Below are 72,089 nucleotides of genomic sequence, written 5' to 3' on the forward strand. Positions count from 1 at the left end.
TAGAGATCATCTAGTCCAATCCCCTGCTCCAGCAGGGACACCCAGAGCACGGGGCACAGGGCGGCATCCAGGCGGGTTGGGAAGATCTCGAGAGAAGGAGACTCCACAGCCTCCCTGGGCAGCCTGTGCCAGGGCTCTGGCACCCTCACAGTGAAGAATTTCCTCCTTACATGGAGATGGAACTGCCTGTGTTTCAACTTACACCCATTGCCTCTTGTCCTGTAGCTGACCACCACTGAGAAGAGTTTGGCCCCATCCTCCCTACATTCTCCCCTCAGGTACTTCTACATTTTAATCAGATCTCTTCTCAGCCTTCTCTTCTCCAGGTTAAACAGGCCCATCTCACTTAGTCTTTCCGCATACAAGAGATGCTCCAGTCCCTTAATCTAATACAGCATCCGTGCGGATGGTATTAGGGCATCTCCATCACTAGAAATATAGGATACTGAAAAATTGGCATGAGAAGTAAGATAGCAACCTGATGTAAGTTCACGTTAAACTCATGCTTTGAGAAGGGTTTGGATGAGTCACCTCCACATGTCCCTTCTAGCCTAACTTATCCTATGATTTTTGTGTCTGTGATCTAGACTTAAAGGACTTTTCTTTGTTGGATTCTTTTGGAGGATAAATAGTCTGTGAAGAGCATAAATAAACATTACTTGGGAAAATACGTAAATTAATGTATGTTATGCTGCACTATCGAGAGCACTGGGATCGCCTCACATTCTACTGACTAAAATTAAATTCCAGGAAAAGCCAAGAGTGCCCAACATCATTGCTAAATAAGCAAAAGAAACAGAAAAAAAGAAATTTGAGAATTTGCCTAGTCTAATTCTTCTGTAGACAGAAAAGCTGGATTTTTTACTCTATTACATAAAGCTTTGTACCTGAACTAAGCTTTTTTTTTATTTTTTATTTTATTTTTTATTTTATTTATATTATATAGGAGGATCACTTTTCCTTATCCTCTCTCTCAAAGAATGAAATTCTTTTAGAGCTTTTCATTCTTAGAGTCTCCAGTCCTATCACAGGGATTCAGAGCCCACCACCATGAACAGAGAAACCCATTGGACTAATTAAATGATCAGTGCTTACTTTCACCTGTTAAGGAGCTTTGCCTCTATCCAGGGGTTCAGCACAAATTCCACACATCTCGAGTGAATATTAGTGGCCCCAATATTAACTGCAGAAATACTAAAACAGACCAGTGGAGTAAAACTCACATAGTTATCCAGGAATCAATATGAAGTGGCCATATTAATGAACTTCACCCTACCATTGAATGAGAGTATTATTTTTCTCTGCACTAATCTTGGCAGTAATCCTATTAATGTGTCCTTTAGTTTTGATTACTATTGCTACCAGTTACCAAAATATAAAAGTGATATTTTTATACTCTAAAGCTAGACATTCTAATCATTTCAGCAATTGTTTTGTAATTTAAGTATCAATTCAAAACACATCACTCTCAAATTTTACTGCCCACATGCACTGGCTTAGATTGGCTGAATTCCAGAGCCCAAGCATACTCTGCCTGTATTTAACCTGGCTTCTGGTTTCATTTATTTTACTCATTAAGGAAAAGTTTCTGAGTCAGCATTCTCTTTCTTCTGTATTTTACTCCAAGGATTTGAACCCAAGTCAGATATAAATGTTAGCACTTCAGGATCTGCACTGCTATGGGCTATAAAACTCGCACACAAACTGAGCAATCAGACGACTAAATGAAGCAGGAATGTACTCTGGAAAAGCAAAACACTGGAACAAATGAGGGGGCAATAGGATGTTCAGATTGGGGCCTCTCTGTCAGGGATGATGTGATCCCTCCAGGAAAAGTTCTTCCCAGCTGTTTTGGGCACTATAGGGGTGCTAAACTCTTACCCAGCCTTTATCAACTTCTTGATGCTGCAGCTCTCTGAGAAAGGAAATGCTGTTTGAGCAAGTACTTAAGCAGTTCAGCTTACAGACACAAGGATTTGTGATCTCAGTCCTTCATATTACAGTAAACAATCTCATGTGAATTCTTTCTCTGTTCTGCCTTATAGGTGATTAAAATCTGATTGCAAATGGACCACGGTTATTATTGCTTTGTTTTTTTGCTTAATTACTGATAGCATCGTATGGCACCATCACTGTCAGATAACATTATGTCTTTGAGCTGCTGTGATCTGCTTCCATACCCCAGGGAAGTTGCCAATGTCCTGTCTGATCAGCCCCAAATTATGCTCATCAATACATCAAGTCCTGAGTTATACTTAAATGTAAGTTTAATCTTATTTTGTATTGTTAGGACAACATAATACAATCTGACCTATGAATTTCTTTTCTGGAACCAGTCACTAGAACTGTCCAGTAATGGTGCGGCAGGAAATTGAGGCTACTCTAGGCACCTAGATAAAAAGCTCCATCCAATTATTTTTCCCTACGGCAGAGAAGGATGGGAGAAACAGACCATAGGGAGAGCAACTCAAAGATGGGGAAATAATTACTTTGAAGTTAATCCAATCATGCCAGGGAAACATTCCTGTTGTTGATTGTTCTGCCCAGATGTCATTCTTGATTTGTAAATACCTGGCACCAGGGACCACAAGAGTATCTCATATTGACTCATGCATTGCTTCATGAGTTATTCATAAATAAGTGGTGCTATCTAATTCTGGTAACAAAAATCCCTCGTGTAAAATTAATAGAAGTAAAACCCAGAAGGATCTTTCTGTATTAAGAACTTGTCTCTCGGAAATTAGTCAGCTGAGTCAGCTGGCAAAGCTTAACAAGGTATGTCCCTGATTACTCAAGGTGCTGATCACCTATGTGTATGAACTAATAACCTCTCATTCTTTATTTGGGAGTACAGAAGAGACAATTCTCTGAGCAGTGCCAATCACAAGAATTTTTTTTTGCATTGACTGCATATAATCAGCTAATGTGACGTTACAATATTTGCTTCTTTTTGCATTTATGTGAATTACAGGAATCAGCAGAGTCCCCAGAATCCCAACAAGCTTTGCCTTATCTTAATAACAAAATATTCAGTTCACTTCTGAGCAAAGCTGGGGGAAATCAGATTTTTTGTGATACTGAAGCAGGTGCACTTCTAGATAAAGGGAGATGAATTTCAAAAGATAAGAAGTCACATGGGCCTCACCTTACTATCACCTCCTACTTATTAGAATGAACTCAGACCAAAACTAAGTACCTGCTCCAATGACAGGCTGCTTATAAGGGAGCCTAATGGGAGCAGCGTCTCTAACTGAGGTTATCACTGATGTTTGAATGGTGAATGCTTAAGAAGTGCTTATAAAGAGGAGATTGCCAACACCAAGGGTGGGAAAGGTCCATTTGAGAATGCTGTGGACAGGGACCAGACACTCCTCCGAGGTATCGCTCTTGGATGTTCTCAGAGAATTTATAAGATAGAGAAAGGAAACAAATTTAGATCCTTCTCACTGTAAAAAATTGCCCTGGTCACTGGGAGAGGAGGGATCCTCTCATCAGTACTTTTGTGAACTGGACTCATGTCCCATCCATTGTACACTGCTTTTATTAAAATGCCCAGGAGGTCAAATGTACAAATATTTTTTACACTCTTTTTTTCCCCCCTTAGATTCACTTAAAACTCCAAGAAGGTTTGTTTGTGGACTAGTATAAACACACATGTATTAATTTTTCATTCAACAGCTGGGATGAAAAATAAGTGATTAGGGCAGCTATTGTTAAAATCATTTCCTTACCTGATTAAGTGCAGCTTTTGCAGAGCAGGTGGATTTATTCCAACTAACATAACTAAAGCCTGGATAGCAAGAACTTCCCTTGAATGAAGTGGTCAATACCTGGCCCAATGTAGTTGAAGGAAACACTTAGCAGATACCATTGCTGTGAACTATTCACCAAGCTGAGCTTAGCAAGGTTTAACCTGAGAGGATTCCTCCTGGTTCTCATCCCTATGTCACATTAAACATGGAAAAATTGTTTTTAGGCTGCGATCAACTACAAATGAAGGTCAAAGGCAAGGGGAAGCTCTTATTAGTGTACCTGTCTGTCCCACCATTCCCTCACCAAGCCCTTCCAGCGAGAGGAATGGCTTTCCTTACGCTTTTGATAGTCATGTTTTGATCAATAAGCCACCTCTCCTTTCCCAGTCTTGGACTGAACACCAGCCAAAATTAAGCAGCAGCCTACCAGAGTGCTTGTACTCTGACTGCTCACAAGGCTGCTGTTCTGGGTCTGGATATGACCTGTGGGCTCACTGCCTTGCCTCAGCTTGGTCATGAAGTCAATGACTGTTCTGCTCCTTCTGTGAGGAGATGCGCAGAGATCCCTTTTGACACCAAGATGTATGTGGAGGAGATAATTTACCATAAATTTAAGAGATTAACGTTAAGATTTTTGATCACTTCAATTCAAAATATGGTTGTATTAATGCATGTATTTAAGCTGTGCCAAGAAGAAACTTAAGGCAACCAGAAACAGTGACAAGAAGAGAGATTCAAATTTTCAACAAAGTCTGATACAAGGCAGATAGGAATTTATGCAAAAACAGAGTCTGTAGCATTCCCAATACAGTTCTGATTCCAGGGTCTCCACTGTCAGTTGCATAAAGGATGTGATATATTTTGAAACTCAATACTTTGGACTGAAGAGTGGGAAGATCCACTTATCTAAATTCTTGCTGATAATAATCATATGTGCTATAAAACTACCAAAGTGCACGGCAGCACCAGAATCTGCCCTGTAGAGGTGGTATCCACACCATTGAGCAGAAGTCATTCTAGGGACTGAGCTCATTTGAGCTGAATCTGCCTTCAAGAAGTTCTCACATCGCTCTTTTAACTGAGGATGGTAGGCTTCAAATTGTGGTCCTCTGATTTATGCTTATGTGCAACAGCCTACGGTGGATGACATGAATCCCACCACTACTCTCCAGTCCAAAGCTCATTCAAATCTATTGGAAACTTTTCATTGATGTCACTGATGACTGTATTTGTCCTTCAGCTCAGCATAGGATCACTCCCCTCTTTATTTTCTCCTCTTGCTTTACAGACTATTTTAGCATTCTCTAGCTAACATCCATTTGAAAGGGCTCCATCTTTAGCATCCATTTGAAAGGGCTCTGATTTTTTTAACTGTACTTAGTTAATAGTGCAATAGCTCATATATATTGGTCAGAAAACAGTAGTCACAGTTAGTAACAGGAAACACTCAAGCTTCAAAAAAAAAAGAAAACCCTACGTGACGTGACCACATCCATATATTTAAACTGTTGTGGTGCAAGTCTTCCAGAAATGAGTGAATAAAATAGCATAACATTTACAAAGAATGTAAGTTGAAATAATGTTGCTGTAGCAGAAATAATAAAAACACAAAAGCTACTTTGCAAATTACACATTAAATAATTTTTTTTTTCAAGATATTTAGGTATCCATGCACAAAATTTCTGGGTGTCATAAAAGCAAACTTGAAAATAATTCTCTTGATTAATTCCATTTAGTAATGCCATACTACTTAAAAATAAAAAGAAAAAAGACTCATCAGCCTTTTCACTCACTGATTGAATAATTTCTCCCTATTAGGCAAGGTCTGAAGACCACAAAAAGTCATTTGCTGAGTCCTGATGATCAGAGTGTGACTCAAAGAAAAGTCAAATTCTTTGGCAAAGGGCACTATATGCTGATGTCCATACATTCAAGCAAAGCAGGAACAACCCATCTTTTCAGCAACACAGTCATATGACAACACATCTCAGAGGTCTCATCTAGAAAAAGAAAACTATCTCTTATTTGGTGCTGTCAGCATATAGAATGCTAAGCAACTAACCGACAGCTATCACCAAGGCATAGGATAGCACGAGCTATATTCATTACTGTTTCAAAAACTGCTGACAAAAAGATTAAGTATAAGCCCATTTCAAAACTAAGGTGTGATGACATTTTCCAAAATGATGCAATCCTCACTTTGGTCTTCTGATTTAAATTTCCAGTAAAATGCTGTTCAGCACCAGTACTCCCATAATTGTTGTCTCAAGAGGGTAATTTTCCAAGGTTCCGACACAGGACCTGTGCAAACAATTGATTTTCAGCAATTTGGCTGCCCTGAAAGATTTAGACTGAAATGAGTTGCAATCTCTGTCAAACAACATTTTCTTCTTTTCTCTCTCTCTTTTTTTTTTTTTTTTTCCTCGTTTAAACAACAGAGGAACTAATTGCCGAGCAAAATCCATTTCAGGATTCAAATGTTTGTCCAAATCAAAATAGAAGATTTTCCTTTGATTTGGGGATTTTAATCTTTTTAAAGACTTTATAATTAAAATTTTATGTTTTCATTTCTCTCTTCCCCTCCTCCTTGGTGTAAAACTATTTGCAGATTTCTGCTTACATTTGCAGACAGATTTGTTCCTCTTACCTCTTTACCTTAGTTTTATTTTCAGGGTAAAGAAAACAAAACAAAACAAAACAAAACAAAACAAAACGAAACAAAACCCTCCTCATACACAACTGCCCTCTTCCAGTAGGCAGAAGTCAATCAAACAAGACTGGGACTCCCTCAGTAGCATGAATCCAATCCACTCACCTCAGTCTGCCCATGAAACATGACTCTCCTATCCACACTTTGGGAGAGAGAGGATATTTTCTGGACACATTTTCACAGGAGCCTGACATGTGTGTGTCTGACACCATGGTCGCCTAAAGAAGGCCCAGTCCAGGGTACCTTGTCCCCAGTGCAGTTAGCTGAGGCAGATGTTTTCCAGGGGACTAGGTCTGATAAACCTTGTCTCTGGGTTAGCTTAGCAAACAGGTTGAAGCTGTGTCAGAATTGATCAGCTGTCAGTGACGGCTCCTGGAGAGTGGATGGGTGGCTAGGAGTCTGGGAAAGGACTCATAGAGTTATTATGATTGGTGAAGACCTTCAAGATCATCAAGTCAAAGATTTCTGCCCTTATAAAGGAGGGAAAAGGAGCTGAAGGATTAAAAATCAATTAGCTTAAATCAGTTTCCCACAGGAAAATATTACATGCTATGAATATGCCAGGAGTGAGCAGTAGGAATTGATATTAGTCATTATACTTCTCTCAGATCCAAAGCTTGTGCTTCCAACAACAGCAGTATGTTGGCAATTCAGATGGATTACTGAAGGATCATTGTGCAGTGGTGATATCTCAATGCAGCAGGAAATGCTGCAGTAGTTACCAACTGACACACACAGCAGTTATTCTGATGCCTGCAGATCTCCGTGGGGAATGAAATGCCACTGCATTAATTTTGAGTTTCTTTATTTTCCCTTGTGATTCAAGGCAAGCATAAAAGAAGCCTGTCAGCTGCCAGCACACAGAGGGATGTGTCTGTCAGGGTAGTGCAAAGTTTCCTCTCTTGCCCCATGACCATGAATAAGAGCAGCTGCACAGCCGTGACACGAGTGCTCTTACTGGTCCTCCACGGAGGTTGTGGGAACAGGAAGGATCACACGGCCTCTGCTCCCTCTACCCACCCTGCTCTCTGGAAATGCCTGTCAGCAGAGGAGCAGGGTGGAAAACCACATTTGTCATGTCCAGAACCAGATGAGTTTAGCTAGTTGGGAAAATATAGATTCTTACAAAGCCTCCACAAAAGTTAGACAGCCCCTTGAATGTGGCACCATAAAAGGGTACACCTTCCAGCCATTGCTTGTCCCTATGAAGAAATGCTTCTCCAATATAGAGTTAACAGATACATATTTGAATATAAACTCAATATTTTAAGTGGATTCAACATGGGGAATACTAAAATCAAAACTGATAGCGTGTAATAAGTAGAACCTCTTCAGAGAAATAGATCTCATTCACTGACAGTCAACTGAGTGATAAAATACAAAAGCACTAATGAAAATAATGGCATGCCAAAAAAGAAGTAATAGTTTTTTAAAGGTGCCAGAGAGAAAATGTGAGAGGGGTTGGGCTGCACACTGCCTGTGGCTAAAAACACCAGTGGTATCTAGGTGTTTTAGGAGAAGATGACACTGAGAAGGGTTTTCTATAGCTGCCTCAGCAGAAAAGATCCTCTATGAGGGACTCTGCATACTCACAGACACTTTGTTAAATGACCAAAAAGGCCTGGAAAGTTAAAAAGGCCTGGAGTTATTGAATAACAAATAGTATAGGAAGCTGCAAGTGGTAGCAGGTATTTTGCGGGGAGTAGACAGATCTGTAAAAGCCAATTTCTCAACCAAAATCTAAAACATGCTTGAACGTCTGCATTTCTGCCATTGTCAGTGAAAACATGCCTGTGCTAATGTCCAGACTCATTCAGTAGACTGGATCCTGCCAAGTCTAAGTTGGATGAAGGAGAAGAAGTTGTTGCTAGAAGTCTCTTCAGTTATTGCCTCCAGAGTCTTGACAAAATCAGTGCAATTCTGGCAAGCTGAAGTATTGCAGGGCCTGTCAGGTGGGAGCCCAGCAGCTTTTCCCAGTCGTTAAAATTGTTCGTGTTCAGCAGAACTCGCTGCCATGAAGATCTTCCATGCAAACTTCCCCTCTTGCCGCAGCATGGCATGGAAAGACAGACTCACCTCAAGGTGACAGAGCCTTTTCTCTTTCCGTTCAATTTGTTTGAGAAGAGCTAATCCCAGAATATTCAACCTACCAATCCTTTCTCCTTTTTAACAGTAAGGAGATAGGAGGCAACTGGTCAGTGATGTTGTGTGTCCCCACCAAGGATAGCCACTGAGTCCACCTTGCGGAGAGCCAACTCACACTTGAGGCAGCATTTCAGTGCAAATTGAAAGTGTTAGACGCATGTCCTCACTCTTCTGGACCTGTGAATTGAGCACTTAGGGTACTGGTTGCCCTAATACACGGATTTAAGAGGCAAATCAGCACCTTATACCTCAAATTTGTGTCATTCTTGGCTAATAAGTGATTTTTTTTCACTTGCAGTAGTGAAGAAACAAAGTTTAGATTTTAGCTCATGGCAAGAGTCTCATTGACTTCACTGGAGATGGGGTCTTGGCCTCAGGGGAATATGTTAAAGGTAATAAACACAGGCATGAAAGTGCACATGTGCTCTTATTGATAAGACCATATTTCTACAGCCTTACTTTTTAAAGTGGTATTTAAGACAAATTGGCAATTACGAGAAACACAGGAGATGGAGGTTAGATGCCTGCTGACTGCATAAATATGTTACCAGCCCTGTGACAAAAAGCAGCTGAGCCATGAAATAAGGAGGACATAAGAGCTAAGCTAAGGGGTAGAATGGTTTGTGGAGATTTTAACGGCACTGTGACAGGATGAGGTATGTGAACTGGAGCAAAGAGAGCTGGAGGACACATTTCTGGAACTATTATTTTTAATGCAATGCAAAATATACAATGACAAGAATGGAAGTTACAATGTAGTGCAACAGAGGATGATTCAGACAGTAACAAAGGTCAGATGAGGAGGATTTGGCGAAAGGTATTAAGACAGATGTTTATATGATGCCTTTTATCAACTTCTTGTTTGTCTCTGAACAAAAAAATGAAGGTAAGGTGAGATGTCCTTTTGGAGTAAGTGGTTTCAGAAGTTGCCCTAGCTAGTCTAAACAGGAGCTGGCTCTTTGCTAGGAAGTTAAAAACGATCCTTGCTACGGCTTTGAAACTTTTAATGGGTATAGGACTAGTTCAGTTTGATAACTACATGTAATCAAGGTAAAAAGCCTAGATCTAGAGTTCATCCCAGCTGTGTCTAAAATACATCTTTTTTTTCCCGAATATAGTAGCATTTTAGAATTGATTAGTAGCTGTCAGACTTGAGGGAGTCTCTGCAAGCACTGATGAATTAGACCTCAAAAGACAAAATCCCGTGGGGAAGTCAGAATTAGTGTCCAATATGAGCATGTGAAGCTTTAAAAAGTGCTTTCTTGTCATCAAAGTGATGTCTCTCTGTCTGCCACATAAGAAAAGAAAACTGTAGAAGCTTGAGGTGCGAAGATGAAATGAAGTAAATGAAAGGTTCATTTAGATCCAATTTTAACTATGCACAGAGACGTGAAGTAAATTTATTTCATAAAAATCTTTCACCTTTGATAGTTTTAAACAATACCTTCAAAATGTATGGGGTGAAATATCTACCACCTCTAAAATGATTTATTTTGTGGCTGGATTCCTTATTATTTAGAGCCAGTTTGTGTATTATAGGTGGTCTCTGAATTGGGAGTCAGGGCCATGAACTTTAAGATTTCTTTGCCTAATAGTGCAAAATAGGAATAGTGCCTAATTCATCTTCCGTGACTTTGGGTGGAGGTTGCCCAGCTCCATCAGATGTCATAGAAAATGGACAGCACCAGCTCTTGGAAGGCATAAAGGGCACCCACAACGTCAGAATTTGTGCTTGAATTACACTTATTGGCAGCACTTGATGTTCAACTACTGCCTATGTAAAAGTGAAGCATTTTTCTCTCTACTGAGGGAAAATAGGGACACATGAATTTTCAAGGACCATATAAATTACAGGGCCCAATATCCAAGTGTTCATTTTTCACAAGAGCAAATTGCACCTGCACTTCTGCATGTGTAGATTGTAATGTCAGTTGTATTTCCAAGCATTCATCTCTCTCAGCATGTGAAACGCATTGCAAGGAGATCACCATCCACAAAAATTCCCAAAATGTCTCTGCAGTTGAGATGTATGGACAAATATGGGATGTAAAAACAGAGAAAAATGGACTATTCTCTCTGTGATGTCTCTGTAGGTACTGTTACTTAAAGCAGTAAATGTCAGATGCCAGGTTAGGATGCTTTGGTTCCAATTATTCCTATCTGAGTATCGGCAATGACCAACACAGTAATTCAGTGCTAAATGAAGGCTGCTTTCTTTTCTATCATTCTGAATTTCAGCTTTGTCATCACTGGAAAAAGGATGATTTATGCATCATTTTTAACCTATGGTAATTTAGACTGGACTTGGAAAATCCACGTTAGAAATTCCTTCCTCTCTGATAGGAGGAATTTCTGTCACCATACTAAACTTGCAAAACATTTGTTTCTAAGGATACATTTGAAGTCGCCCCCTCTCAGACTTCCATTATAATCAATGAGAAAGAAATAGACTCATTTAAGATGCCAGTCATCTCAAGCTATTGTGGATAACCACAATAGATCAAATTAGTCCCACCTTGAAAATACTGATGATGGCTATAAAGGCAATTTACAGTGTCTAGCTTGATACAGGCATCACAGCTTCTTAGTGCAGAATTACTCTCTAACTGACACTCATGGGAAGAGATTTGACAGTTCTGTGGGCTTCACATCAACAAGTCCTTTCATTTTTTTCCAGGATTTGAGATAAAATTTATCTGACAAAATAATTTAATGACCAAAAAAAAAAAAAAAAAAAAAAAAAAGAGATTTGAATTCTTTGAGTACTGTATAGGCACAGTACTAGAGAATAAAGAAATATCTGGAGAGAAATCTCTTTTGGGTCAGAGAAGGAATAAGGAACAAAATGGTGGACTAGGATGGAGATGAGTGAGGATAAGGTTGGAAAGAGAAGTTAAATCTTGTCTTGGAAAGAGAAGTTAAATCTTGTCTTGCTCATGTCCTTGCTATGGAAGCTGGCAGTAGAACTTAAAAGTGAGTAAAGAAGAGAATTTTGAGATGGGATTCAGCTGAACACTAAGAAAAAAGAAATGCATCTTGAAATATGTGAACGTAGACAGTAACTAGTTACATGTTGGGAGTCCAGATTGAAAAGAACACTGGAATTCTGTTGGAAGTGTCAGAGCCAAACAGGGTCCATGTCATATCAAGAGGACCTTTCATACACATAGAGAGAACTTGTACCCAGCTGCAACAGTAGCTCATCTCCCAGTGTGTATGAGGTAGCATCCAGTTCCTTGGGGTACATGCGGAAGCCAGTGCCACCTACGTGTCTTAAGCCCACCTTGTAAAGAAGGTGAGTTTAGCACTGAGAAAGAAAGGAAAGAAGTAAGAAAGAGCAGCAAACTCAGTGAACAGGTAATTTGCAAACATTTGGTAGGGAGGGCAGAATGGATGAGGATCAAAACAGCATCCATGGTTTGATCTTTGCAAAGTCAGCAGCACAACTCCGTTAGTTCAATAGGCAATGGGAACAGTGTTATTCTCAGACATAAAGTAATATTGTCAAACTATCTCTAAAGCTCCAGACACAGAGCTGCCCTTTTTGAAGCTTCTTGAAGAGCATCTTCTATAAAAACTGAGTTAACACGATAAGGAACTCTCAGCTTCTCTAGCAGCAACTAATCTCCTGATCCAGAACTAAACAGAATAAATACATGTCTGTGATAGATGTATCATGTACAGCTTGCATTGTCATTCTTCAGTCTCTTTTGCTTCTCCAGCAAATTACAAGTCTAATGGTTTCTCCGTGAAGTTTGCATTACCATTCAGCATGCTGGTCACGGAGGTAGGAAGGCAGCCCTGCATGCTGAAAAGCAATCTGGTTCTATTAAAGAAATGCATTTATAATTTTGCCCTATCCCAGAAACCCTCTTTGGCACTTCAGACACAGTGTCCTAATTCTCTTAGTATCTCCTGTTTTTCACTTTTTCTTTTTTTTTTTTTTTTTACATTCTACACATTATTAAAAATCTTAATGATGCATAAATCTCACATCTGTCCCTACATGCACCAAATAATTGTTTGACTTATTAGATGAATGTAGCACACCAGATTACACCCTAGAATATGGTTTTGTATAATTTGCTGAGGGCATTCAGGTCAATACTGAAGAACTGCTGAAAACTTGCTAAAGAACATTTTTAAGGTCTTCCTGAACCAGGGTCACACTTCTCAATAACTAAGTCATTATTTAAATATAAGTAACTATAACCAGCAGAAAGAAAACATTCCTGGGAGGAACAGAGGCCCCTAAGAGCAGAGAATATCCTAGAAGTTGATTTATCTCTCTACATTTTCCCTCAAATCCACCTGGGGATTTTGACACGTATAATCATGCTACTGGTTTCGGTGATGACACATAGTCTTTTTCGAAGACTTTCAGTGAACGTTTGACCTGTAAAAAATTAGCACAGTCATGTTCAGGGAGGCCTTTCCTAGTTCTGAGCTTTAGGCTTTACTCACATAACATTTTTTTCTTGACTTTTTTTCCCCGCTTGTGTCCGTGGATGCTTTATTCATCTTGTTCTATGTGTGATGTGTGTTCCTGCTAAACTGGCTTCCCTTTTCCTAACCAGCCACATCATTCTTGCTTACTGTCACTGCACCAGCGGGTAAAAACTCCCAGTGATCTCAGATTTTTTTTTCTTCTTTCTTTACGGGCATGAAGAGATATTAATGTTAAGGCCAAATGCCTGCTTTCTCCCTTTCTGAGCAACCCCTGTGGCTGTTTCTGTTACACGCAGACAGGTCTCAAAATCAACAGTATCCAGAATGATATTCTGGCTTATATTGGGCAAGTAGGATGTGGGATGTGGACAATTAAATTTAAAGCCAGACAAGCAAGAAACAGATTGACTGAAAACAGCCAAAAGACTGAAAAAACAGAAAAGAAAGGCTATTGGTAGAAAAGCTAATTTAGGCTACACCAGGATGCCCCTGCAAATACTCTAAAAGTTCTTTCTGAGTCTTCTACATCTGAGAGTACTGGAGTATATCTCTACAAGGAGTATATCTGAGAATACTCCTTACAGACAAATAGATAAGTGCTGTGATGTGACTCAGGCAGAGTTAGTAAAATGTAACGGACCTTTAATGGGGCCTTCAACTAGGGTCTCTCGTCAGCATTGTAAGCAATACCAATAAAAAAAGTTGTTTTGAGCACTCAATAAACAGCAAACACAGTAGCACTGCTGTGTATGGACCCCACAAGTTGGATCTGAAGATTTTAAAGATTTTTTTTTCTTATTTTCCCTTCATTCCTCCCTCTTCTCCGCTTTTCCCCTTCCCTTCACATTTCTTTTCCCCTTTCCTTCCCTTCCCTTCTCCTTCCCTTTCCTTTCCATTTATCTCGACCTCTTCAGTTTTTCTGGTATATTCACCATTTGTCAAGACTCGGGCATTAGACAGCCATCAACTCCATCCTGAGGGTCCTACTGCTTACCAAAGGGTGAAAGTGCAAAACATTATAAGGTTTTGTACTCCATCATTCCATATTTTAGGTGGTAAAAGGTATCTACAGATGGTTATTTGAGGTGTTATTGGCTAATAGGCTATTTGCCGAGAGTCCTCTGTATGTGAATTAATTGGAATAACTGTCACTAGGCTTTGAAATCAAAGCAGACAGATTCTGTTGTGGCTTACTGGTAAAAGGCAACTGAAAGAGGACAGAGAAAAGGTTAAGACAGATGAAAGGGCAATCATTCCTAGGCTTCAAGAAAGCATGGAGGAACAGTGCATAGGGTTACCAAGGCTTGGAGAAACTGAAGCAGCAAGGAGGCTAATCAGCCAAGCTCATTAACAGAGGAAGAGAGGAGGCAGAATATGTGCCTGCTAATAGTAGTCACTTTAGACAGAAGAGTCTACAGAGCCAGGAAAATGTCATGTTGCTGCTGCTGCCACCAGCTCCCTGCTTTTCTGCTTGTGCGGGTCAGTCCAGAGGGTCTTTTCCAGGCTGGAGGCATCTGCTGAAGTTCTGGTCTTCACTTCAGCAGGTTTAGATGATCACTGGCTTACTCATGTTGAAAGAAGGTGACAGGATATGCAGCATGGTGCATAAAAACTGTGACACTCCAGGGAGCCACAGGGAGAGATGTCCCAGTGTCTTCAGTGCAGCTGAGGATGCAGGGACCAAATTCAGAGAGTGCTTCCTGAGCTGCAGATACAAGGTGAAAGGGTGGTCAGCAATGATGTGCTGTGCTCTGCCCTATTTTGCTAGATTCGGCCTATAGAAGAAGATCCATAGGACCAGAAAACTAGAAAAGAAGAAAAAAACAAAGATTAATCTGCATCAGGCAGAGATGCACTTTTCAGGCACCAAAAGTTCCACGGGAACTTGAGAAAACACTTTTTGACAATGAGGGTGACAGAGCCCTGGAACAGGCTGCCCAGAGAGGTTGTGGAGTCTCCTTCTTTGGAGATCGTTAAAACCCGCTTGGACACAACCCTGTGCCCCGTGCTCTAGGTGACCCTGCGTGAGCAGGGGGGTTGGACTAGATGACCTCTGAGATCCCTTCCAACCTTAAGCATTCTATGATTTTATGATAAGTTTTTTTCTGGCCTCAGCTAGCGCTTGGGTAAGTTCTCAGAGAGAAAATTGCCAAAGGTCTGATTTGCCAAGGGAGTTGCTGGCTAAAACTATGGGTGGGAGTTATGTTCGTAAAGAAAGGTCAAGGTAGAAGGTGTTTGGGAGGTGGGAATACGTGTTTTCTACTCAGAATTCCAGTTGACGGTTCCGTAGAGGGTTTGATGAACAAGTCTGTCTGAACTTGGGAAAAGACTTAAATTATCAACTTGGGCGTGGATACCGAGCGGGTAGAGAGTGGAGACATTTATATAGGAGGATGACTTAAATCCCTTTTTCCCTCAAAAATGAAATAAATAAACATCATTTCTTGTTAGCTGAGGTTTTCCCTTCGTTTGTTACCTTTTATAAATGTCTCATCAAATGGTTTATCCTGGGATGGCACAAGAGGCACTTTGTGAGGTGTTTGGCAATATCTGCCAGCTTAGAAAGCATATAATTTGATCTTTGATAAAAAAGTGACAAGAAAATGGGTAAATTTCATTTACATTATTTTTAAGGCACAAAACATTCTTTATAGATTGGTAAGAAAAACAACAACAGAAGACTTGAAGCTCTGCGTCGTATTTGATAAATCAAAACATACCATTAATCCATGTTATAAACTACAGGAAATGATGACAATCCTCATCCAGGAATCAATACAGACAGTGTTTTTAATGAGGACTAGAGAATAAAATGATGTCTCTTCAGTGAAAAAGCAGGTGGGAGGGTCACAAAAACCCTCCCACATGTGTCACAAAAAATGTGTCACAAAAAGCAATAAAAAACTGAAAGTAGAAGACAGTGTGCTGGACTCATGGAGTGGATACTGCTAAAAGCATCAGATCTTTATTTATCTGACTGGGTAATGGATGGTTGGGTTGAAAATATATATATTTTTTTACAGCATCCAAAGCCTCCCCAGAGTTGAATGATATTTCTGTCAAACTGATTGGTTTTATCTACAAAATAATAGTATTAACACTAGGGATAGGTTTTTAATTAAAGTCAGTGTTATGGCCATTCATATTTTGATGGAGAATGCTAGGTCTATGAAAAATAATACAAAATTAACCAAGTTTGGAAATATTATTGGCCACTTGCAGTTGCTCAGTAAAAGTTTCATTCATCTCAGCTACTGCATATCTGAAATGTTAATGTGCATGTTTATGTAGCAGATATAGATAAAGAAACGTAGAGTAAAATCAATAGATTTTCCAATATAGAGAGTAATTCATGGCAGGAAAAGCTGAGTATAAGGATAGCATCAAGAGAGGCAGCAAGACAAATATAGACCTTTTCCTGTGTATTAATGCCAGTCAGACATGAAAGGGATTCAGTATTTATCAAAGATATTGATTTTAGCAGATATTGGTTCAGACTTAGAGATAACTTGGTTTGTTTCTAAAGAAATTTAGCCGGAGCGCTCTCTAGAAGACTTTTGCTTTCTCAAGAGCAGCCAAACATTTTTAAGGTGATTTTCTGGTTGGCTTGCAATATTATACATCATTGTTTTTGAAAAACTTATCTTCACGTCTAACAAAGATGCATAACTCTTCATGTCTTTGTCTAATCAATGTGCATGGTTGTCCCGAGCAGAGCTGGTTCCCGTTCCACATACATTCAAGATATTAAAAAAGGGTTTAGTATAGAAAAAAAAAAAAAATCTCTCATAAGCTCTTTTGAAAAGACAGAGAGAGAGAATGGGTCATGTTAAATAGATATCATTTTAATGGTAACAGCATCACTCCATGTTGTGGATGAAAATATATGGTTTGCTGGGCTTGTTTAAGTAGGGACGAAAGTTGTGCTGCTCCACTTTGTAAGTGTGTGGTAATCCAATGGTTTGTTGGCTTTTCAAATTTCGAACAAATTTCCATTTCAAACCCTATTGACTATTCATTTTGTTAAAAGAAAAAAACCACACATTTGCTAAGAGAAAAGGATTACTCAGCCATCCCTACAGTCTAGCAGGCAGAGGACTTGCACAGCTTATGAAAAAGAGAGATTCACATTTCTCCATCAACTGTTGCTTACTTCTACAAAGCATGGAAAGATCTCCAGCAGGAAGGTTGAGGGAAACTCAGCTCAAAATAGCATGTGTCTCAGGAATTAGGGCTTCTGGGTTCATGGTTCACTGTCCGGCACTCTGGTCTTTGTCCTGAAAAAGGTAGAGTAAATTCTGACAGCTATTTTCTAATATCAGAGAGTAGCCGAAGTTGGAAGGGACCTCTAGAGATCATCCAGTCCAACCCCCTGCTCCAGCAGGGACACCCAGAGCACGGGGCACAGGGTGGCATCCGGGCGGGTTTGGGAGATCTCCAGAGAAGGAGACTCCACAGCCTCCCTGGGCAGCCTGTGCCAGGACTCTGTCACCTTCACAGGAAAAAATTTCTTTTTACTCTTTACCGCTTGTCCTGAGCCACCACCAAGAAGAGCTTGGCCCCTTCCTCTGTGCATTCTCCCCTCAGGTATTTATACATATTAATCAGATCTCCTCTCAGTCTTCTCTAGGCTAAACATGTCCAGCTCACTCTTTCCTCATACAATAGATGCTCCAGTCTTTAATCATCTTTGTCACTCTACGCTGGACCCTTTCTAAAAGTTCCACATCCCTGTTGTACTGGGGAGCCCAGAACTGCACACAATATTCCAGGCGCAGCCTCACCAGAGAAGGTGAGGTCCCATCAGTTTGGCCCCATCCTCTTTCCATTCTCCCCTCCAGTATTTTTACGTATTGATAAGATCCCCTCTCAGTCTTCTCTGGCTGAACAGGCCTAGCTCACTTAGTTTTAACTCATACAATAGATCACAAATAAATGTCTGAACTACTGGCATTGCCCCTGGTACAGAAGCAGTTATTTTTGTTGTTGTTTTGTTTTGTTTTTTCTTCAGAATAATAGAATAGAAAAGATGATATCCTGTCAAGATTTAAGGTTTTGATGAAATAGTATCTTTGAATCCCAGGGCCCCTCAGCTCTGTTTCCCCCCAGGCAAACCCCCTTCTACAACAGATATAACTAAATAATCAACATTTTGTCAGAGTAACCTGAGGCAATGACAACTTAGCAAAGCAAGAGAACAATAAAAGTGAAGTATTTTATTTTTTTTCAAGTGTATTGTTACAGTTCGATTTTTCTTTTTTTTATTTTACGTCAAGACAAGAGCTTTTTTAGTACAAAGGCTAGGGCTTATTTGATTGCCCATATTCCAAGATACAATCAAAAATCTCTGGTTTGGGCTTCAGAAACTAGAATGTCTTGAATAGAGACTTTAAATACTGTGGTTTGTAAGTGTACTTACAACATGGGCTTTTCCTGGGTTTTGTACCAGTTGTTATTCTTCATGTCTGACTCACTGGGACCTTACTGCTCTCTTGAGACAGACATCTTGAATTTCTGGAGTTGAAATTTCTATACCCTGAAATAGTGTGAAGCATTCTTTCCCTCAGGCTCCTCAGGATTGCTACAAGACTCATATTCCTATGCCATCCACAGACTTGTTGGCTCACTCTTCCCTTTCTTTGCTTATTTCTTGCCATTTCCAGAAGCCCCTGACACCGTCTGGATCGTCTTAGAAAGGTCTTGATTGAACAAATCTTGCTGCCTCTTTTTGATAGTCGTTCACTTCCCTAATAGGACATCAATAGGACATCTTCAAGTTGTTTCTGCCAAGCAGAGGCATCCCTCCATTGTATAGGATTGTGCTTTATTTAGAAAGTGATTATTATAACTACTCGTTACATTTGTTCGAGAAGCTCAATTTGATGGGCTTGAGTCAGTGGCTCTGAATCACTAATTGCATAGAATTAATGAACTCCCAGAACTGCAGCACACAACACATGGATTAGATTTTGTCTAGCAAAACTTCCTGAGTTTTGCAACAATCACAATTGCCAGTGATAACTCTAGGTAGCTGGACATTAACCGGCCCTGGCTGAGGTGCTCTGTCCTCCAGTAGATGTTTTTTATTAAATAAAAACCCAGCGATGAAAAGCTAACCATCAGAAAGCGGTCCCTCAACTTTACCAGCTAGACAAGAGTGATGGGAAGCTGGAGCACCAGGGAACCATTCACTCCACACCATGTGTGCCCTTGGCTACTCTGGTGGTGTTCGCAGGCTCTTCATTCACTATTTACAAATTTTCCAGTTCCCTTAGGTTGGTAATGCCTCTGCTCTGCTTGCATTGGTGATTGCATTTCCTTCCCCAAATGATTCATTGCTTTATTTTTCCACACACATATTCCCCACCTGTTTATTCTCCTTCTGCTTTGCTCAGGGAATCTAAAATCACACAGTGAGAGTGAGTCTTCTCATTATTTTGGGAGGTCGGTCATAGGTTGCCAACATTTGCCAACTCCTTGGCAACTATTCACTACACAGACAGTCTTCAGAGCCTTGACATTGGAAATGGGATGAGCTGTGCAAAGATACAGAGCAATAGTCTATCAGTGTGTGGACTAAGAGTTTTTCCTAAAAAGAACGATCAAGGGAGTTAGCTTGCAGATGGGAAAGTTCTTTATTTTTTAGGATCCAACATAGTTTGTGCTTTGTAAAGATAGGGAGCTTAATGGAGGTGCTAGCTGTCAATATGGAACTGGAAGATGTTATTCGTGAAAGTAGGGACAAGATCCAGTTGGAAGAACTGAGAAAGGCACCATCCTTCTCATCTTGGTTTGGGTTTCAGAAATTTTAGCAGAGAAGATGATTCACAGTCTCTATTTTCAGGAAAAGCCACAGGGGAATGAGTGATCTCTCTCAGGCTGCACTGACAGCGAGAACTTTTGGGAAAGCTGTAAGTGTGGAAGGGTATTTTCATGTAACTACCTCTCTATTCAGTTTAACAAAAAGCACAACACAAATCTGTATTGCATGATCTCCAGTGGGCAATGCACATAATAAAAAGTGAGAAAATTATAACTGCATAATTTATGAGACTGTTTCTGTCAGTGAATTTATCTTCTTTCAACATGTGCTATAGATGGTTCTTATAGTTAGCAAGGGTCAATCAGCACTTGGTGGAAAATGCTCCAGATGCTTAAATTTGGAAAGGTTCAGTCATGGTATTTTGTAATTTGGTATTTTTGCTGTGGTATTTGAAGTTCTTCTATTGTTTCAAGGGCTAGGATAATAAATCTCCAAGATGAAGTGCTCTCTTTTAAGCCTATGTTAGCTCTATTGCCAGCACATTGTGCAGCATATCCTGAAGGGCAGTGTTACATATAAAGCCCTATGTTTATTTTGTGTGAACGTTTCTACGCTGTCTGTGAAATCTTTTCCAAAGGGCTTTAATTCAAATAACACTCCTTTCTGTTCTCTTCCCAATGTGAAAATGACCCATTTCCCCTTAATCTTCTCTTTTCTTGTGCCTTAAATGACACCTTAACCAGAGGAAATTTCTCTTTACTCCATGGCTCCATGAAGTTAGGATACCTACATACACTGTGTGAGCACCTGTCACAAACTGGGAGGCAAAAACTATTTCTAAAATAGCTTTACAAAATAGACTGTTGAAAACAGCAGGTAAAAAAAAATGAGAGCGCGCAAATATTGCATTAAAGAATGCACATATTGTGTAATTTTACAGAAATAAAACTGCCTTAATACTGAAGTTCATGTATTTTGTAAGATCATGAAACACAGACCAGCCTATCAGGGATAAATCTTGCCCAAGCATTAGACATTAAGTGCAAATTAGAAAGATTTCATTGTATTGGCAAGTAAGGATTTCAGCTTGAGCTTGAGTTCAGTGCTAGAAGAACATTGCTCAAGGGCGAATTCCTTCTCTTATCTAATCATAGATGTAACTGTGGTGGTGTACTAACTATATTACAAAATTTCATTACAAATATGGTAAGTAGAAATACTTAATTTTTCTCCTTGTCTCCGGGCAGACTAGATCTAATGTTTAATGTCTATTTTACAGCAAGTGGTTGCCAAAGTCAGTCTAATTTCTGTAGTAATGATAATCAGTGTGAGTCTTAGCTGTGAAGGTGAAAAGCTCTTCTCTTCTACAGCCCTTTATTTACGGTCCATGGCATCTCCCTTTGGCATAACTGAAGCTAAAAGCTTTAACTTGTAAAACTACAACTTAAATTTTCCAAACCATTAAGAATCAGCAAAGATTTACTAACATTGTTATTTCACCCCCAGCATTATCTAAATGTGTTTCTTGTTCTTTAGGTTAGGAGCTGTCTTTTTATGTTGTATTTGCACAGTCTTTAAGCAGGAACCACTCCTGGTTTGCAGCCAACACAACCAAAGATCTCTGATCAGAGGAGGGCAGAGTTCAGAGTCAATGTACCCACCTGCACCAAGTTCCAGTGCCCAGGTTGGGACTACTTTTTTTTCAGGTTCCTGTTTAGTCAAATGAGAGGACAAGACATCAACAGGGAGTAGTTTTGATCTTAGATGAACTGAATCACACTCTAGAGGACCTGGCTCCTCTCTCCTTTATCTATGAAGGATATCTATGAGTGAGATCTTTCCTGGCTTTGGTATATAAGCCTAGTGGGAGAGATGAGTCTAATCCTGCATTTCTCACAGTGAAACTCCACATGTCAGCCTCCCATGCAGTTTTTTTTTGTACAGGGTGGTGGATCATTCCAAGAAATAGGAAGTTCAGTCTTGGACTGGTCATATTTCAAGGCATTTTAACACAAGGCTCACATTTGTACAGACTCTTGCTGTGAGTGCTGAATGCATGAAGTATTTATCAAAACAACTAAGGAATTATCCGGTGAACAGATGAATCTAAAAGCAGAAGAGAGATGAGCAAGATCAGCTGGTCATTCATCAGTTATGAGTTAGTCTCCAGACAGACAGGTGGTACAGCTCAATTCGAGATTTTTGTTTAAAGCAGACAACAATTGGTGATGGTAATCCAGTTGCAGTATGCTTGCCACTGAACAAAATCCATCTTCCCTTTCTGAGGTGGGGATGGAACAAGTCTGTGGAGTAAGAGTTATTTCTCAGTTAGCTTAAATTTATTCCAGGAAGTCGTAGGCAGATCAGTGTAATGATCAACTTTGCCCGTGTTTAGACTGAGATTAATATTGTGAAAAACACCTCAGCACACCAAGCAACTCAAAACATAGCCCTGATAGTCCTGATTCTGTGAGCTTCAATTTTAACAGTTTAGCACGATCTGCAGTCTCTATGTGCCTGGAGCTCATAAGGGTTTTGGAAAATTAGGTTTTCTTGGAGGAGAAAACTCACCATTATGTACAACCATTTATAATCAAACTTTGCAGACCAGAAGTTTAATCAATAAGAAGAATGAATGATCCATTCAAGTGCAACGTTCACTTCTGGAATGGCTATTACCCTCACAAATGTACTTACCCATAATGGGAAAATTATCTTGCAAATGTCCAGGAAGATTGCATGTATTTAAATTTATGCTGTGTTCCATTTAGCTCTATGCAGAAATGTTGCTGTGAGTAATTCAAAAGGTATTTGTATATGGAAAATATTTTGTATAATTAGAAGAACCAACAATGCAAAACTCACAAATCCCAACTCCCTTGCAGCTTGAAGTCAAGTTCATGTCTTAGGGAGAGTATTTCCATGCATGCAAACCATGATATCATGCTCAGAGAGCTGCAAATTAGCAAATTTCTCCCAAATGTTTCCTCCATAGAAGTTCAGACAGTAAGTGAATCAGTTGCATTGCAGCTGGCATCATTAGCAGTTGCTAATACCATTACCAGTGGTTACAGTGTTACAACAAACTTTCCCTTTTGATTTTGAAAGGTATTAACTTAATTTGTACTGGCATATATTTCTCAGAAACAATCAAATTCTAATTAGACAGTGACATCATTGATAAAGAATTTAAAGGAGTTAATCTTGCTCCATCATCCATTCATGCAGCCTGAAAGGTGTTCTTGTAGGAGACAAGGAAATTCTGATTGTGTGGTGCAGAATGCTGATGCCAAGGCAAGGACAGACTTGCTTCAGCATTTTCTTTTAAAAATACCATTTATGTTGTTTTCTACTACTTTCCAAGAAAATTCACTGAGAAGGTTTCTTTTCATGTCAGGCATAATTCTCTTTCCAGATTTGTATTAGACAGTTCTCCATACTTTGCTATGCAGGTAGAAAATGATTTTTTCATACGAGAACTCAATGCAAAAATCTGTTTGCCTCTGAGAAGAACAATCATAAAGGCCATTAGCAGAACTTCAGAAAAAAATACTGGAAAATTACTGAATAATATGGAATGGAATAATATTTCCTTTTCCATAAGGAAATGGTTCTCTTGATCTTGTATGCATTTCATGCATATGCACGCTATATATAAATATAGGAGTGTTATTCTATTGTGTAATTGTTATATATACAATGTCTTCTGTATAACTGCAGATGTTGTTATCTTGCAAACTGCTAATCTTTTCAAATTTGTGCAAATGTTTTTTCCTTTGAAATAGCTTATGGGAATGAGGTCCACTTTTAATTTTGCTTTCTGTGTGAATGTATTTCATCTGGTTGATGTAAAAATGCGTAGCCTTTGATCTTCATTTTGCTGGTGAGGTTGCTATATGGAAGTATATAAAATATCAAAAGACACTGTGTCTTTGACTCACCACATTATGCTGAAAGGTGCTTCGTGATTATGAACCAAGGGGTAAGGTCAGTGTCACCACGTCTTCGAATTAGGAGAGGAAAGGTTGGAAATTCCAGTTCATTTTTTCTCTGTCAACGTCGCACTTCCAGACCACTTTAGTCTTCTATTTGCCAATAATCATAATTAAATAAATAAATTAAAATGTGATTATATTGCTCATAAAGTGCTTGCCATTAGTGCCATCTTAGCAATGATGAATCCTGATTCTCTTCAGACAGGTGCAGCCCAAGAGTGAAGCTTTATCCTACTACTGAGCCATGGATTAGGATTAAAATCTACAGATTCAGAGCAAAATAGGTGTAAATCTTAGAAGCATTGCATTCTCTCATTACAAATAAATGATGCAGATTTATACAGAAAAAAATGAGGAAAGGTGGACTGTATTAAAATAACTGTATTAAAATAGTGCTCTGCAATAACTGATGCAAAACTCATATGCTATGTAGACAGATGTTTCTGTTTGCAAATGAAGCAATTTCAGAAAAGGGAGTTTGTTTTTGTCCACTAGCTGTCTTTCAAAATCAAGTGAGATATATTTTCCATTGGTGTTTTTTTAAAAGGCTTGATGGTGCACAGAGAAGATCTCAACTATTGCTGATCCTTTTCAAGATAATCTTGCTGGAAACTCTTACCTCTATTGACTGCAAAACCTTGTTAGGGCTGAAAAAGTCCCCACAGCTGTGAATCCCCCACACACAATTGTGAAACCTCAAATTAAATTTTGGCTACATCTGTATTATCCCACCGATTTTTACTTTCCTTTAAAGAATGATTTTAAAAGGTTTCAAAGCTTCCTCATTGATATTTAGTCCGAGGAAGAAAAACTACATTGTGAAGCTGTCATCTATTCTGGAACAGGCTTTTTTTAGCTTTTCTTTCAAACTCTACTTATCTCAGATGTGTTCTTAATCCAAAAGTTTCGTGTCTGGATGACCGAAAAATGTTATGAGACTTACACAATTAGCTTTGTCCCAGTAGCCTTTTAGGAAGCTAGAGTGAGGTTGCACATTATCCGTCAACCCTAGTTCACAGAAAAGCAAGCAGAGTATCATTCTCAGATTGTATTTAGCTCCAATAATAGTGTCAATCTTTTGATTCTGTCAAAATAAACACACTCCATGATTTATCCTATATTTCAAGAGACCTCTTCTCAATTTCTGTCTCTTCACTTGTTGCCCTTTAATTTCTTGTTACCTGCATAAAAGAAATGAACGGTCCTACACCATCCTCTGCCATTCCTTCATCAATTCAGAAAAAAAGCTTTGTTAAAAAAAAGCCAAAAAAATCACAATTAATTCTGTATTAGAAATTAAACAAGGCTAAGTATCTTTCATACTTCCCTGCTAGTTTATGCTTTTTCCCGGTATGCTTTTCCTACTATAAAATTCAGGAAAGTAGAACAATATCTCAGATGTGTTCATTACTGCTATGCATAATACAATGAGATATTGATTCTCAACAGTAGTTCTGGACACTAGCATAACATCTGGGCACTAATTAATGATGTTCATCCCTGACGATCCTTAATAATAATGGTTCTAGTATCTGACCAGAAATTATTAATGTTCCAGCACCTTCATACAAGTCTGGAGTTGCATTATGAATTCTTCATGTTGGAACAATCCAGTTCTTCCCTCCCCATACTCATTTTTAGGAAATCATTAATAAAATTTACTAATAATATTCCATATTCAGTGTTCTGTCAGGATTTGATTTGATGATATAGTTATTTATCAATGATTTTTAATAAATCCAGGTAGTACAGCTGTCTGGGAGCAACCAAATCACTTGGTATACAGTCTCACATGCCATGAACATTTCAAGTTATTGGACAAAAACTAGGTTGTTGAATACAGACTTATGTTTTTTATCCAATATGAAGTGTATGAGGAGATATGTCCCTGCTGTAACTCAGACTCCCCTTAAACCCTCTACAATAACACAGGCTCCAGAGGCATATACAAAGCAACATCTTCATTACTATGGAAGAATCTAAATATGAAGCTTTAATTATGAATTTAAATATGAAGATTTAGCTTATTTATGGACCTCAAAAGACAAATGATAAGGTCAGTTCTGTTAATGCATTGGTTATCTGCCTTGGCAAGACTGGCTTATTCTGACTAGCATTTATTTGTTCATATTCACAGTCTTTAAGGCCTCAAAGATAACCCATTGCTGAACAAGGTTTGCTTTGTATGATTAGTCTCTCATGTTTAAGGGCCTCTATTTGTTTAGGATATCAGGGAAATAGTTCCTTTTCTAAAAAGTCAAGATCTTCCATCTAGCAATTCTAGTATATAACTGTTCCTCTAACTGTGCAGAAATGCTCTGCTTCTGCTGTCAAAACTCATATCTGAAATTTAACTAGACAAAGAGTGATGTGAGCACAGTCCTGCTGACTGTGTAATTTTAAGTCCCCTGATAGCTGATTTTTTTTCGTTAGGACTCAGTAGAATAAATGAACTATAAAAGGATCTTGAATTTTTCTGAACTTCTTATCTCAAAAAGAAAAAGAATCTAGACTTTGCAGATGATGAAAAATTGAGAATATGTCTTCTAAACTATAAAAATAACCCAAATTATTGTAGAGAAATCTTTTTAAGAAGTTTTGCATTTTTGGGGCGATGAAATTTCTGTTTTTCAAATAATCGGTATTATGATAATTATATTAATGAATTTTTCCAGTAAGCATACCTTAGAAGAAAGATAAGATCTGGATGATGATACAGACACTTCTTCAGCCCTCATGAACAAGTTTGCGGACAATACCCGACTGGGTGGAATGGCCGACACTCCGGAGGGCTGCGCTGCCATCCAGAGGGACCTGGACAGGCTGGTGAGTTGAGTAGAGAGGAACTTCATGAGGTTCAATAAAGACAAGTGCAGGGTCCTGCACCTGGGGAGGAATAACTCCAGGCACCAGGACAGATTAGGGGTTGACCTACTGGAGAGCAGCTCCACAGAGAAGAACCTGGGTGTCCTGGTTGACACCAAGTTAACCATGAGTCAGCAGTGCCCTCGTGGCCAAGAAGGCCAATGGGATCCTGGCTGCATCAGGAGGATGTTGCCAGCAGGTCAAGGGAGGGGATCCTGCCCCTCTGCTCAGCTCTGGTGAGGCCTCACCTGGAGCATTGGGGGCAGTTCTGGGCTTCCCAGTATAAGAGGGACGTGGAGCTTCTGGAGAGCATCCAGCGGAGAGCAACAAAGATGATTAAGGAACTGGAGTATCTCTCGTATGAGGAGGGACTGAATGAGTTGGGCCTGTTTAGTCTGCAGAAGAGAAGGTTGAGAGGAGATCTGATCAATATGTATAAGTACAAGAAGGGGAAATATAGGGAGGAAGGGACCAAGCTCTTCTCAGTCGTGGCCAGTGACAGGACAAGGGGTAATAGGTACCAGTTGCAACACAGGCAGTTCCATCTCCATGTGAGGAGGAACTTCTTTGCTGTGAGGATGACAGAGCCCTGGCACAGGCTGCCCAGGGAGGCTGTGGAGTCTCCTTCTCTGGAGATCTCCCAAACCTGCCTGGATGCCGCCCTGTGCCCCGTGCTCTGGGTATGCCTGCTGGAGCAGGGGATGGAGTAGATGATCCCTAGAGGTCCCTTCTGACCTTAAACATTCTGTGGTTCTGTGATTCTGTGATTCTATGATTTTGTGTAGTTCATGTGCTGTCAACCTGCATACTCATCTAAAACTTCAAGATAAATACCATGATATCTAACTTGAACTGTGAACACAGCATACGTCACACCATTACAGATCCATTCATTTTAGCTGCCGCATGTGGGTAAGTAGGTTCACTCTTGCAAGCATGATCTTTCCATACGACAGCGGAGGGTGTGTTCTCAGATGCCTTAACCCTAATATTTTAAGAAATTAATGTATAGCACTAAAAGAAGAGGAAAATCTTATGTGCAGTTTTTTATCCTTATCTTTATCTGAAAGTACCCTAGGAGAGAAAGGAGAGAGAAGTTGCCTAATAAAAACAGGCTCTGAAATACTGAATTAATGAAAGCCCTTGATTTTTTACTAAAATAATATTATGTGGCAAGCCCAAGAAAGAGACTTAAAGATAAGTCCTAACTAGCTTTTTAGTTTTGCATCCTGCTTTCTAGTTTGTTTGGATAAAAAGTCCTACTAGCCTTGTTTTTTGTCTAGAAATTTACAAGACTCCATTTCAGTGTTGGAGGCCAGTTTCACTGAGTAGCCATTTACAGCATTCTGCTGGATAAAAATTGCAGGAGCTGTGAATAAAATACATTAGTTAGCTCTTCCCTAGTCTGCAGAATTGATAGTATAACAGCAGTTCTGTGAGCAAATCTCGATGTACTTGTGTGGCCCATCAGTGCCCATTCTCAAATAGCAAAACACAGAGGAGTCAATTTCCCGAATCTGCAGAGAAAGAATAGAGGAATTTTGCTCATCAAGAAAGCAGAAAAGCTGTTATAAAACATATATGTATACCTATATATAATAATATATACATATATATATATACACACATGTGTATTAGTGCACAGTCTCCAGGGCAAAAACCAAAATGCAGAATGCTTGCAGTGACTGAAACCAAAAGATCTTCTGAACCCTGAAGTCCATAGGATAATGTTTCTGTCACAAGTGCAAAGGTAAATACACATACAGAGAAGAGTAGGTGGATGAAGGCTACAGGGCATTGTTTTCTGCCTGTTTTTATGCTTCTCACTGTACCTACAGCCAGCATGGGGAAATCATTAGAGTTATGAATGGGTGGTTAGAGAGGAAAGGGGTTAAGAGCATCCATTTTTCTGCAGTATTGTATCTGTAAAACTGCTCACAAACTACCTGTCAACTTCATGTGGTATTTTCATACTGCCTTTCGCAATATTAAGTCCTACTGAAGTTCCTCTTTCCCTTGGAGATGTAGCAAACGTTCAACCATGAGACAGGTGCCAATTAAAGCACATGTCTTCAGCCTACTTCAGTGTAGAGAGAGAGAAGAAGCTGCCAAGGTCTGCACTTGCCACACAGATGTCCTGAAATCTGGGCCAGGAACTCCAGAGAATTCTTACCCTTTGTGAGATCCTAGAAAGCAGACCTGTCCTTCTGCTGTGCTACTATTTAATGTTACAATATAATGTATGGATGGATAAAAACACAAAATCACAAAATGAATGAGGTACTGTACTTGGTTCTGGTGAGGCCACACCTCAAATATCCTGTTCAGTTTGGGCCCCTTCACTACAAGAAAGACATTGAGGTGCTGAACTCTGTCCAGGAAAGATCAACAAAGCTGATGAAGAAGCTGGAGCAGAGACCTTATGAGGAACTGCCAAGGGAGCTGAGGTTATTTAGTCTGGAGTAGTGGGACGGAGGTTTATCTCTTCTCTGAATATGATAGGACAAGAGAAAATGGCATCAAGTTGCACCAGAGGAGGTTCAGGTTAGATATTAGGAAAAACTTCTACACGGAAAGAGTAGTCAAGAATTGGAATAGGCTGCCCAGGAAGTGGTGGAGTCACCATCCCTGGAAATGTTCAAGAAACATGTAGATGAGGCAGTTTGGAACATGGTTTAGTAGGCATGATGGCAATGGGTTTATGTTTGGATTTGATGATCTTGAAGGTCTTTTCCAACTATAATGATCATAAGATTCTGTGCTGAACAGAAACTGCAGTATGAGTCCTTCAGAGTTGTCCATCCTCTGCTTGTCTGAGGTGAAGCAGCAAAGAGAAATAGGATCAATATTTCCGGCTATGAAGAAATGCAGAAGAAAGGTAGCACATTTTCGCCTTAAAAAAAAAAAAAAAAAAAGTTAAGACCCTGAAATTAGGAAGGATACCCACTGAAGAGACACAATAGATTTCTGAACTTCCAAAGGCAAGAACAATCCTTTCACTTGAGCAGATGTTGCTGAAAACTGACTCAGACCCAGTTGATGGGGCCCTCTCACACCAGGTCTTCAAAGTACAGCAAGGGATACTGTCAAGATACACCTGCATTCTGCCGAAGGGGCAGACTTTCCTGGTAATATGATCATAGGATCAGTCTCTTCCAGTTCTTTCGCTAACCTATGAAGGGGAATGCTTTTAAATACTTGACCCATGATGCCTGTGGCCTCTGGGGATGGGCTTTGCAAGTCTCTCTTTTTGACAGTTCCTCAGGTTTTAGCCAAAATCTGGCTAAATAGGCTGAGTGCCTGCACGCATGAATTTTCCTCCAGGAATCTGTCAGCAGAATTGATATAAGGTGTGCTCAAAATAAAACATTTTATTTTACAAGAAGAGCACAGAGAGATGAATCTAGTAAGAAATCAATGCACGTTTCATCTAATTTTTGCCTTCCCTGAAGGTTTTTGGTGAATGTATGCTGAACTTAGGCGTTTTCGCACACTCTGAGGAGTCAGTTTGTACCCTCTCTGTCTACAATGTCTGATGCTGTCAACCCTGAGCAGTCATTAGCTTCCAGCTCCTTTTGTAAGGCATACTTTTGGCTGCATAATTTCTTTTGATCCCTGAAGTGTCTTTTCAGGCTTTTCATAACTATAATCCTGCCTATTGTATTTGCAAATTTTGCTCTATAGGTTCTCTTAGATATAATTCATTGCCCTTTGAGGGATATAGTGGGTCTGGATATGAAAACAAAATATAGAATCATTCCTGGTTTGGTGGGAAGACGTAGAAAATAATGTTAAAACAACAAAAATCCAAAACCTAAAATTGAAGAGGAAGCTTCCAATCCAAAGCAATGCTAAGGACAGTATAGTCTCTCAGCTTGTGACATATTCAGTAGAAAACTAAACCAAAATATGTCTGTCCTGTTAACATGAAGAGATAGAATCATGTTGTCTTTAAAGCTAGTATCAGATAAGGAAAATGCATGGTCTGATCTTGTAAACATGTTGCTGTGCATGTCTGATGACAAATGAGGGTTGCGAACAACGTGCTCCAGGAGGACATGAGGTTGTATGGCATGAGAAAAACACACATAAACAGGTAGTTTCAATCGTTAGACTTAAGGGTGTGGAGGTAAGAGTTAACAATTTATTGGTTTGTATGAGGATGTCAGACAAGTAATATGCACAGATGGGCTGAGACAATTGAGCTCTTGTGCACACCACAGCCAGAAACAACAGCGGTTCCAATGCTGCCTTTTGACAATGGGAACGATACCTCAGGGGAAACATGTTGATCTTCCCAATGGTAAAGGACACTCACAAATAAATTAAGCATTGCTTTCCTTATTGTGGAGTGTTTAACTTCTACATTACGATTATTACTCAAATATAGTGCTTAGGATGGCAGAAGTGAGGAAGTGCTCTTGGAATAACTCATGCACACTTCCTCTGGATTTGTCTGTTTTGTTCTGAAGATGCTCATTACCAGGAGCTCATGTGGACCTACAGAATCCACATGTGATTCCTTCATTCATACTGCATGCTAGGCAGGTCTCCTGAATGTTTTCCTTGACTGTTTCATCAGTTCAACTAGCTTTTTCTTTCAGGCTATGCTGGATACCACATAATGGTGTAACTAATTGAAGTTGTTCCTTTCACGCCTCCTCCCCCTCAAGATCTCTTGATTAATACTTTTGTTGTATACCTTAATTAGCACATTTCTGGCTTCTGGCTGCTTGTATCTCTTAGAGCTTTCTGAAGAGACACTAGTAAAATTTACACATTGTATTATGAAAAAATATTGCAGAAGTAAGCTTCTTACTAGATTTGTAATTATATTTTGCCTACAGAATTCTATTAAAAACCCAGCATGACACCACAGATGGTGAAATAGGGAATAGGCTGCTTCCTGTATCTACAGAATTACATTTGGTAAATCCCATCATAATCACATTGCAAAGTTAGATTGTTAAGAGGAAAATAGCAATTGTTAGCCTTTCTGATATAGTCTGTATTTTCCAGAGTTTTTATTTTACTGGTTTAATTTCCTGCCTGCTGTGTAAGAGCTATCAGGTTGGGTTTACATACAAAGATGCAAGCGAAACTAGTTCTGCCATTGATTTTCCCATAGAAAGCATTCATATTACCTAAAGAGACTGTCAGAAACAGTCTTTAGCTTCTATTGCAGAAGTCTTCCACTTCCACCTTTCGCTTTGCATGCATCCTGACAGAGACCTGAATTTCATAATTAATGGAAAAATTGCAAGTTTCATTTAGATTTGAAGAGGACAAGGAGGAAGACAGGGTGCAGAAACTGTTAGTCTTCTCTTTAGAAGCAATAAGGCCTGATGTAATTTTGAGTCTCTTGGATGAGAATCAGCTAAAAGGGATTCTTTGAAACTCTAGTTCCATAACAATTCTAGTTATGTATATGGCAACATACAATAGAGCTTATTTTAAGCTCTTTATATACATCTCGTGTCTCATTGGGGTGGAATGGAATGTCACTATTACAAAACTATTTAATGCAATCATTTTTATCGACATAAAGCTATTGCCTTTCATATCTTAGGTTGTTAGTACAAGCTCGTATTCGTGGGAAAAAAGTAAATTTCCAGTGTTTACCATGGGGATCTGATTACACAAATCCTATTAATGTTGTGGTGCTGCATATTCTATTTCATATTCTAAGACTGGACAAATCAATTTCATTTCCACAAAATGGAGAAGTAAATGATGCAGAAAGGCAATAAGTGAAGGCCACTGCTCTATCCATGTGATTCTTGAAAGAATATTTATTTTGTTCATTTATTTTTAATAGAGTTGTGGGTTTCAAACTTGGCATCGCTTGCTTGGAACAGTGATTATGGGAACAGAGATTTTACTGGCCTCAACCACAATACAATAACATCCACAGCTATAAAAACAGAAATACATCAGTAACTGAAACAAGTGTGCATGCATTCTTCCTGCTGCATAAAACCTGGTTTTGAGAAAAGATGTTTGGATAGTGGGCAATAAACATCCATCTTTCTATAAGGACTGTCATTTTGTGGCTTATAAAAATCAAATAAAGAAGGCGTGTGGAGCCAGATGGTTATTTCCTGTTATTAAAGCTTTAAGGGACAAATTAATCTCTGTTGTAACTCCATTGACTTCAATGGAGTCTCTATTGACTTAAGCAGAATTACATCACAGATGATTTGGATATGGGTTCTGCAGAAGGGACACCATTTAGAGAGACGTCTCTCTACATTTCAGTTAACTGTCATGAGTTACATGTATCTTTGGGTATGACTTAACTATGTATTTCCTTCTGCTACTAACATAGCAGCTTTGTACAATGCAGTGGAACATGGTGCCTGGGTTTTGGAAATAGCAATGCTGAAGTAACTGGAATCAATAGCTACAGTGCTGGACCAGGATGAAAGTGTCACTGGGTATGGAGAGCAAGTTCTGTTATCTCTGTGGAACCATGTAAAGTAGATATCTTTTAGTTTGTCTTTTAGTATATTCCTACCCCCTGCGTTTCACTTGGGTACCTATTTAACGAGAAGACACTTGTTAAACATTATGAATTCCTGAGTGGATCCTACAACAGCAAACAAAAGGAGCAAGCAACTTCATCTTACCACTAAAGGAAGAGGTAGCCAAACTAGCACAACCTAACCCCATCTCCGCCATCCTGTGGCTTGCTCCGCCTCCCTGTGAAAGGGAGGGAGAGCAGAAATAGCCTTTGAGGGAAGTTGAGTCTCTGAACTGTTAATAGATTAGGAAGGACCAGTAGTGTTCTTATTTAGGTAAGGAAGAATCTGACTCGCCGTTAACACTATGGTTGGGATTTTCTTTACTTCCATCTTCTAAAAGTTGCCCATCTAGTCTAAAGCAACCATATTCTGGATAGTAAAGAGAAAGACATCTATGCATCATGTATTTCATCCTAAAACATGTGTTTACGGAAAAGGGGAAAAAGGAGATCTGCATTTTTTAGACAACAACTATAATGCAAGTAAGATGAATCCAGGTAAGTCTGGGCAAGATTATTCTAAAGTGAGTGCTACATTTTAGCACAAGCCTCTTAAACATCCTCTTCAAATAGTACAGTTTGTTCAAAAACAGTGAGAAAATGGATGCAGATGTTTCCTGTATTACTTGTCTTTTTATGTTTATTCTCCTTCCTGAAATATAATAAATAATGACATTAAACGATTACATTAGTGATATGATTATTTTACGTAAGCATCCCCACCAGTGTGAAGCTCTAAAATGAATCTAGCATGTTTCCTCTGAGCATGTTTGACTAATAAGGTTAATTTTGGGTTACTAAGATTGCTCAAGAAGTAGCAGGAAGAAGAAGTGTTGGTCTGGATCACACCTTTGCAACACCTCAGGTGTTAAATATTCACAAAATAAACCTGCTTTTGCTCCCTCTTGACTTTTTGTTCTCAAATACACGTGCAGCTTCTACTAGTTGTTTTCAAGAGCTGCAGATGCCCAAAACAGCACTCAGTAGTGCTGAACTAAACATGGCACAGACTTTTCTGAGAGATATAAATTTTGCCTGGGAAATTCCATTTTCACAGAGACAAAGTGTGTCTATGAACAAAGTCCTTTGGAAAAGAATCTAGTTGTAACACCAAACATTTTATACCCCACAACCTACCCTGTTGCTTGCAATTCATCAGAAGCTGAAATTCCTATGCAAAAAGCTGGACACTGCTGCCCACAATCTCCCAGACAAAGAAAGACAAGCAAAAAATCTTCAAGATAGCTTGGGAAACATGCCAGCTACAAGGACCATACCTCATATCCAGCCCTCACAGTAAGCTGGTCACTTACAGTGTTCCATAAAGAGGAGCTTGTATTCTTTATTGCTTCTCAACTATGAACTATATCTTGGAGTCTGCATCTCAGTCTACTTAGTGCTTTGTGAGGAAACTAAGGGTAAATCCGTTTTAGCTAGTAGCATTTTGGCAAAAGCCTTTACATGATGCATATATAAATTGTTATAACTACCATTGCTGGATGGTAGTTTAATAGAAAATCTTGAATCTAGCTGGCATCCTACCCAAATTTGTAATGACCAATGTCTAGAATCTTTTGGGCTAAAATTCTCTCAACCTCTTCTGCTGAAGCTCTGCCATATTTTGTCTAATGATTAAATATCAACTGAATAAAAGACATGAATTTTATTTTCATGTGAGTTAGGGAGATGGAGTGAAGACTTTGATGGATTGGTATATTTCCACCAACCAGAATTTAAATGACCTCAAATGGAGAAAGCCACTGAGTAGAGGTTCTGAAGAACCACAGGGCTCAAAGCTGACATGCACCAAGTGCAATCTTATGCTCTGTTGATCCCACTCTGCTGACAGTACAAGACATGCTAATGAAGGACGAGTTGTACAGCTGTGACCGACAGGCAACAAGCAAATCCCAGTACTGCAGACTGACAAGCTAGCTGCAGTTGACAAGCTCTAGGCCTTTTTCCTCATGAAATTCAAATATCGGGAAAGCTAAAGCAAATCAGATGATTAAATGATTCCAAGGAAAGAGGATCACAGGGTGAGAAACTGTCCTTGACATGTCTTAGGTGTTTTGATTTTAAATCCTATCCATTTATTAGACATTCTATACCATTTATTAGATATTCTAGGATATTAGGGTGATTTATTTGGGATTATCAGGTCTACTGAAACACTTCAGACTGAGGCAGTGAGTAGTTTAAGGATAGAAAGACAATGTCTTTTCCCCCAACATTTTCAAGGGTTGCCTGCTCTCAAAATGGAGATATTAATCGTTGATGAAAAGGTGGGACTTTGAAAAATAAAAAGTCCATATGGAGGCTTCACACTTCACACCCACTGCCCAGGAGTGCTCTCAGCATGGCCAACATGATGTCCCAGGGTCCAGCAGAGGTGGACCAGCCTTGAGATTTGTCTCCGAGCATGAGCAATCAAGCCATAAACTATGTGGGATGCCTCTAAATTTTGTAGTCTCCAATATGGTGGCACTGCAGAGGGAATAAACATTGAAGATTTGTCCATACAGGAGAAGAAAAAAATTGGGAGGGGGTACATGACAGGACAATGCTACCTTCGAATCAATACTAAAGGCCCTCACCTATCACCTGGGAATGCCAGTGTCATAACATATGTGACAGCTTGGAATAAAGATGACAATCAAAAATGATGTTTTTGGCCAATTTGTCCTGAGGCAAATTTGAAAAAATGCTTGCAATACACTTAATTAGTCTTAAGTGATAGAAAAACAAGTGGCAGTAACATAAAACATAGAAGGAACTTGAGCTATCTTGAATTTGCTTGGCTTTGAAATAGTACAAATTATAGACAAACATGGTCATGTGCAGGCAAAACAAAACAAAACAAAACAAAAAACAACAACAACAACAAAAACTTACCTTCCTTAGTTTACTTGATCAAGTTCTTTGAACGGGAAAAAAATACAAGAAATGTTTTCTTCCCTCAGCACTTGGACGCAGCACTGGAAATCATAATAGGTTTTGCTTATCCACGTAGAGCAACTTAGTGTTTTTCTGAAACTTATTAAAGCCCATACTATTGAACATAAGAGTTTGAGGCCACTGCAAATGGCAAAAGGCATTTGCCACTGAGAGAATGTGCTGTACGTAACGCCCACTGGTTGCAAAGAGCTTGAGAAAAATTGAGAACTCATTAAGTAATTGGTATTAAAACAGAAATGAGAGCAAAACACAAGTTCTCTATTGAGCTTGAACAGCTGTAGGCTCTGTAGGCTTTTGTGTTTTCCCAGGTTCAATAAGTTAATTAATTTTGTTGTTGTTGTGGTCTGGATTTTTTTTTTTTAATTTCATTCTAAGAGATGACCTGAATGTAAAGCACCATGCCGATGTGAACTGCCAATAACCAAAGTGAACACAGGTAATATATCATAAGAGAAGTGGGAAGCTGACCCCAACTTGAATCAAGATTTTCAGTTCAGGAGTTCAGAACCTTGGAAAATAACATAGGTCTCAAGCCAATTTTCAAAACTATAGGTCTACTGGTGGTTAAAATGCAAAGTTCCAAAACTAAGAAATTTATGATTCAACATTATGTTGGCCATTTAACTTGGTGGGTGATTTAGTGTGTTTCAATGTGGTTCATGGAGACCATTGCAATGCAGCTATCTGTCATGCAGAACATTGTGAGGTAGAAGGAGAGAACACGGGAACAGCTAGAAAACAACTTTGTTCTTGGTCTGCTCTAGCCATTAGCATGACTAATGCCATGGAGTGGCTAATTTCAAGCTCATTAAGAGATGCTTGTTTACAAAAAGGTCACAGTGAACAGCCTTTGAGATTCAGGCCATTAGGCATGCGTCTGCATTGCCAGTTAAGCACAGGTTGAACAAAGTGCAACTATAAACTCCCAGGATCATATCAAGAAATCATCTAAGCCTGAGCTCCAGCACAAATGAGCCCCAGGCCTCATGCTGCCAGGGCAGCTCATGCAGAGCCAGAGTCCAAGTCACAAGCAGACACAGGGAGGTGAGCTTTCCAAAGCTCCAGGAGATCATCCAGGGCTTTGCTACAAGGGGGAAATGGGTGAGAGGGATTGCTGAAGTTAAAAATACTCCTTCATCTGAGTTGCCTCTTGCAGTGGACACACTCTTGCCAGCTTTTCTGGGGTCAACACAAAAGGCAAACACAATGAAACATTGGTCATTTTGAGACAGTTTGACTTCATCTCCTATAGAAAACACAAATTGGAGAGTTGTAAACTCTCCAATGATTGATGATAGCAATTCATGTCATCCCTATGTTTTTAGGTTCTCTCTGATTTCTACTCCTTTCCTCAGGAGAGCTGTACTACTGAAAGCAATGGGATAAACTGCATTTAACTTTTTGAGATATAAGGACTATTACAAAGTTAATATAAAACATGATGGTTTCTCTAAGACCCTGCAAAGTCAAACTTTGTCATCATAATGTTGGGAGAAGCATCAGCTCCCACCACAGAGATTTTCTCTGCATCTCTCTATAATGCAGCATCGTAACACAACAGCAAAGGGAGCAGAGATTTGTTGTAGAACTTCTTCCCAATGACTCTCATATGCATAGTTCATTCAAGTATTCAGGAGTTGGAAGTTAAGACTAAACAAATTCTCTTTACTGATTAAAATCTGTACTTTTACATTTGGCCTATTTTGATTATGTGATTTTACAGAAGAAAATATATTTTTGGAAAGTTATCTGAGAACTATTTGAGGAGAAATACATTAATATCTTTATCCACATCTTTTCTATCACCTGGATACTGTTTCCAAAGCAAGATTTTTTTTTAGTCAGATCTACATAATGGTTGTTAACATGGCTCAGCATATCCTTTTTGTCTTAATGTTTGTCTGAATGTAGTTTTTCCTTTGGACATATCTTGAAATAACGTACCATGTGCTTTTCATCAATAATATTGTGTTAGATGCAGATCAGAGATTGTAGATGACTAAGTAGTTTTCTGAGAAAGCCTACCTGTGTTTTCCTCACTGTGAAATGCATATGTCAGCTAGACAAGGAAAAAAAAATCTCATGGTAAGAATGATAAAGTGCTGGAACAGTGACCCAAGGTGGAGGTGAATTAATTTTTCTCCTAATGGCTTGGCCTGAAAGCCAACCTAGATAGGTCCCTTTGCTTTCTGTTTATGCCAGATAACTGTATTTATTGGCTGGAAAAACCTTCCACCTCCAGGGCTTGTTTGCTGCTCTGCTGCATCATTACACTACTGAGAGCTGCCCATGGATGTCCATTTGGAAAAAAATAACGGAGGTTGGAATATGTTCCCATTTAGACAATGATCCAAAATTACAGGTATGCATTCTGACATGAGCAATTGCATCCCAATGCCTTCCCCTAGCTGGCTGTGTCCAGCACAAGTTGTCTTCTATTGGATTTATGGTGACAGTGTTCAGTACTACAAGGCAGTTCTATGATGGATTTAGCTTTTCTTGCCTTTTATAAGATATTAAACCATAGCCTTTTGAACTGAAGTACACAGATATGTTGGGGATGAATGAGCAACCCTGCCCTTAGCTTCCTAGGATGTCATAGCCCTGCAGCACGGATGCATTCCCACAATGCCTAAAACTTTGCTGCTAATAAAGTCAGAATCAGAAAAAAGAAAGACATATGGAAATTCACTACCTTGGCAACGTTCAGGGTTTCTCTGGTGTGTGTGTAAATACCATGGAAACATCCTGTGCACTAATCCACTGAGTTTTACATAGCCTAAAAGTCAGTTGAATGTCTGACAGGCTCCACTACCTTGCTTTCAATGGCTTGCATCAGGTGCTGTCTCCAGGAATCCTTACACTTCAGGAGATAAAACGATGCTGTTTTGCTCTCAGCAAAAGCTCAGATTACTCCTCCTTCAAGTCTTTCACAGGAGTACACATGGAAATGTACTATAGCAGAACATATATGGAACAACAATAGCAGAAAATATATATTTTGACTGAAATAATACCATACTCTTCACCTGAAGCCTTCTGGTACCAAAACAGCAAGAAAGAGTTGCTGCCAGCCAAATCTTAATTCATTCTCTTAATTTAAGCCAAAGGCAAGCCCTCTTCTGCAAACATAACAATTACCATATAAAACACTCCATGATGTATGTACAAACTCTACATTTGTTCATCACAGCAAGCAAAATGTGGAGAAATGTTTTCTTCTTTAGAGCTTTTGAATGAAAAATACCACCACAGATGGGACCTCTGCAGTTCATTAGTAACTCACAGAAAGAACTCACTCAGGAAAAGTTTGAACTCCAGAATGGCCAGTTTGAACTCCAGAAAAGATGTGGTTTCTTCAGGCTTTTCTAGAATCCTTTCATTAAATGTCCACTCAGACGTGCTCCTTACTGTAAACCTTTTTGTAAGAAGGTATGATATGAGCTTGAATGTGAAAATGACAGCTTGTTCCCAGTCATAGCTGTGTGTACATCTGCCCCATGTATCCAAAGCACCAAGATGTAAACATATGGATTTATGCAATGTCTGGATCATGATTGACCAAGGTGAGAATTGAGCTAGTTGAAAATACACCAAATTAATTTACAAGACAGCCAGAAAAACTAGTCTAGACATAACTATAGAATTTGTAGATTTTATTTTTCCTTTTACCAATATATTTCTCATTCTCTCTCTAGAAACTTTCTATCCCTCCTACTCAATTCTTGTTATGAAGATTGTATCTGAAATAACATTAAAACTAGCATTTTCTAAAACCTCCTACTCCACAGCCCAGTGATAATTGAAAGAAAGTTGTTTTCTGCTCTTTCTCAGTGTCTAGAGCACCACATGACAGACACATGCGATAATGACTTAAAATCAAAGAATAATATCACTATGTCTGCGTTTTGCTGTTAATCTCATATCTTTATGCAGTGCTCAAGCTGCAATAACAATCTCAGTGCAGAGATTGCTGTAGACTTTTAACTAGACTTATTTTGCAATATTCATGTTGTTCATTCAATCACAAGCCATTTAAAGAGGGTTTTAACTTATGAGAAGATGTGGTACAGAAAGAACTACCAAATTAGAATACTTTAACGGAAAAGAATTAGCTAGCATCAAGTAAAGGATGAAATACCAAGGCAAGGAAAACAGTCCAGTTTCCCCAGTATGATGAGCACAGGGGTATGGTTCTGGACAAACCATCTGTGGAAGATATGCACACATACAGAGTAAGTATGGGAGAGTTTAGTGCTAGCCCCTAGGCTCCCTGGCAAAACTTATGCAGAGTCTGGCTTCTGTTGTAAATCTCGATTGCTAGTTTGGGTTCCTGAATCCCGAAGGTTCTCCAGTCAGACATAAATTAACTCCCCACACTGCTCTCACTTCGTACTTACCTGTGAATCTCCCATTTACCAGACAGGTAGAAAGAGTAGGGGCTTCAAGTATTCATTTAAAAAAAAAAATCCATAATGTTGGGGTACACTGGGGTCTATGAATTGTCAAGTCCTATGGATTAGGAACATAGTCAGCATTCTCATTTTAGGCTGGCAAGGAGGCTGAAGGGAACTTAGAAAGGCCTGACTTCCTTGCCTGCCATACTATGTTCTCAGCTCTAATGCCTGACCAGTTGATTTTGGAAAATGAGTGTCATTGAATTTAACTGGAAAACAGGTAAATCATGGAATACAGCCCCTAAATATAAGGATATATGGATATATATGGATATATATGGATATATGGATATTTCGTATGAAAGAGAATCATAGAATCATAGAATGCTTAAGGTTGGAAGGGACCTCAGAGGTCATCTTGTCCAACCCCCCTGCTCATGCAGGGTCACCTAGAGCACATGGCTCAGGGCTGCGTCCAAGACTACAGCTTCAGTGGTAGACTGCATGTGTGTTCCCCAAGTCCTTTAAATATTGATGAAGTTTTAGTGAATTTACTTGATTTTAACTTTCTGGTGCTGGAAATATGAAATCCATAGTGCTAGGGACTCCAGTATTGGAAAGTACACTGCAGTTCTACCATTTTTCTTTTGGGATCAATAGTCTCACTGCAGCCAATCAAGGATTTCACAGAATCACAGAATCACAGAATCACAGCATGTTTAAGATCGGAAGGGACCTCTAGAGACCATCTAGTCCAACCCCCTGCTCCAGCAGGGACACCCAGAGCACGGGGCACAGGGCGGCATCCAGGTGGGTTTGGAAGATCTCCAGAGAAGGAGACTCCACAGCCTCCCTGGGCAGCCTGTTCCAGGGCTCTGTCATCCTCACAGGAAAGAAATTCTACCTCACATGGAGATGGAACTTCCTGTATTTCTACTTGTACCCATTACACTTTGTCCTATGACCAAGAAGAATTTGGCCCCATCCTCCCTACATTCTCCCCTCAGGTACTTATACATATTAATTAGATCTCCTCTCAGTCTCCTTTTGTCCAGGGATAGCAGGCCCAGATCACTTAGATGCTTCAGTCCCTTGATCATATTTATCGCTCTCCACTGGACGCTCTCTAGGAGCTCCACATCTCATACTGGGGAGCCCAGAACTGCCCCCAATACTCCAGGTGAGGCCTCACCAGAGCTGAGCAGAGGGGCAGGATCCCCTCGCTTGACCTGCTGGCGACACTCCTCCTGATGCAGCCAGGATCCCATTGGCCTTCTTGGCCATGAGGGCATTGCTGACTCATGGTTAACCTGGTGTCCACCAGGGTTCCCAGGTCCTTCTCTGTGGAGCTGCTCTCCAGCAGGTCAACCCCTAATCTGTCCTGATGCCTGGGGTTATTCCTCCCCAGGTGCAGGACCCTGCACTTGTCCTTGTTGAACCTCCTGAGGTTCCTATCTGCCCAACTCACCAGCCTGTCCAGGTCCCTCTGGATGGCAGCACAGCCCTCCGGAGTGTTGGCCACTCCACCCAGCTTGGTATCGTCCGCAAACTTGTTCATGAGGGCTGAAGAAGTGTCTGTATCATCATCCAGATCTTATCTTTTTTCTCTCAAGGATGATGAACAGGGGCTGAGGAATAACCCCCATCAGTTCCCTCAGCACTCTTGGGTGCATCCCATCGGGGCCCATAGATTTTTGGGTAGCCAATTTGCCTAAATAATGCCTAATCAAATCCTCCTCAACCAGTGGAAAGTCTTCCTCTCTTCAATTTCTCTCTCTCATACCTGAGCTCTGTAGTTCTTGGGGCTTAGCCTTAGCAGTAGAGAGAGACAAAAAGGCGGCATTCAGTAACTCTGCCTTCTCTGTATCTTCTATCACTAAGGCACCCTCACCATTCAGCAGTGGATTACCATTTTCCTTAGTCTTCCTCTTGTTGCTGATGTATTTGTAGAAGTCTTTCTTATTGTGTCTTGCTAACTCTAATTCCATTGAGTCTTGCTAACTCAAATTCCAGACGGACCTTGGCCTTCCTCGTTGCATCCCTGCATTCTTTGACATTGTTCCTATATTCTTCCCATGTGACCTGGCCCTTCTTCCACATTACATGTATGCTCTTTTTCTCTTTTAGTTTACCCAAGCGCTCCTTGCCCATCCACGCAGGTCTCCTGTCCCGTTACTCAACTTCTTTCTTGTAGGAATGCACCGACTCTGAGCTTGGAGAAAGTGGTGCTTCAATGTTAGCCAACTCTCCTGGACCTCCTTTCCTTCTAGGACCCTGGCCCAAGGGATTCCTCCAAGGAGCTCCTAAAGAGGTCAAAGTTAGTTCTCCTAAAGTCCAGGATTACAATCCCACTTCTTACCCAGATTCCTCCATGCATCCAACATCTCATGGTCACTGCAGCAAAGACCTTCCTCAGCCATCATATTTCCAACTAGACCATCTCTGTTTGTTAGTAAGGTTGTTCAGTTCTAAAAGCACTGTACTTTCTGAGATGAAGAGTTCAGAGGACAGTTAGAAAATGACAACTTGAATATTAAGCCAGATCACTGAATTCAAATTGAAAACTCAGAAGAACTTCCTTACGGAGAACCAGCTCACTTTCTAAAACTGTTTGGTCTCATATCCTCATATCCTCATATTGTCACTCTCCCAGTGCCTGGACTGAGTTAGGAAAGCAAAAATTTTGCCCGATGTTTTCCCAGTCTCAGTAGGAGAAGTTATATATGTGGGTGACACATAAAGTATGTCACATATACTGTAGGGCTTGCCTTATACCCACAATGTTATCAGCTAGTAGCTATTAAAGAGCTCCTTGGAACTGGACAACTTCTGATTGTCATGACATCAGAAGACATCTTTACTTCTTAAACTATCTTCCTATCCTAGGGAAAACCTCCTTCCATTTCAGTCCTGTGTACTCTGTGTAAAAAATAACAGTGATTTCTGATTTGCAGCAATCTGGGTTTTTTTGTGTTTATTTTTTCTTTCATAATGCTCTATGTGAAGACATTTATGCTTATGTTCCAAAATTAACAGTGGCACAAGGGAGTAGAAATTCCACCTGGGCCATAATATCAGAAAAGAACCTTGGAAAAAGTGCTGTGAATAAAAGACTCTTCAAGGATCAGCATGAATCAAGAACCAGATTTGTAGCTAATATAGAGGAATGTGAGGTCACTGAAGACAACAGAGGCAGACATTTCTGCTACAGTTTGTTTGTTTGTTTATCTGTTTATTTGAACCAGTTTGGATAGTGATAGCTATTTAATTTTGTGAGCTGACACTGTGTAGTCTCTAATGCTCCAAAATAAGAACATCTTGTCAAAACAACTTTTCCTGACTTGCCAAAAATGACCTATCAATTTAAATAAAAAACAACAAAAAACAATCTATGAGTTTTACCTTCTTTTAAAATTAATCAATTTGGCCTAAATGGCATGCCCTGCCAAAAATTCAGTGATTGCTTCCCACAGTAAAGGACAGCACAAGTACACTCGCAGGGTGTATGAGACCTACAAAAGCCAGCTTTCTCAGGAAGAGGGGTAGATGTGGAGCATGGATTTTGCCAAGAACTGAGCAAATATTGCATGCAATGTGTAAGTGATTTCTTCTAAATGAAATTCAAAGCTGAATATTGTTTGACAAAATGTCAAAGAGGAAATTGAGCAGAACTGCAGTGTGTAATATTTGGATCTTTTCTCCAGAGGTGCACTTTCCAAGATCATTTCTTATGGAATTCATTGGAAAGACAGGACAGAAAGACAACTTTTGTCATTCCAAATAGAATCTGAAATTCTTAAAAAAAAATCTTTGAAAGCTAGATACACTGAAAGTGTTTTAATCCTTTCTATAATACCTTTAATAACAGCCAAAACATACAAACCCACCATTTTAAAAAGGAACAGGGAAACAAAACCAAGATGTTTGAAAACACTTTTCTTTAAAATAGACAATATCTTCATAATTTTAAGATGTATTTGAAAATGTAAATGTAAAACTTTCTTTAAAAAAAAAAAGGAACAAAAGGTTAAAATCAACAATAATCATGGGGAGCTAGATATGTCCTAGATGGATGTATAATGTCTCTCTTCTTCCCCACTCGCCAAGAAAATATGTTGTACTTGTAAATCTGATGCAAAAAAATGTACTAGAGAAGACGTGAAGAAAATTCAGAAAATAGTTTTGACTAAGTCAAAGATTTTTTGAGGATATTCTTTATGACCTGTTCTTTACATTACCTTGTATTATTTTCAGCAAATGTAAATTTCTCAGGTAACACAAAGATATTAGGTTAGTAACTGTGATTATACAGATCATTTAAAATATATGAGGAGCTCAGTGCTCACCTAGTTATCTTCAAAGTGTGTTGTGTTATATGTACATATGCACAATACATACATATAACACAACACATTTTGAATATATATATATATGTAGTAGCACTCAGGTCCCTATGAGATATTCAACAAAAAGTGAGATAAAATGGTTCATAATGTGCTGGTCAGCTTGAGTACACAGAAAAAGTAGCACTTGGCAGCAACTAGCTCCAGAAAGATCACATCCCAGTCAGTCCTTCTTTTTTGCTTATACGGAAAGGATGCTAAGAAGACAGCACTAGCATTCAGCAAGATCCTCAGAAACAGAGCAGAGGAAGTATTAGTCCTAATGCTATGTTCTTCATTAGAAGTGTTGCTGAAGTCAAAGAGTATAATAGGGAGTCTGGTTCAGAGTTGACATTTCATATCATTTGTTAATTGGACTAACTGCCTTTACTAAATTACAAGGTCTTTTAATTAAGATGTCTCTTTCCTATCATAGAGATAAGCACTGTTTCTGATTCTTTTCTTTCTCCTTAGGCCTTTTTTTTTTTTTTTTAAATCTAACATAAGTGCATTAAATCTCATGGGGTCAAAATAAAATTTTCTTTGACATGAGAAGTGCAGCAAAAAAATGCCCAGTGGGGCAGTTTTCTGCTGGAAAGGCAGACCTGACAGACCCCAAATGTTCTGTATGGACACACTGGCATTTCTGAACTGCAGGGAGGAGGGCAGGATGCCCTCCAGGTTGTCTCCTACTTTGCCCATTCCTGTTTGCCCCATCCCAGAGTTTCATATTTTCACAAATGTGTGGATATTTTTGCCAGAGAAGAGAATGATCTGGCATAAGTGGGATCATGTTGTTGCTTTTTGGTTCAACATTGCTCATCTTCTTCAAGCATATTTGATTACACTTCTACTTTTTATTGTTTCCTAAGAGGTTTCAAGAGGTTTCTTAGGAGGTTTGCCTGTAGATTGTGGTTTTGAGGCATAGAAAAGTGGTTGGCTGATAATAAATGGGAGGTGTCAATCTGAACAATACCTGTCAACATCATAATTGTGTGGCATATGTACAGCATCTGCAGATTCTGGAGTCAGTCTGTCCTATTGCTGGTAATTCAGATCATGACTCTAGGATATTTTCACTACCCTGCAAGATGGTGATCAGAAACATGTTATAAGGGCAATATTCTGTTCATTCACTGGAGGAAGAACATTGGTTTTGATATGGTGATGGGTCTTTCCACAAGAACTTTGCATTTTGAAGTATCTTGAATGTCAAATGCAGCCTAGGGTGGGTATTTGGTGGAAGTTCTAGTATTCTTTTATTCATTGTAAGCCTGGTGTATCTTTTGGCTTGAATTGTATGGCTAGTTTGAAAACCAGTTCCACTTGGCCCAGCAGTCTTTTCTGTCTATGTGATAACTTTATGTGCATGCTTCAGTGTCTTTCAGGCTCTTCAAACAGTGTGCATCATCTCACTCTTAAGTACACAGCCAATATGTCTGTTTGGGAAAATGCCTAGACAGTTGTGGTGTGTCTGTGTGCAAAGGAATGTAGAAGAAAGGAGAGTTACATATATTTATGGACCCTCTCAGTCACTTGTGATGATCAAAAGACTTAAATAGGCTTAAAATAGACTTAAATAGACTTAAAAAGACTTGCCAATATAATTTAACAAATTACACCTTTCTTTCACTAGGAGTACTTATAGCACTGACAGAGCACTGAAACTTCACAATAAATGTTGAGGTGAAAGAGGAGTTGAGAAAGTTCATAGTTCCAACGAGTAGGACTCATTTTAGTCCTCACATAGAAACTTTGTGTACTGAGATCATCATACAGAATAATTAATATTGAATGGGAGTTCTAGAAGTCATCCAGTCCAACCCCTCTCAAAGCACAGCACAGACAAGAGTATGCATGGCTTTGTATAGTCAAGTTTTGAGTATATTCAAAGAAGGAGCTTCCACAACATCTTTCAAAAAGCTGCCCAGTGTTTGACTACCCTCAAGATTTTCTCCCCTCCGCTGTCAAAATGAAACTAGAATTTTCCTTGTTGCAGTTTGTGTCTATTGTGTCTATTTGGCACTATTGATGCCAAATGATACAGCATCAGTATTTGAGGGCTGTAGGGTTTGGTTCCTACATGGAGCATTTGTCAGGTGAGAAGAAACTGTATGGGGTTGAAAAGATTCCATCTTTTCAATATATGACTCCCAAGTAACCAGGCAACCCGTTCTTCAGTCCAGGCTGGTAAGTTTTACAGACATTGTGCATTTGATAGCCTGTGTTGTCTAGCTGTAATTATCTGTTTATTGTCACCATGAGCTCCTGTAATGGAGTGTCTCTAGATGCACCTTTTTTACAGACTCTCTGATAAACTTTGTTTTGTCGTTGTGAATCATCTTTTTCCCATGATAATGAACTCTTCTTAGATTGGCCCTTATATATTTATACATCTTCTTTCTTATTTTTTCTCTCTTTTTCTTCTCTCCTCTTTTATTTGTCCTTGGAGCATAGTCTAAGTCACCTTCTGACGCTTTGCAGAGACCTTCATCATCTCACATATTTGTGTTTGTGCTGTCTCTTTCCAGTTCACCACCTCTTGGATACTGGTTAAAACTCAAAGGATGAATGTAGAAGGTGGCAAAGCTTTAAAATGAGGAAAGTATGAGGTCAAGATTATGTACTGTGGAATTGCTTTAATGATAAAACTTGAGATTTTCTGGAGTTAGAAGACTTATGCTGAGGCAAGGATCTTTGCAGATGAGTGCATCTAACAGAGGATTTTACCAGCTATTCTAAGGCAACAATTGGGCTGTAGATTTTTCATTAACAATGTGTCAATATTTCTGTGTGTATGAATCATCTATCAGACAAACTCTAAACCTGTGAAAGGCAGCAGAACCTACAGACAGCAAACTCTATCCACAAATATGTGGGAGCACTTCAGTGTGTCCTACAAAGTCATCTGCCTTTATAGATCTGTTGTGCCCAAATATACATTGACACATTTCTGTGGTGTTTGATGGAAACTACAGTTGGATTGGCAAATTGTGCATACGCTATCATTTAGGCACATAAATGGCAATAATTACTGTTATTATTGATGTGCCGTGGATCCAGCTCTTGACTGCTGTAGATCAGTACAGCTTTGGTGATGACAAATGAGGGGAATTATGATGATTTATTCCTAAAGCATCAGGCTATATTTGAAATGACGACATACTCTGACATGCATTAGCTATTTTGCTGTGGTATATACCTCAAAGTATAATTCTTTTGATGTAACTATTGTTTCTAAGATACCTCCTTGTTTATCCCTCAATGAATTTTATCCATGACTATGGTACTACAACATAAAAGAATAAAATATATATGAATCTTTTCTAGATTAGTCATTCCACCATGTGTATCACGAAATATTGCCCTTATAGGAACTTCACAGAAAAATGACAGTCATTTCATGTGCATTTATGAAGTCTGTAATAATTATTTTTTGTAAGATGTACAGTAGGTAATAGAATGTATTTCCCAGAAACCTGTTTCTGGGAATGTGTTTCCCAGAAACCTGTTCAAATCAATCCCTAAAGAATTCTATTGAAATCACATTAAGAATTAATTTGTCCCTGTATTTTAAATTGCAGGAGAAGCGGTCTGATAGTTTTTCCTATCCAGCTTGGCTCTTGGGATGATTTTATTGTGTGAAGGTATTGGTCAAAATTCCAGTTTTCTCACTTACACTACCTAGAGTAGAACAGTAATGTTCAGGGATGTATGTACTGAAAGTAGAAGGCCTATTTAAATCAGAAAACAGAAGTCTTCAGGCAAGCAAGAACAGAAGAGTTCATTGATTCATCACCTTCAGAAAGCACTGAGGATCCATTACAAAACTAGTTATGACAGTGTGTCTCCAACTCTGAACACCAGAGCATGCACATTTAGATAAAGAATTAACTGCATAACCGTACTGTGTCCCCACAGAGGAAGTAGGAATCTCATCTGCGAGCAATTTTAGATCTATCCTGAAGAAATCTTTCAGATCAGTTCTTTCCCTGGGGAAAAAGCATGATGTGACAGGGCATAAAAACACTGAAGGCAATCAACAACTAGCTGCTTTCAAAAAAAAGTTATTATAATCAGATATATAACCTGCTTTTTATATTCTCAGGGAAGGAGAGATGAAGAAAGGTGTGCGGGCACAATGCTGATTGTGAGGCTACAAGATTTCAAGTACTGGGAGACAATCAAATTTGCCAAGCTAAGTAAAGAACTTCTATCTAACTCTTATTGAAAGAATCCTTAACACTTTGGGAAATTTATCTTAGTGGGACTTGGTGGGATCTCCTTTATGCCCTCAAAGTCACCTTGCTCTTCAACTTACCTGTATGTAGAGTACAGTCACATTTTTAGGATGACTCTTTCAATAGCAACCTAGCATTTAGGTACAAATGACAGATATTGGAATCCATATTCTGTCCTGTTTGGTAAAGGTCCAAATATGTCTTAAATTTAGGTCTGATTTCACTGACATAGGACAATAGAAGAGTTGGATCATCTTAGACTACATGTGCCTAGTATCAGGGCATGTAGTACCCATTCATTAACATGAGCTCCATGTAGATACGTCCTTCTCAGTGCATTAGGAAAATAAAGTTCTGGAAATGGGCTTCCCAGAAGCCAGTGTGCTAAGTAGGGAATAAGGAGAAGGATGGTGAACATGGGACTCTTCCAATCATCTAGAGATGGGATCAGTAATGACTGCTGCCCCACACTGCAGCCCCTGCCTGGGACATGAACTCAAACTCATTTTCTAGGAAAGTAGGCCATAGGAAGGGGAGCTGTTCACACCAGGTCTCCCTCTGCTGTGCAGCTGGGACATGACTTGTGTTTGCACAGAGACCTACAATTCCAAAAGGGCTCTTAGCATAAATAACCCAGACAACCAGCAACACAGCCTGGCACTGCTATTGAGACTGTGGGACTGGTCTCAAGGTTTTCATTTGCAGACAGGGACATGGAAATAATGGCCATCCAAGCCTATAAGTTTCCTTTTATTTTAAAAATAAGCTTAGCAGTGCTTTTTTTCCAGAGAATAGGCTGGACAGGAAATACATGCCCAACTTGAATATCTTGATCCTGATCTAGTTGCCATGGGTTCTCTTTACATTCAGTGGAAAGCAAGACATCTCCAGAGAGCAAGTCATGTGAGCATGTTATCACTGGGCTATGCACTGGCATCCCCTCTCCTGAACTGGGGCTATTGGCCACCTGTACAACGTGCAGGAGCCAGGCAGACAGGAAAGCTTGACTGGCAAGCAGCCAAAGGGAGGAATGTCACTAACGTCTCTCAGGAATGGAGGTGCCTAAGTCCATCCTGGAAAGCATCTGTATTGATCTAGGACCTGAAATCATAGCTTGAAGTGAGCAGCTAAGTCCTCCCAAAAAGCTAAGCTTTCCCGCAAACCGCAAGAGGGAGTTTTCAAATATCATTATTTAAAGTATTAAAATTTCCAGTTGAAAGCCTCAAATCAGACCTTTCTCAAGTGACAGCCCTAAAAACAAGGCTAAAGAAGACTCTTCCCACTCCTCCCCTTGATGAGATAATCTTTCTGAGAATACCAAGACACCCAAGACACAAGCAGGATCTGCCAGATATAGTTGTGTCTTTGAAGTGGATTTGGATGTCTTCAATTGGAGGGGAGAAAACACCGTTATGGCCTGCAAAAGCGTGTTGACCAGGAAGTTATTAGATATCACAGCAGCAAATGAGAAGAAAACATCCTTGCTTTCTCTAGGGCAAATATCCTTGTAGCTGCACTCTGAAGACACAGACAAAGACCTGAAGGTGGACTATACGTAGAGTATGTCTCACTGAAGACTGCACTGCCTAGCTGCTTAGCACTATAATATGTTAGGCAATAGTCTGTCATGCCCAAGAGCTGATGATGTCAAGGTGCTGTGGGACCTTTACAAATGACCAAGAAAGTCTGGACAACAGCTGGAGAAGTGTGAATGGTAAAAACCTAAGTAAGATCCAGATTAGGTATATTTCACATTCCTCATGTTGCTGGACATGCATCTGGGATCCTAAATCCTACACTTGACATCCATCTGTTTTGAAGTTTATATATTTATATATACATATACATGCACATATATTTGGAGAGAGAGAGAGACAGTGTGCTGAGGAAAGAATCTATGCATATATATATACATATGCATATATATAGATGAACATATACATATATATGTACTTCTTAGCAATTTTGTCTTCCCATTTCAGATCCTTCAACAAGTCTCACTCCTTCTGGGTAACACAATTCTAACAAATCTGACCTGTCAAATCTTTTTCCTTCCTCTAAATTGTTGGTTGCTATGTTTAAGATCTGTATGTGCATGAGATGCAGACAGTTGCTATTTTTTCCTTTCAAATAAATGAAGACTGTTAGGGAGAGATACGACATTGATTTATCTCCTTGCTACTTTCATATAGATCTTCCTACTTGTTTTTTTTCTTGGTCCTTTTTCTCCTTATGTAGAGAAAATCATATCAGATTCTGCTATTACATGATGAATCCTTTTGTAGACCTACATATATTTTTTAACCAAATGAAAAACAATAGCACTGCACGTTATTTAACTGAAACAGTGGATGTAGGAAAAACAGTGCAAACTCAGGTCAGTGACACAAAACTCCAGGATCTCCTTACCTGAGGCAGTCACAAGAGAATCGTATTTGTCCTCAACTCCCTCAGTAAGCACCTTCTGAGAGTGATTCATCACATCTTAACACCAGAATTACTCTTGGAGGCGCCTAAAACTAAACATGAACAGCAGGAAGTGTGGCATTTTGTCTCCTCGGTTAGGAATCTTAAATTAGAAGGTATGAGCTTATACCTTAAGTACCTATCCTCCTAGCTACTGCAGGCGGTGTCCTGTCTCACTGTGATATCCCACTGAAATGGATGACCAAAGCTTGGTATACAACCATAGAGCCCTTGCACAATTTAGTGGTAAAACATACATAGTTTTGCTATAAGATGTAACAGTTAATGAGAATAAATTAATAATTGCAGAACTGCAGTAGGTTTTAGAACTGATAGCCAGATTTTGATTTCACTGGTATTAATTTCAATAACTCCTTTGTCTTCAAAGAAATTTCTCTTAAATCACCTTGAGAGAGTTAGAATAGAATCTGTCCCATTCTTTGAGGTCTCTTCAAACTTTCAAAAAAAAAGCAGGAGTTGTCATTACTGTTTTCATAAAATTTTCAACATGCTATACTGTGTTCAATCTATTGAGAAAACGTCTCAGGAGTGGGGAACAACATGACAAAATTATTTCTTAATCAGTCCTGCAAATGACTCATTATTCTGGGTTTTGGGAATGGAGATGATAAAAAGTATCCAAAACTTATTAAGTAGAAACTGACAGATATAATTATTTCATATACTTGGAAAGGAATTCAAAATCTCCAAAGTGGAGGGTTTTATAAACAGAACAGATGTTTTAAAAAGAAAAGAAAAAAAAAAAAAAAAAGGAAGAAATCTGCTTCTTAATATAGTACTGTCTAGTATCCTGCAATTACCCTCTCTCTACTCATTAGATTGTGAGAAGGATATGGCCTGCTTATTGATGGGTTTGGGTTTGCAATTTGCATTTATCACTTGAAGATATTTTTACTTCCTATTCCAAAAGGAAGGTGTGAGTACAGACTGCAGAGCTAAATGTGGGCACTGCTGTGTGCCATCACAAGAACATCAGAAAAAAAAAGCTGTCCTTGCCCTTCTAATGGATAGCTGGCCTGCTTGAAGATGCCATGCTAGGACTCAGAAGAGATGGATACAAAATCCTTCAGACTCCTGCTTTTTGCCAGACACTTTCTTCACAATAGAGAGAGCTCCTGAGGGTGATTTGACCTGCTTCTGCTTTCAATTGAAGATAGTTAATGTTAGCTGTTTGCCAGTTTCTGTCTTCACAAATCAGAATTGCCTTGCCTTGCCTAAGATGCTGTAACTCAAACCTGGTTTTCTTTCCAGGATCCTCATTTTCCCGCTATGAGACAAAACATATTACTTTTTAATGATAGGTATTTCACATCCTTTTAACTCTTTAGTGTTTTAAAGGACAGATTATTAACTATATTCTTGTGCCCACAAGGAACCTTGCAGAATAGGAGCTGGTATCCAAATGTAGGCATTTAGCTTGCGTCCAAAGTTTACTTGCATTGTGGAACTCTTTTAAAATAACAGACAATATTGTTTATATAGAGTCAAAAAAAAAAAGTAGCTCTTTTATTACCTTCCAAAATGGTATCTGGTATACTTGCATCCCAAGACCTTCAATGTCACCTAGTATGGAAGAAGTTTATAAAATAGATACAAATTTCCCTATATTTTGGGTATACACTAGGCTCCTAAGTCAAAAGGACTAAACACTACTAGTTTCTTGTCATATTAACACAAAATAATTATTCCTTTCATTTTGCTTTTCATTTCATCAGAAGGAGTTTAAAAATGGAGTACAGGAGAGCTTTTGATAGCTTCTAAACATTCATTTTAGCCAGGGTAACATGAAGATCAAGTCAATGAACAGTGTTGTGATTTAGTCTGGAAGGCTGAAAGCTGGACCTACAGAATATGACTGTCGGTATTGCATGTTGATACAGAGACTGGAATGTTCTGAGCAGTGGCTCCTTTGTGCTTAAGGACACAAGTCTTTCTAAAGAAGATCTGAGTAGCCTTTAGAAATATTCGTTCTTGGACAGGAAAGGAAGATGAAGTAATACTGCAGTGTCCTGCAAGTTTACCTTTTTGTTCACATGCATTGTGCTGTATTTCATGCAAGAAGAAGCCTCTTTTCAGGCAAATTGTTCTTTCTGAAGTCATTTCAACCCAAAAGGAGCACTGAGATTCCCTAAACTTACGGGAGGTGTTCCTCAAGGATACCCCAGGGTATGCAAGCTGTGCTGATGGGCTACCAGATACAAGAGAGCCATGGGAGATTCATGCCATTCTGCAATGGCAGCTGAAGCTAATATCACAGAATATGTCAAAAGACACCAAAAAGGTATCCTACCATTTCCTGATCAGCATCAACCAGCAGTTTCTTCCCATGGTGAAAATCAAACCCCAAAGATCCTGCCTTGGCTTAATGAAGAGCTTCTCTAAAGTACTAGGGTCTCCTCTGAGAAAAGGACCCAAAAGATTGGAGTGCTGGAAGCGAAGGATGAGAACTGCTAGGGATGCTTAGCCGAAAGATGTGGAAAAGGCATCAATGGGAAGATTTTATATACTTTCTGGAGAGGAGAAATTCTGCTTTTCAGAAACAAGGATAATGTCATTCAGTGTTAGTGGCAGCCTTTTCAAAAGCTTGCTGCTTGCTTTCAGAGCTGAAGAATGTTTTTATAATACATATGTCAGATACTTGCTCAAGTAATGCTGAACTCATATTCTTGAGCTCTTGAAGTCTTCTGTTTTACACAACTTTGACATTACCTACCCATTGAGAAAAATAATTAGAAGGAAAACACAGCTCACCCTAGTCATTTATTTTTATATAGCACCACTTGACACAACTTCTTAATGTCCTTTGCTTCATTAAAATCTAATCAACTAAAAAATAATCTTTATTAAGTGGTCCATGAAATAACTTTTCGATTTTGATTAAAGGGATATGAAGACTATGGCCTGTTTGAAATACTTTCTAACAATATGCAGTGGAGAAAAAGGTGATATGAGTATGTTCAACTCCCTGTGGTGATCTTGAGAAAACAACTCCCAAAAGGGGGGTTTAGCTTTTCATTGTGTAACTACCTGCTACTCCTGCCAGCTGTGCCTTCTATGTATTTGCAATCACCTCTTCTTCAGAAAAGACCAGAAAAGACCAAAAAAACAACAAGAAAGAGAAGTATATGTAAAAAAAAGAAGATGGATAAGAGAGAAAATTAATGATTCTTTGCTTGTACAAGGTGCAATGACAAAGTAATTGTTTCAGAAAATTCTGTTGTCAGATAACATCTTTGCTTGAGTGCTCCTAAAAAGGAAAATGAAAAAAGAGTGAGAACACAATCCTAGTGAAATAGCAGCTGAAATATTTGCCAGTCTAATAGTCTTATTTGTTTTCAGCTGTGTAATGCATTCAGATAAGCTTTACCTGTCTTATGGAAGTGTGCAACACCCGAACTGCTGTAAGCAGTGCTAGAAGTTTGCCAGTGCTGATATGCCATACCAGCCCTTCAGAGGTACATAGTACTTATGCTGCCGTACAGTGAATGTGACAGCAGCACATTTCTTCTGCATTTCCTTGGAGGGATCCTTGTAAAGGCCTGGCCATGTCCTTAAATTCCCTTTCAAGTGTTGATTATAATCAAAAGAACCATCCTGATCTATAGAACTGGGAGTTTTCACGTGTACATTTTTGGGGTCAAAGACAAGCTTGTTCTGGACTGAGGAAATTCATCTTACTTTCCCTTCATTTGTGTTTTTGCTTGCAGCATTTACATTAGTTTATTTGGAGCTACATTGGAAAACCTAAAAGGAGAACCCAGTTCCCATTTTGCTTTCCAATCTGCTGCTGAAGTGGTTGTGTGTAGCAAGAAATACCTTATTCTGCATGACGGCAACTGGGAAAAGACCATAGTGAAAAAAGTTAAGAGCTGCAACTTACTCCGTTGCCACTGCAGTGATTTCACCTCATCTGATGCCGAACGCCATAGCTGGGACATATGGAAGACCTTGTGCTGGTCCTCTGCCACAAGCTGAGCATCCAGAAAGTGCTAATCTTGATGCATCACTCCCTTGCTGTCTCGAGGCAGGGGGAAAAGTGGGAACAGACCAACCATGGGCAGCGAGCATGGAGCATGCTGGAGAACACATGAGGGAATAGTGCAGCCTGGCTGCTTCTCCCTGGACCAGCTGTCAGCCAGAGGTGTTGGTGGAGCAGCGAGGCCACATGCATTTTCATGCATTTTCACTGTTTCAGCCAGTGCTAAACAGCAGCCGAGCTCTGTGCTAGCCGGGTTGAGGAAGGAGCAGCAGACGGAGAATACTGCTGGAATGAAACGCTCGTCTGCACATAGACACGTGTCAGGTGGCCTGACAAAAAAGGTCAATTATTAAAAACAGAAAAATCCATGTATACAAGTGTCTACTGTTCCAGAGTTCAGGCACAGTTATAAATACTGAGCAGTAACTCTGGTTCCCACCCTTCTTAAGCAGTGCATTATTAAGGAGAGAGATTAATATTTGGAGTGACATTTTTTATTGATAGCTGTATTTGGATCTCTGACAGCAGCATCCATACAGCTGTTACCATTGCTTCAGCCCTGCCATTTTCCTTGCTTTTCCATTTACAGAGCATCATTCAGACTTGATTATCTAAACAGCATACTGGATAAACTATCATTTTCGGGAAGACGAAAGGAGAAGTTCATCTGTCACCTTTCCTATTTCATTTTTTTTTTTTTTTTTTGAGAAAAAAAGCTCTGTTGGGCAGTACTCTTTTCACTGCAGTGCAAATATTGAGACATTGATCTCCTGGATTCCTCTCTCTTTATATTGTATTATTGTATTGGCTTTTATATCTTGCTTAAGATAAGCACATTATAATGTGTTATTTCACTAGCTTTTGTTAGCCCAGTCCTATTAAAGTCAGCTACTCCAGCAAAAGCCCAAACTGCAGACAAGACAGAAAAAAAACCCATTAATAATTAGAAAGTGGTCTCTTTAACATTGTGAGACTCTTTAACATTGTTTTTATTTGCACCCATTACCTCACAAAGGTTAATATTGTGTTACATGGAGATGGTGGAGGGTAGAATTTTACCCTTGGACTTGTTATTAACATATTTTGTGATGTCTGTGTCTTAAGAAGAACATTTACAAATAATATTTACAGTGTAAAATAAGATACAGTGTAAGATTAAATGTAGTAGGGATACAGATAATAAATATTCTGAACTCTAGCTGCATATTCTGCATCAGATCTCAGGTTTTTCTCTCACTGAAATGCTGAAACAAATAGCATTTTAGTGTTACCAGTTAGCTGTTGCCTGGGGCAATGAGGGTGTCTAAGAGGAAATAGAGTTAAAAAAAAATCAACTAATATCATTACATGTGGCAGTGGTAATAATCCACGCTATAAGCTGATGTCTGAACTGAGACAAAACTTGGCTGCTGAGTGATATCAAAACAGCAAGAGTGGCTGCTGTGAACAAGCATGGATGAGAATGAACTTTTTTATCTTAAGACATATATTGGGCGAAACTACCAAAAGTATCCTTTTCTGCCAAATATTTCACATGTTCTGGAGACTTCAGTCACAAGTTGCTAGCGAGGCAGCCTCATCTTCCCTTATCAGCTCAGTTCATATTCCCTCGGCACAGAAATCCTCACCTCGTGGTCAATCATTAGAATTACAAACATCCATACCTATTCAGTGCTGCTCACCTGAACTGGCAGCCACAAGCACTTTGTTTCTCAGGACGAGCCATTTCTCAGAACAGAATTGAAGGGAAGCACCAGCTGCATCATATCTCAAAGTCCGTGGAAGGATAGTGGTATCTCAGAGGGCCAGGGCATTGCACAGCCTCACACAAGGGGACAATTGGAAAAGCAAGTGAAGATGCTGTCTGGACAGAAGCTTTAAACAGAGAAAACCCCTTTTTACACTGAGGGTGGTCATGAACAGGAGCTGGTTACCCAGAGAAGACTGTGCAGAGGCTCCATTCTCAGAGATACTCAAAATCTGAAGGGACCATGTCCTGAGCAACCTGCTCTAGCTAGGCCTGCTTGGAGAAGACAGGTTGGACTAGATGATCTCCAAAGATCCCTTCTGATCTCAACTTTCTGTGATTCTGTGAAATGTAGAGCACACTAAATATTCTTGATTAATCCTACATGAGGACCTACTTGTTCCAGAAGAATACTACTCTTATAATTAATGCATCCAAATGAAACAGCCTAGAGTAGCTCCTGCCTCCAGATGAGTCCTACATCTGAGCCTCCCACATGGATTCGAGTTCTGTCATGTGGCAGTGTGTTTTTCCTGTGGAAAAACTTCAGGGAGGCAAATGGGCCGGAGTGAAAAGGACTGGTGTTACAGGCATGCCAATGGCACTGCCCTCCAAACATGCAGTTCAGTTGCTGCGTGTTCCCAGCACGGCTGCAGGCTGCCAGGAAGGCAATGGGCTCCTTCACCCACACCAGTGCACAACCTGGCAGCCTGCATCACCTGCTATTCCCGCTCACCGGCTGCTCAGGCTGCCCACGATGTGGTCAGCAGGGCAGTGGTAAGCAAGTGCTATGTGTTGAGCAATTACAATCATAGAGAAAAAGAGAATGAGAGATGTGGTTCAGTTTTTCTTTTAATTGGTACTCAACATCTTTTTTTCTGTTTTTTTTTTTTTTTTTTTTTTTTTTTTTTTTTGTGCCAGGTTTTTTAAAGGCAAGAGCCTTAGAGCAAAAAAGGGAGTGAGTCACTGCAATAGCTTCTCATTAAACTAATGACAAGAGATACAAACAGAGGGAGCTCACTCAGTTAATATTCTTACCATCCGCAAGGATAAACCATCGGAAATTAAAACACAAAACAGTCATGTAGTGCATCTTGGAGTGGATGTTCAATTAACCTTAAATGGGAATGTTAACATTTGATGTGAAAGCAAAAGTTAGGCACTTGCACTAGATGCCTGGTGGCTGGGAAAAGCAAAAGAAATAAAATCCAGTACCAGACTCTGTCGTCTGCACTTTTGAGTGAGCGTGCATTTGGGTAGCATCACCTCTTCTGAACCAGATCTTCAGAGGTGGTCAGTGCCCTCCTGTTCTCATTGCTCTCTTTTTCACACTAAGTCAATTATCTAGATGCTTCTCTGGGCTGTGGTAGGTGTTAAGCATTTCTGAAGAATACCTGCTCATGCAAAGCCATTACTATTTGACATCTTTTTCTTATAAAAATAAACCTGACATAAAAAGAAATATAAAAACTGAAAGACCCAACACTAATATCTTTAGAATTTTTTAGAGAATTTTCTGTTCATTGCCAATGGTGTATATGTGTATATGATTGATCCTCGTCCAATCAAAAAGATTAAAAAGGTAAAAGGAGTTAATCTGCAGAAAACAGTCTACAGAAAAGCTATTCTGCTCTAGAATTTCAACTATAGTATTGCAGGAGAGTGAAATATTTTGGAAGTAAAAAAATGATTTTTATTTTTCTAGCATTGCAGTCACTCAGCTTTGTTCAAAATGGATCCATCTCCAGCAGGACTTCTCAAATAATGTTTGCTTACTTTTAAAATTAGAATTTTAATTGAAATGAATAAAAACTCTCTCATAATTTTGAAATATTTTGGAAGCATATTAAAGGTAAATGGGCAGCTCCTGGAATCCTTCACAGAAATCTGAAAGTAGTAGTTTTACTGCAAGCAAGTTTTTAAGCAAAACAAGCAAATGAACAAACAAACAAATGAATAAACCATTTCTTTTTCCTAAAAATAACTTTAGATAATTTCATGAAATCTCACCCCCCTGGCTCTGAGAATTTGGGAGTTTGTTGCAATTAATGTTGAAGCATCTTTTAGAATTTTGAGAAAGAAAAAATGCTTTTTCTTAAAAATACCTAAAACGAAAGACTAATAGTTTTTTTTTACTCATTAACTGGAGAAATATGCTCTGTCATGTGGATGGAAATATGCTGGAGAAAGCTCCTTAAGAGGTAGCTTTCACTTGCCTGTGTGGTGCCATAAAGGAACTTGTTCAGCTCAATGGCCCACATGAAAGAAAGGTGAAATAAGTTATATGCATTACTCCAGAGAAAGAAGAATAATTTAGCATTTTAACGGTGTTTGTAATATGAAGGCAGGCATACTTTTATATAGAGTACCTTAGCAAGGGAAAAAAAAATAACACGTCAACGCACTGAAAACTATACAGAAATATAAGGATGGTACAAAGCCAGCATAACAAATTGAATTAGACAAGTATTCTATAGGATGAATTTATTGAATGTATCCATTGCAAATTTCACAGTATTTCTATATGATGATACAGGATATCTGAGCAATCATTATTCCTTGAATTACTCAGCACGTAGCAGAAATGTTGCCATTTACATTGAAAAACCATCATGATAAACAAGGTCATTTTCTTGGCAATGCAAATGATAATTAGAAACAGCTGAAGTTGGATGAGGTGTTGCATATAGACCATAATGGGCATAATTATGAGTCTGGATGTACCAATCATTTTCTCCGCTGGTTTCTAGAAAGCTGTTTCTGTTTTCTTCCAGAAGGATGCAATGTTTCTTCTCTAGGGGCAACTAGAATAAAAATGACAAAATTATTATTAAATACCATCAAGCTGACATCCACTTTTGTATTCAGATGCAAATATATTCTTCATATGACAGATGATGAGTCCTATGTAAGAAACTATTTTCAGTCCTTTGCCAAGAGAGTTTTAGACCATCAGTTCTCACAAGAAAAGAGTTTGAACAAATGTTTGGTTAAGCTCTATCTGAAGCTGTTCAGCTATTTCTGATATGGAGATTAAGGGAAAAAACATTTCCTTTGGCTCAGTGTATATCTTACAATGCTTTTCAACTGAGAAATTTTAATAGCTCCATGAGACAAAGTCAAGACTTGAGATTCATTTTTGTAAGTCTGATGTCAAAGCCATTATTTTTGCTATCCCTGTGCAGCTTTACCCAAATATACCCAGAGTGCTCACAATGTAGAAAAACCACACAGGAGTCAGTGGGTGTTATAAGCCCACTATAGTTATGAAAATGTAGGGTGGGGTATAGTTGCCTCATTATAGGTTTAGGGTATGATTTTACAAACTCTGTCCTACCCCACTTTAGTTTTCACTGTTTTTACAAATGGGTGGGACCCCCACAAATTTTCGGTCCTATGCAAGTGTCTCACCCAAATGCATCTCAAAAATACAAGTGACACTATCTTAATTGAATGAATTCCACTATTGTCTAGGTAGTTGGTGAGGTTTAAAGAGCTATTCGGATATGTGGTTACATAAAAGACTAAGGTGCTTATTGTGTTTCTTGTTTTTGCCTTTACAAGAAAGGTCTCACACACCTCTGGGATTAGTGAAATAGTTCAAGTACAAGAAAAATGACAAGAAGTGCAGGATTCAATCAAGAATTTTTTGGATGAAAATGACCTGCACAAATCCATGGATGAAACTGATGTGTACCAATCCATGGGTCTATCAGGATGCTGAGAGAGCTGACTGATGCTCTTGAAAGACTACTCTCTATCATCTTTGAAAGGTTAAATGAATCTCTGATACCTGGAAAGAGGCATATGTCACACATCTCTTCAAAAAAAAAGGTCAAAAACTCAACCCAGGGAGTTACAGACTGGTCAGCCTCATTGTAGTGCTGTCCAAGTCCTCTTGGAGCACTTTTCTGGGCATAGGAAGGAGTAAAATGTGATAGAGAATGGTTTTACCTGCATAAATCACACCTAACCCACCTATTGGCTTTCTGATATGGCCGAAGGAATTTATGGATGATGGGAGAACAATGTGTGTTATTTGTCTGAACTTCAGCAAAGGTTTTCATGCTCTCTCCTACAATATTTTTGTATCCAAATTGGGACATAAGGTTTGGATGACTGACCAACTAAAGGATGAATGTAACAAAGTTTGGAAAATCAAGGTCAGGAAGTTATAGTCATACTCTACCTGGATGCCTGTGACAAGCGGAATACCACAGGGATTCGTTCTAGGTCTGTCATATTTAACACCTTTACCCTGGAGGAGGTTAAGGAGTGCACTCTCATCAAGTTTTCAGATGACACCAAATTGGGAAGGGCAGTTGACAAGCTAGAAATATGACACTTAAACATACTTGGAATGGGTCAAGAGGAACCCTAAGCAGTTAACAAAAATGGTTGCAAAGCCCAGCACCAGGGAAGGAAGGATTTGTACTGCAACAACACAGGCTGGGGAGCAGTTCTGTTGAAATGGACCTGGGGTTCCTGTGGACAGTGGCACATGAGGCACATGAGGTAGCAGCATTCCTATGCAGCAAAGGTCAGCAGTTTCCTGTGTTGTACTCATCAGAGAGTTAAAAATTGCATTGCAAAGCATATAAGCAAGGCTGACTACACTACCATAAATTTAATATTTTCTAAGTGAAGAATGCTTAACATTGTATTCTTGAACATTTTAAAATATTACTTCCAAAGCTTGAATTGATGAAGCTTTGTAGCAGAAGTTTGTCCTTACCTAATCTCAGAAAGGCATCATAATGAACAGAGAATTTGCACAGAAAACATTTGCTCATTGGAAGAAGTTTTAACAGTAATGTAGTTCAAAAATTGGTATTAAGCACATAAAACCCCTTCTAAAGCAAATTAGTTTCAATTGGTTTGATATTAAAGAAATCATTCTGCTCTTGCTAAAAGCATACAACTTTGTTTTTTTAGAAAAGAATGTTTACATCCAGACACTGTGCTCATGGCAGAACAAGTCCCTCTTTCCCAAGAGGAAAGGACATTTTATTCTCTGATCCCTTCCCAAAGAACAGAAGGCAGGCTAGCACTGAAGATGCACTAACTTCAAAGAACATCCCACTCAGCTACACAGTAAATATGGTAGATAGACCTGAAGGCTCAAATCTCCCAAATCCCACTCTTCTCAGTTCTGTATCCGAAATCTTCTTAGCCCTGAACCTAAGAGCATATTTGCAGTCTTAGTACATCCAGACGTCATCAACAAAAATATTTAATATATGCAAGCAGGTTAGTAACGTGATAATAAAAAAAAACCCAACATGTTATACACCAAGGAATATATGTATTACAATTGTTCTTGTTCAACAAGAAATTTATCAGTCTGCAATCTCAAATATAGCAGGTGACTGAAGAAGAATCACTTATGATTTTGAAGTATAGCAGCAATGAAACTGTAAAAGAGACTGAGAAAAGCTTTTTTTCTATCAGTGGACTGACTTAAAATGCATGATTGATAGGGACCGAATGAATAATAATTGTACTCAAATGGTTTAATACGACTAAGGACAATATATTCTTCCACTTCAAAGTTATCTACTTCCACTATCAAAGTTATCTACTTATACACAATTTTGAAAAGACATATAGGATCCAAAAGTTGCTTTTCACTATTGTTAATACTTGTCTAAGAGGAAAAATTTCCTAGGAACAAAGTGACATTAATAATTATAGGCAGGTTAAGCTTTGATAGAGTAATTACAGAATGTATATGCATTTATAGAACATGGTATTTTAAGTTTTGGAGGTATTCTTTAAGATGAATCAGCAGATGAATTAAGAAGGAAAACAAAAAAACATTTTGATTATTAATGAACTCTTTAGTTATCCTAATAACTGTAATCATCTGCTTTGAGACAATTTGTTAATGTACTTATTCCTGATCTCTTTTGTTTATGAACAATATTTTCCTTAAGTTTTGAAGGAGTTGAAATCTGTGAAACTGAATTGACGAAAATTAATAATTTGTTCCAGAAAACACACTAGTATCATCTGTGTCTGTCTAGAATCCTTACATGGACGCTTTCATTGAAATAAATCTGGTGGACTTAAAAGCTTGAGATAGCTCTCAGGTGGAATTTAATATTTTGCCATCTTAATGAAGTAACTGCTGCAATATTCCTGTGAAAGAAACTCTGCTGTTTTTCCTCCCTCCTGATCTTGGATTTTCAAGCAGCCAAAATATTCCAAATACAAATTTTATGGTAGTCTAAACACAAAGTTCAGGAAGAGTTTTCATAGGTGCATCACTGTCAAGAGGTCAGTCAGGCTTTCTCTGCTGCAGTCCCACCAAACTCAGGTATATTGTAGTGCAGATCCTCTTCCTCATGGGATTGGAACTGGCTGGTGTCATGCTAGCCACTAGTAAGGCACCCGTTCCTGCTTTGAGCCTTTGGCTTTGTACCATTTGCTTTCTGATTGTCAAAGAAAATTGGACACCAGTGCTTATTGCACTGTGCATTTTTCTGTGAATGGAAATTCTTTATCATCCTGACACACTAAGTGGCCATGTGCTCTTGGAGCTGGCCAGCTGTGGGAGCTGGGGCAGTCTCATCCCATGCCAGGCCATGCAGGAGAGAAACAGGACACAGCAGAGCAGTTAAAAGGCAATTTCACATAAAGAACTCAGGAAAATAAACCTGGCTGACAGCAAATGCATTAGGGGCAGGACGGAACACCAGCCAGCTCCACAAATGTGTGTTATCTTCCAGAAAAAATATGACTGAGGAGGAGGAGGGGGCAGAGACCCAGAGCTTGCTGAGAACAGAGCAGATGGTTCAGGCAGTGTGAGGGCAACACCATCCAGCCATCAAAGAATGTGGAGGCAAGACAATTTACAAGGTATTTTTAAAGCATGCCTTGCATTCATTTGTCCCAGACATATGTGATAAAACAAAAATAAACCTTTTTTATTAGTGGTATTTTGTTGTCATTTATCTATGTGCTTATACAGCACAGCTGACACAACACCATAAACAATATTTGTTCTATGGCCAGCTACAGCGGTGAAGAAGCTGTAAAATGTGTGCCAAAGCAACAGGTGGAAGATGTTTTAAAAACCACTAAATCATTTATGTTCAGTTTGAATTCAGAGAAGATTTCTTCTCACAGTTATTGTTATCGTTATCTTTATGACTGTGACTTATGGAGTCAGAGTCGCAGAACAAAATGTGGTCCTTGCCCCACAGAAAGTCATTGTTTAAATTTAAGACAGAAGTCTGGATAACACCAAATAGATGAACATGGATCTTCAAGGAAGAACATGTGTTAATTGGTATAATGGGAGGGGTCATCATGATGCCAAAAGGACAAGTCTATTTCCAAGTTTATTTTGTAGATAATCTGCAAAACAAATATGGAAAACAAATTCTAAATGAAAGTAAGATTGGGTTGCAGATCTTTATGGAACTATTTTCCCAGCATGGGTGAGAATGGAAAAGGATCACCATGAATGTGTTCATTTGGAATTTTACAAATGGTAGATGGGCAACTGCCATTATAATCAAAAATAGCAGTCATCTTTGCAATATTAAATGACAGTGTAGAGACCAGCCATGGATAAAGATGTCACATTTAGCAAGATAGAGGAGCAAGATGCAAAGATACAAAGTATGATAGGTAAGTAGTGGCCCTCTGAGCAGATGAGAAAATGTGAGCAGAAAATATATCTATCAAAGCCAGAGAAAAAGTAATGCATCAACAAAGAAAAGAGCTGATGATGAGAACCATAGAAGAGATATTGAGCCGTGTGGTTGATGTGTAAACACAAAAACTTTATGACACTGTTCAGGAAAAATTTTCAAGACTTCAGGAAAAATTTTCAAGACTTTTCAAGACTTCAATGGAGAAGCTGCAGGTGAAATTGATGGCAAAGCTGGGAATGAGCATGATGCATGGAAAGCAGAAGGGAGTGATTAAACACTCTGGCAAGTATAGTTGAGATTTAAGTATGCACGAATAGATAATCATTAGATTGGATGTGTTCAGCTGTCTATGCAAAGGTTGTATTTAGAATTTATTTTTGTAGATGTGTTAATGCAGGAAGGAAGTTTAAAGTGAGAGCAGGAGACTGAGGGAATAGACAAAAAGGGCTTACACAGAAAGCTAGAGAAGGGAAGAGAAATGGTCTTCAAAAGACTGGAGTCACTCTGGAGATACTGCAAGGAATGGAAGCAGATCCAAGGGCAGACAGTAGTGGAAGTCCTCCAGAGGAGGACAAGGTTTTCAAAAGAACATAATCAGTGATGTCAAAGTAGACAAGGGTCCAGAAGGGAATTCCTGTAACTCAGATATTGAGTCTATTTGTAATGGTGTCATTGGAGCATTTGAGGAGAAACTTAAGGGAAAAGTGTAAAAGGTTGAAACGACCTTTACTAGAAGATGGAGGAGGAAATTCTTGCCTAGAGACATAAGCTAAAAGAAGCAACTGAAGCTGAAAGGAAGGCTTTAAAACGAGAGAGACTTAGACTTCTCTGCATTGTGATAGAACAGGAAAAACTGAGAAGATAAGAAGTGTAAGGAAAAGGTTAAGAGTAGTTAAAGGGAGATCACAAAATGAGAAGAGATTGCCAGGAGAAGCAACAATACTATCAGTGTTTCAGTGCTTCATTCTTCCCAGTACCTCACGGTCTGGGAGCTGATTGTTTTCCAGTTTTGCCCCTGAAGAGCAAAAAAGTCAAACTGAAAGTGAAAAAGTCATACAAGAAAAGTGAATGGTGAAATGGTCTTGGTCCCTCTCACTTCTGATTCAAAGAGTAGGAGAAATGATTGAAGAATATTACAGAAGATGGCGGAATCAATATGTTTTCTTGATTGTCACAATCAGGATCATCCCTGATGCTGGATTGCCAGAAGATCAGACCCTATACAGCAATATTAAAGTTGCACATTTAAAAGTATGCCTGATGAAACTGACTGTTTCTTCTGTGAGAATTTCTTCTGCGCAGTGCTGGCTCTGCTCACAGCTTTATGAAAATAAAATAATTGGAGAAGGAAATGACAAGGGCTTGGACCAAGAACTGTGACTCCCAATTGTATAAAGCCATAGCTCTTTATCTCTTGGAGGTACTACCTTAGGAGGTAACCTGCTGCCTCCGATAACCCTGAGAGTATCAGAAGCAGGATCAAAGGGAATTAGAGACAGAGAGGCTGAAGTCTTTGCGGAAGGGCAAGGAAAAAACAGCCTAGGGGTATTAGTTATAAAGAGATAGATAAGCAAGACAGGTTTTGGGGAAAAAATCCCTTTGTATTATCCACTCACGCTTAATCTCTGATGCTGCAGCACAGTATTTTTTTACATTTTTTTTTACTTTATCCGTATCATCTTTGTGATAGCATATAAAACAAGTCTGCCTCCTACTTAGAGACTGTGACTAAAGAGAGACACACCAAATGCCATGTGGTCCCAGGAGAAAAAGCTTTCATGTATATGAAGTTTTCCCACTTACCTTTGTCTGGTTATTTCTTCATGAGAAAGAAATCACAATGTGTTCCTAATATTTATAAAAATTTAGTGGGAAGAAGGAAAATAGGAGAAGGAAAAGATCTAAGCAATGTAAGTGAGTGTTGATGCAAGATTTGCCAGAAAAACATGGTTTGTCAGCAGAGTTGGAGGAAAATAAATTCAAGAATAGAAAAAAGGGATGATGAAAATAATGAGACAAACAGAAAGAGAAGGTATATTTCATTTGTAACTAGAAGGTGGAGAAATAGATACAAAGCCTCATTGGAGCTGCATCTTACAGGCAATGAAAGGAGAGGAAAGTGGAGGGTCAGAACAGGGGTGGATGCAATTGAACAGCTGGAGATAAGAGCAAATCCAGATAAAACAGGACACAAGGGGACCTGAAAGCTTGCTTGTAACAAAGCATATTAATTTTTTACTGAGGAGTTGTATTTCTTCTCTCCACCTGCCAGCTAAGATACACATCCAAATCCAAATCTAAATCTAAACCCTCCTCTCTGACTCTTCCTTTGGAGTCAATAGAGAGTAATAGGCACATCCAAATGTGAAGATCAAATGGAAATAACCAGGCAACATCAGTCTTCTGAATGCTTGAACTAAAGCAGATATATTGCACAGTGTGAGTCAGTTATATAAACACCAATATCTGCTGCTGCTTAAGTTAGGGTACCCTAAGATATCATCCCCACTTTCAGCTACTGTTACATTGGGCTTGGGCTTCCTGAGGTTTGCTCTCATATCTGCTATCCCAGGTGGAGGTCTCCAATGCTGCACGACACTTCAAATGGCACTAGGGATCTATGTGTGGGCAACAAAGCAAAGCCCTTTCTGTCTGCAAAAGAAGAATCGGGATCTTTCATTTAGGAAGTGAAGTCTGCATTCTTGGAATTATCACTTGTCTTTACCTGTTGCTGAAAAAAATATGCAGATTTCTCCATTCACAGGCCCTGCTATTCACTGTGTAATAAAATGGTCAGCGGAATACAAAGTCAAAGACTAAATCGGAATTTAACCCTGAAATTTCAGCATGAGATTCTTCACCCCTGAGTTTAGACATATATTGGCTCCTCCAGAGGAGAAGTCAGCTCATCCTCAGATGGACAGAGCAGCTGGTAGTGCTCTGGTTGTGCCTATTTCTCCCAACCTATGATAAAAGGAACATATCTAGATACGCATCTTTTAGATGCTTACATTGGAACAGAAGAATTCTGCTAATCAGTGGGATTCCTCTTTATGAGTCTTAGAAGAATTTTTATCTGTATCAAGCATGTTAGGTCCCCTTTGTGCTCCCTGGGAGAAATAAGGACATAATTCATTTGACCTAGTTTGGTGTAATCTCATTTAAATAAGATAATTGTGTCCTAGAGCTGCCTATTAAGAGAGCTTGTGGTGACAAGCTCAGAAGAGAATGTGTCTCTTCTGAATGTCTCGAAGTACCACCCTGTAAATAAATCCATCCTGTAGCCTGGCTCCAGAGAATTAATAGGTCTTCGGCAAGATCTGATTCACTTCCACAGGTCTAGAGGTACAGTGATCATGTCCATGTCCTCTACCATTAGCTGATATCAGGCCAGCGTAACTTCCCAACTCCGCTCTGAACCTCCCCAAGGGAGAGTTGTTTGCAAGAGACCACGCAGCATAATGTCCTCAGCTGGGGACAATAGTTATAGCAAGCAAAACGGCAACCAGGTCCCTGATCAGAACTGCTTTTATGAACATTTTGAGGATCCTCTGCCTTTCCCCTCACAACCAGAAGTAACAGATCCAGGATGCAAGCTGGCAAAAGTGCTGGACACCTTAAGCTTTTGACACCTATGTCTGAAAGGGAGAATTAAAGCCATACTTACAAGATCTCTGCCTCATAAGAGGGCATAGATTTTGATCAGTGTCTACTTTCTGTGTTTTTGCTCCTTGTTGAATTGTAGGTTTTCTTATGGCTGGAAAGCTAGAGTGCCCCAGACTATATAAATGGACTTGTCTGGAGCATAGGGAAGCACCTAGAGAAAAACATAGATTTTAGAGAGCTGAGCAGCAGCATTTGTCATGAACTGTCCAGGGAACTGCTAATTATTTAAAGCGGTGCACATTCTCAGTGGTGTAGTTAAATTGTAGTAAGTGATTCTGAATTTAGTGAAAATACCTTTAAAGAAGATTCATTAATTGTAAGAGAAAGGGGAAAAAAAGAAAAAAAAATCACAGAACTCTTTGGGAGGCAGAGCTAGGAAAACTTTAGGGAATAGCTCGGCAGGAGAGACTTTTGCACCTGAGTTCTCTGAGCCCTTGGTTTCATTTTGTTAGCATTCAGAGACAAAGTGTCTTTTCCAGTTGGATAGCTGCTTTAGAGAAGAAACTCACTTCAGTTCCAAACTCAGTTCAGAAACTCCAGCTCTCACTTCAGATTCAAAAAAATAACCCCAAAAAAGACCCTCTGGGTAAACAGGGAAAAGAAGAGATGTCAAACAACTCTACTGTATCACGTCAAGTGTGGGGCTGAGGGAAAAAAATAAAAATCCTCAAAATAAGTTATTAGTGTGCACTTATTCCTCAGTAAGATCACTCCATTACTGCAGTTTTTTTCTGGTTTCTACAAAACTAAGGATCCATTTTAGTTCTTTTTAAATATTAACTCACATAAAAGTGGAATTAGTGCACTGTTGGTGGGGCTTCTGGGGACATGTGCGGAAACTCCAGAAACTTAAGAGAAGTTCTCTTCTAGAAAAGCAAATGTCACAGCGAACACAACTAGTACTGCCCAGTCAGGTGTATACAAACTTTCTTGCTTTGCTCCATTATCTCCTACCTCAAGGAACATTTCCCTTCTCTATGTTACAGGAATATTTGCAGACATTACGCATACCCTAGTTTGATGGATTCTTTTATGCTGGTTGCAAATGAATTAGAATTAGAATTCTGTGATTCTGTAGACAATGTTTTCCTTCAGCCCAACACCAGCAATTCACAGGAGCATGAAGCGTTTGGCTGAAGCTACATTGTAGACTGAGAGCTTACAACATATGCTCTTCTGTGTAATGACTATGTGCTAAGGTTCATTCATTGCAAATCTAACATCTCTTTCACCTTATCAATATTGAATCACAGGACTATTTAAGCCAACGCACACCTGATTGTGTACATGTGCATTAAAGAAAGGGTTTGATTGCTTAACTTAACTTTGCTTAGCATTTGTGGAAGGCATGCAGGTTCATGAGTCATTTCTTCCAATAATAAAAGATGATGTCTCACGCAGGAGGCAGATAAAATTTAACCTTCAAACAGTCCAATTCAAAAATTGGATCAAACTAGGATCAAACTTTCTTATTAAATTGGGAGAGTTACATATGAGCACCAAAGAAAGGCTGAAAAAAATCTTGAAGTGACAGAGCACCTCTTGGCCTCCTCCAAGGCCTTGCAAGTCTTCAAGTTTGATGGGTTCCTGACATCCCATGAGAGTCAAAGGCATGTGGTGCCTTGAGGTATCTGCAGGACAATCTAAGTTCACATATGCCTCAGCCAAGTGAGGAAAAGCCTGCAGAAGTGAGTGGGAAATGGATAGTGGTACACAAAAGCTGAAGTCCAGGAGAACCACAGGAGATTTGCTGCAGAGCAATTCTAGTGAAACTATGAGTAAAACACAGTTGTACAGTTGGATAGACGCAGGCAAAACAAGCAGTAAGAAGTCACTCACTTTTTAATATTTGATCATTTGTCTGAGCTAGTATTTGAGGGTGCTCCAGCATTTGGGACCTGTGAATTGCTAGCTGCCTTTCAAATGCCACAGAGAAAATATTGCCAAAACTCTATTTTCTGCAACTGTGATTTTATCTCTGATGAACACATAAATAAAACAATTAGAATGACATTTAAAAAAATAGGAAAAAAAAAAGAAAAGACAGAACCACAAACTTGGAAATTGCTAATTGTACCTTCCTAAATTTCTCACACACACGCTGTGTTGCTTCACACTAAGGTTGGAGAAGTACCGCTCATCTCTTGCTACACCTGAACTGCTTTTCTACCCTCTGGGTTGTCTCCAAGCATGTGCAGAACCTGCAGCCATGGTACATCAGTATCAGCTGCCTTGACTGCCTCTGCTTCTCCATGCCTCGATACACCACATCTTATCTCTCCATGACCAGAATTTCCCAAACTCAAAACTTTCTAACAATTTCTGACGGTTTCTTCTCTCTCATCTATGGCTAGCTGTCATTTCCTTGCCCCAGGGCAAATGTGGCTCCTAGTCATCAACTGTATTTCAGTTTGGCACCTGAGCAAAATAAAGGGCAGGTCTCCACTGCTTTTCAGAGAAAGACAGGTAGGTGAAGGAAGAAAGAAGAAAAGGGAAGTGAGTCTGAGTTTGCACAACTAGAACCAAGCACACAGTCCTGTAAGCAGCAGAATAAATTAAAACTGAGTTTATTGTGAATTTACATTTTGAAGGATGAATCCCTGTGTGGATGCTCTGGTTTCTAATTAGAGCTTGCACAGCAGTGTTTCTTTTTGTGAAGTCCTTAAAGCTTGTCTTCTTCATGGTGTTGCTTTTTTTCATGAAATATGGGAAAATTTAACATGCTCAGGGACAAAATTCCTCTGACAATACAGGTGAAATCAGTCAGTGACTTCAAAACATTTATTGAGAACACTGTTATGAAACCCTTGCTTTTCTCGGATTTTGGTGTATAAATAAATTGCCATTTGCTGCAGCTGGATATGAACCTGTATAAAACATGTCTCTTGATGCTTCAGAAGTTCTGCTCATGCCAAAAGACAAGAGTATGCAAAGGAGTGTGAAAGTCCTTATTTAAAAATGCCAACGATATTTTTTAGATGTCTTGTGTGTGCATGTGCAGACGTCCCACAAGAGCAGTACTCGAGGAGGACGGCACCACCTCTCTAAGCCCCAGGTCTACTCTGAGATCTGCACTGGTGCTCTCTGCATTACCACAGACAGAACATTCCTGTTCTTATCTGACACAGCAAAAGTAAACCCGGACCTTTCCCATGTTTGTTTAGGGCTTAGTATGACCTAGCTAGACCTTACAGAGATCCTTGCATGGTTTTACATTGCAACATAGTCTATGAATGACTGTCCCATATCTTTGCTGATTCAGTTAAAACCTAGGCTTGTGATGTAGAAGGGGAAGAATTGGCGTATGCTTACTTTCAAGCATTGATGACCATTCACTTTGTGTGGGAAATAGTAGTAAATTAGAGT

This window comes from Nothoprocta perdicaria, unplaced genomic scaffold (genome assembly GCF_003342845.1).
Source record: "Nothoprocta perdicaria isolate Ctin4 unplaced genomic scaffold, notPer1 scaffold_316, whole genome shotgun sequence".
In the NCBI taxonomy this organism is placed as follows: Eukaryota; Metazoa; Chordata; class Aves; order Tinamiformes; family Tinamidae; genus Nothoprocta; species Nothoprocta perdicaria.